The sequence below is a fragment of the Pseudophryne corroboree genome, chromosome 1 (assembly GCF_028390025.1).
Source record: "Pseudophryne corroboree isolate aPseCor3 chromosome 1, aPseCor3.hap2, whole genome shotgun sequence".
In the NCBI taxonomy this organism is placed as follows: Eukaryota; Metazoa; Chordata; class Amphibia; order Anura; family Myobatrachidae; genus Pseudophryne; species Pseudophryne corroboree.
In genome coordinates, this window is record NC_086444.1 from 143,403,415 (window position 1) to 143,475,503 (window position 72,089).

A 72,089-nucleotide genomic window follows, 5' to 3' on the forward strand; every position below is an offset into this window, starting at 1 on the left:
AGCCTCCAATCAGCTGGGGGGATTTTCCTGGGTAAAGGCTGTTGCTGGTCAGGAGAAACATTTCTTATGAGTGGCGTCAAACTCCATCAGCAAGCCTGACAGGTCAATTGAAGTTCAACCAACTTCAGCTATAGGGTTATTATGGGCAGCACTGACAAAGTGGGACAGAGAGAGAGACCTAAAAAAAAATAATACATGGGCTGTGGGACATGGCTGATATAACGAACTTATTGTGGTCACCCCATTTCTGAAGGTACCACATGTATAATAAGAACACAGGAAGAAAAAAAATAAGATTTTAAACCTACCGGTAAATCTTTTTCTCCTAGTCCGTAGAGGATGCTGGGGACTCCGTAAGGACCATGGGGTATAGACGGGCTCCGCAGGAGACATGGGCACTCTAAAGACTTTAGGATAGAATGGGTGTGCACTGGCTCCTCCCTCTATGCCCCTCCTCCAGACCTCAGTTAGAGAAACTGTGCCCAGAGGAGACGGACAGTACGAGGAAAGGATTTTTGTTAATCTAAGGCAGGGGTGGGGAACCTTTTTTCTAGCTAGGGCCATTTGGATATTTATAAAATCCTTCGGGGGCCATACAAAAATTCTCAATTTAAAAAAATTACCCTGCCCCCCAGTAGGTCTGCCCCTTAGAGGTACTGTGTGTGCGCGCAGGAGGCGCGCGCACGCCCCCAAAAATGGGTATGGCCAGTTAAAATGGGACGTGATACACATATGCCCCCAATAGTGCAGTGCCAGATCCACAACTGCCCCCACAGTGCCAGGTATACAAATGCCCCTCACAGTGCCAAGTATACAAATGTCCCTCACCGTGCCAGGTATACAAATGTCCCTCACCGTGCCAGGTATACATATGCCCCCCACCGTGCCAGGTATACAGATGCCCCCCACCGTGCCAGGTATACAGATGCCCCCACAGTGCCAGGTATACAGATGCCCCCACAGTGCCAGGTATACAGATGCCCCCCACAGGGCCAGGTATACAGATGCCCCCACAGTGCCAGCTATACAGATGCCCCCACAGTGCCAGCTATACAGATGCCCCCACAGTGCCAGGTACACAGATGCCCCCACAGTGCCAGGTACACAGATACCCCTACAGTGCCAGCTATACAGATGCCCCCACAGTGCCAGCTATACAGATGCCACCACAGTGCCAGGTATACAGATGCCCCCACAGTGCCAGCTATACAGATGCCCCCACAGTGCCAGCTATACAGATGTCCCCACAGTGCCAGCTATACAGATGCCCCCACAGTGCCAGGTACACAGATGCCCCCACAGTGCCAGGTACACAGATGTCCCCACAGTACCAGCTATACAGATGCCCCCACAGTGCCAGGTACACAGATGCCCCCACAGTTCCAGCTATACAGATGCCCCCACAGTGCCAGCTATACAGATGCCCCCACAGTGCCAGCTATACAGATGTCCCCACAGTGCCAGCTATACAGATGCCCCCACAGTGCCAGGTATACAGATGCCCCCCCCCCCGTGCTGCTTACCGCTGCTTGCTGACAGGGAGGAGAGCGCGGCTATGTCGGGTGGCGGCGGCGGCGGCGTGTAGGACTTCAAACCAGCCGCCGGTGCAAGAGCCAATCAGAGCTCGCGGGCCGGCAGCTGCGGCTCCTGATTGGCTGCCGGTCCGCGAGCTCTGATTGGCTCACGAAGTGGCGGCTAGTTTGAAGTCCTACACGCCGCCGCCGTCATCCAACATCGCCGCGCTCTTCTCCCTGTCCTGACAGCTGAGACACGCTGCCGCCGGACTGAGCGGCGGCGTGTCTCACTGACGGAAGCGGGTGGGCCGGAGCAAACGGCTTTGCGGGCCTTATACAGCCCGCGGGCTGGAGGTTCCCCACCCCTGATCTAAGGGCAAGATTCATACAAGCCCACACCATAAACACCGTATAACCTGGAATATACGTAACCAGTTAACAGTATGAACAAAACAGTATCAGCCAACGACTGATCTTAACTGTAACATAACCCTTATGTGAGCAACAACTATATACAAGTCTTGCAGAATTTTTTATTTTTTTTTGCACTGGGACGGGAGCCCAGCATCCTCTACGGACTAGGAGAAAAAGATTTACCGGTAGGTTTAAAATCTTATTTTCTCTTACGTCCTAGAGGATGCTGGGGACTCCGTAAGGACCATGGGGATTATACCAAAGCTCCAAACCGGGCGGGAGAGTGCGGATGACTCTGCAGCACCGATTGAGCAAACATGAGGTCCTCATCATCCAGGGTATCAAACTTGAGGAATTTTGCAAAAGTGTTTGAACCCGACCAAGTAGCCGCTCGGCAGAGCTGTAAAGCCGAGACGCCTCGGGCAGCCGCCCAAGAAGGGCCCACCTTCCTAGTGGAATGGGCCTTTACCGAATTTGGTACCGGCAATCCAGCCGTAGAATGAGCCTGCTGAATCGTGTTACAGATCCAGCGAGCAATAGTCTGCTTAGAAGCAGGAGCGCCAACCTTGTTGGCCGCATACAGGACAAACAGAGCTTCTGTTTTCCAAATCCGAGCCGTCCTGGCTACGTAAATTTTTAAGGCCCTGACTACATCAAGGGATTTGAAATCCAAGTCTCCCGTAGCCACAGGCACCACAATAGGTTGGTTCATATGAAACGATGACACCACCTTAGGTAAAAATTGAGGACGAGTTCTCAACTCTGCTCTATCCACATGGAAAATGAGATAGGGGCTCTTATGAGACAAGGCCGCCAATTCGGACACCCGCCTTGCAGATGCCAAGGCCAACAACATGACCACCTTCCAAGTGAGAAACTTTAATTCAACCGTTTGAAGAGGCTCAAACCAGTGAGATTTTAGGAACTGTAACACCACGTTAAGGTCCCATGGTGCCACTGGGGGCACAAAAGGGGGCTGGATGTGTAGCACTCCCTTTACAACAGTCAGGACTTCAGGGAGAAAAGCCAATTCTTTCTGGAAGAATATAGATAGGGCCAAAATCTGTACCTTAATGGAGCCTAACTTTAGGCCCATATCCACTCCTGTCTGTAGAAAGTGGAGAAACCAGCCCAAATGGAATTCTTCTGTAGGAGCATTCGTGGCTGCACACCAAGAAACATACTTCCTCCAGATACGGTGATAATGTTTCGCCGTCACCGCCTTCCTAGCCTTTATCAGAGTAGGGATGACTTCTTCCGGAATACCCTTCCCAGCTAGGATTCGGTGTTCAACCGCCATGCCGTCAAACGTAACCGCGGTAAGTCTTGGAACACGCAGGGCCCCTGCTCCAACAGGTCCTCCCTGAGAGGAAGAGGCCATGGATCTTCTGTGAGCAGTTCCTGAAGATCTGAATACCAGGCCCTTCGAGGCCAATCTGGAACAATGAGTATTGTCTGCACTCTTTTTCGTCTTATGTTTCTCAATATTTTTGAGATGAGAGGAAGAGGAGGGAACACATAGACCGACTGAAAACACCCATGGTGTCACCAGGGCGTCCACCGCTACTGCCTGAGGGTCCCTTGACCTAGCACAATACCTCCGAAGCTTCTTGTTGAGGCGTGACGCCATCATGTCTATTTGAGGTAGTCCCCAAAGACTTGTTATTTCTGCAAAAACTTCTTGATGAAGTCCCCACCTCCGGGATGGAGATCGTGTCTGCTGAGGAAGTCTGCTTCCCAGTTGTCCACTCCTGGAATGAATACTGCTGAGAGAGCGCTTACGTGATTTTCTGCCCAGCGCAAAATCCTGGTGGCTTCCGCCATTGCCACTCTGCTCCTTGTCCCGCCTTGGCGGTTTACATAAGCCACGGCTGTGACATTGTCTGATTGAATCAGAACCGGCAGGTCGCAAAGAATATTCTCCGCTTGTCGTAGGCCCTTAATTCCAGTATGTTGATGTGTAGACAATAGAGATGAGCGGGTTCGGTTTCTCTGAATCCGAACCCGCCAGAACTTCATGTTTTTTTTCACGGGTCCGAGCGACTCGGATCTTCCCGCCTTGCTCGGTTAACCCGAGCGCGCCCGAACGTCATCATGACGCTGTCGGATTCTCGCGAGGCTCGGATTCTATCGCGAGACTCGGATTCTATATAAGGAGCCGCGCGTCGCCGCCATTTTCACACGTGCATTGAGATTGATAGGGAGAGGACGTGGCTGGCGTCCTCTCCGTTTAGACACTTGATTTACTAATTTTGGGGAGCATTAGGAGTACTCAGTAGTGTACAGTGCAGAGTTTTGCTGATAGTGACCAGTGACCACCACTTTTATTTATAATCCGTTCTCTGCCTGAAAAAAGCGATACACAGCACACAGTGACTCAGTCACATACCCTATCTGTGTGCACTGCTCAGGCTCAGGCCAGTGTGCTGCATCATCTATATATATTATATATCTGTCTGACTGCTCAGCTCACACAGCTTATAATTGTGGGGGAGACTGGGGAGCACTACTGCAGTGCCAGTTATAGGTTATAGCAGGAGCCAGGAGTACATAATATTATATTAAAATTAAACAGTGCACACTTTTGCTGCAGGAGTGCCACTGCCAGTGTGACTAGTGACCAGTGACCTGACCACCAGTATATAATATTAGTAGTATACTATCTCTTTATCAACCAGTCTATATTAGCAGCAGACACAGTACAGTGCGGTAGTTCACGGCTGTGGCTACCTCTGTGTCGGCACTCGGCAGCCCGTCCATAATTGTATATACCAGTGACCTAACCGTGGTTTTTTTTTCTTTCTTTATACATACATACTAGTTACGAGTATACTATCTCTTTATCAACCAGTCTATATATTAGCAGCAGACACAGTACAGTGCGGTAGTTCACGGCTGTGGCTACCTCTGTGTCGGCACTCGGCAGCCCGTCCATAATTGTATATACCACCTAACCGTGGTTTTTTTTTCTTTCTTTATACATACATACTAGTTACGAGTATACTATCTCTTTATCAACCAGTCTATATATTAGCAGCAGACACAGTACAGTGCGGTAGTTCACGGCTGTGGCTACCTCTGTGTCGGCACTCGGCAGCCCGTCCATAATTGTATATACCACCTAACCGTGTTTTTTTTTTCTTTCTTTATACATACATACTAGTTACGAGTATACTATCTCTTTATCAACCAGTCTATATATTAGCAGCAGACACAGTACAGTGCGGTAGTTCACGGCTGTGGCTACCTCTGTGTCGGCACTCGGCAGCCCGTCCATAATTGTATATACCACCTAACCGTGGTTTTTTTTTCTTTCTTTATACATACATACTAGTTACGAGTATACTATCTCTTTATCAACCAGTCTATATATTAGCAGCAGACACAGTACAGTGCGGTAGTTCACGGCTGTGGCTACCTCTGTGTCGGCACTCGGCAGCCCGTCCATAATTGTATATACCACCTAACCGTGGTTTTTTTTTCTTTCTTTATACATACATACTAGTTACGAGTATACTATCTCTTTATCAACCAGTCTATATATTAGCAGCAGACACAGTACAGTGCGGTAGTTCACGGCTGTGGCTACCTCTGTGTCGGCACTCCGCAGCCCGTCCATAATTGTATATACCAGTGACCTAACCGTGGTTTTTTTTTCTTTCTTTATACATACATACTAGTTACGAGTATACTATCTCTTTATCAACCAGTCTATATATTAGCAGCAGACACAGTACAGTGCGGTAGTTCACGGCTGTGGCTACCTCTGTGTCGGCACTCGGCAGCCCGTCCATAATTGTATATACCACCTAACCGTGGTTTTTTTTTCTTTCTTTATACATACATACTAGTTACGAGTATACTATCTCTTTATCAACCAGTCTATATATTAGCAGCAGACACAGTACAGTGCGGTAGTTCACGGCTGTGGCTACCTCTGTGTCGGCACTCGGCAGCCCGTCCATAATTGTATATACCACCTAACCGTGGTTTTTTTTTCTTTCTTTATACATACATACTAGTTACGAGTATACTATCTCTTTATCAACCAGTCTATATATTAGCAGCAGACACAGTACAGTGCGGTAGTTCACGGCTGTGGCTACCTCTGTGTCGGCACTCGGCAGCCCGTCCATAATTGTATACTAGTATCCAATCCATCCATCTCCATTGTTTACCTGAGGTGCCTTTTAGTTGTGCCTATTAAAATATGGAGAACAAAAATGTTGAGGTTCCAAAATTAGGGAAAGATCAAGATCCACTTCCACCTCGTGCTGAAGCTGCTGCCACTAGTCATGGCCGAGACGATGAAATGCCAGCAACGTCGTCTGCCAAGGCCGATGCCCAATGGCATAGTACAGAGCATGTCAAAACCAAAACACCAAATATCAGTAAAAAAAGGACTCCAAAACCTAAAATAAAATTGTCGGAGGAGAAGCGTAAACTTGCCAATATGCCATTTACCACACGGAGTGGCAAGGAACGGCTGAGGCCCTGGCCTATGTTCATGGCTAGTGGTTCAGCTTCACATGAGGATGGAAGCACTCAGCCTCTCGCTAGAAAACTGAAAAGACTCAAGCTGGCAAAAGCACCGCAAAGAACTGTGCGTTCTTTGAAATCCCAAATCCACAAGGAGAGTCCAATTGTGTCGGTTGCGATGCCTGACCTTCCCAACACTGGACGTGAAGAGCATGCGCCTTCCACCATTTGCACGCCCCCTGCAAGTGCTGGAAGGAGCACCCGCAGTCCAGTTCCTGATAGTCAGATTGAAGATGTCAGTGTTGAAGTACACCAGGATGAGGAGGATATGGGTGTTGCTGGCGCTGGGGAGGAAATTGACCAGGAGGATTCTGATGGTGAGGTGGTTTGTTTAAGTCAGGCACCCGGGGAGACACCTGTTGTCCGTGGGAGGAATATGGCCGTTGACATGCCAGGTGAAAATACCAAAAAAATCAGCTCTTCGGTGTGGAGGTATTTCACCAGAAATGCGGACAACAGGTGTCAAGCCGTGTGTTCCCTTTGTCAAGCTGTAATAAGTAGGGGTAAGGACGTTAACCACCTCGGAACATCCTCCCTTATACGTCACCTGCAGCGCATTCATAATAAGTCAGTGACAAGTTCAAAAACTTTGGGCGACAGCGGAAGCAGTCCACTGACCAGTAAATCCCTTCCTCTTGTAACCAAGCTCACGCAAACCACCCCACCAACTCCCTCAGTGTCAATTTCCTCCTTCCCCAGGAATGCCAATAGTCCTGCAGGCCATGTCACTGGCAAGTCTGACGAGTCCTCTCCTGCCTGGGATTCCTCCGATGCATCCTTGCGTGTAACGCCTACTGCTGCTGGCGCTGCTGTTGTTGCCGCTGGGAGTCGATGGTCATCCCAGAGGGGAAGTCGTAAGCCCACTTGTACTACTTCCAGTAAGCAATTGACTGTTCAACAGTCCTTTGCGAGGAAGATGAAATATCACAGCAGTCATCCTACTGCAAAGCGGATAACTGAGTCCTTGACAACTATGTTGGTGTTAGACGTGCGTCCGGTATCCGCCGTTAGTTCACAGGGAACTAGACAATTTATTGAGGCAGTGTGCCCCCGTTACCAAATACCATCTAGGTTCCACTTCTCTAGGCAGGCGATACCGAGAATGTACACGGACGTCAGAAAAAGACTCACCAGTCTCCTAAAAAATGCAGTTGTACCCAATGTCCACTTAACCACGGACATGTGGACAAGTGGAGCAGGGCAGGGTCAGGACTATATGACTGTGACAGCCCACTGGGTAGATGTATGGACTCCCGCCGCAAGAACAGCAGCGGCGGCACCAGTAGCAGCATCTCGCAAACGCCAACTCTTTCCTAGGCAGGCTACGCTTTGTATCACCGCTTTCCAGAATACGCACACAGCTGAAAACCTCTTACGGCAACTGAGGAAGATCATCGCGGAATGGCTTACCCCAATTGGACTCTCCTGTGGATTTGTGGCATCGGACAACGCCAGCAATATTGTGTGTGCATTAAATATGGGCAAATTCCAGCACGTCCCATGTTTTGCACATACCTTGAATTTGGTGGTGCAGAATTTTTTTAAAAACGACAGGGGCGTGCAAGAGATGCTGTCGGTGGCCAGAAAAATTGCGGGACACTTTCGGCGTACAGGCACCACGTACAGAAGACTGGAGCACCACCAAAAACTACTGAACCTGCCCTGTCATCATCTGAAGCAAGAAGTGGTAACGAGGTGGAATTCAACCCTCTATATGCTTCAGAGGTTGGAGGAGCAGCAAAAGGCCATTCAAGCCTATACAATTGAGCACGATATAGGAGATGGAATGCACCTGTCTCAAGTGCAGTGGAGAATGATTTCAACGTTGTGCAAGGTTCTGATGCCCTTTGAACTTGCCACACGTGAAGTCAGTTCAGACACTGCCAGCCTGAGTCAGGTCATTCCCCTCATCAGGCTTTTGCAGAAGAAGCTGGAGGCATTGAAGAAGGAGCTAAAAGGGAGCGATTCCGCTAGGCATGTGGGACTTGTGGATGCAGCCCTTAATTCGCTTAACAAGGATTCACGGGTGGTCAATCTGTTGAAATCAGAGCACTACATTTTGGCCACCGTGCTCGATCCTAGATTTAAAGCCTACCTTGGATCTCTCTTTCCGGCAGACACAGGTCTGCTGGGGTTGAAAGACCTGCTGGTGACAAAATTGTCAAGTCAAGCGGAACGCGACCTGTCAACATCTCCTCCTTCACATTCTCCCGCAACTGGGGGTGCGAGGAAAAGGCTCAGAATTCCGAGCCCACCCGCTGGCGGTGATGCAGGGCAGTCTGGAGCGACTGCTGATGCTGACATCTGGTCCGGACTGAAGGACCTGACAACGATTACGGACATGTCGTCTACTGTCACTGCATATGATTCTCTCAACATTGATAGAATGGTGGAGGATTATATGAGTGACCGCATCCAAGTAGGCACGTCACACAGTCCGTACTTATACTGGCAGGAAAAAGAGGCAATTTGGAGGCCCTTGCACAAACTGGCTTTATTCTACCTAAGTTGCCCTCCCACAAGTGTGTACTCCGAAAGAGTGTTTAGTGCCGCCGCTCACCTTGTCAGCAATCGGCGTACGAGGTTACATCCAGAAAATGTGGAGAAGATGATGTTCATTAAAATGAATTATAATCAATTCCTCCGCGGAGACATTGACCAGCAGCAATTGCCTCCACAAAGTACACAGGGAGCTGAGATGGTGGATTCCAGTGGGGACGAATTGATAATCTGTGAGGAGGGGGATGTACACGGTGATATATCGGAGGGTGAAGATGAGGTGGACATCTTGCCTCTGTAGAGCCAGTTTGTGCAAGGAGAGATTAATTGCTTCTTTTTTGGGGGGGGTCCAAACCAACCCGTCATATCAGTCACAGTCGTGTGGCAGACCCTGTCACTGAAATGATGGGTTGGTTAAAGTGTGCATGTCCTGTTTTGTTTATACAACATAAGGGTGGGTGGGAGGGCCCAAGGACAATTCCATCTTGCACCTCTTTTTTCTTTTCTTTTTCTTTGCATCATGTGCTGATTGGGGAGGGTTTTTTTGGAAGGGACATCCTGCGTGACACTGCAGTGCCACTCCTAGATGGGCCCGGTGTTTGTGACGGCCACTAGGGTCGCTAATCTTACTCACACAGTCAGCTACCTCATTGCGCCTCTTTTATTCTTTGCGTCATGTGCTGTTTGGGGAGGGTTTTTTGGAAGGGACATCCTGCGTGACACTGCAGTGCCACTCCTAGATGGGCCCGGTGTTTGTGTCGGCCACTAGGGTCGCTAATCTTACTCACACAGCTACCTCATTGCGCCTCTTTTTTTCTTTGCGTCATGTGCTGTTTGGGGAGGGTTTTTTGGAAGGGCCATCCTGCGTGACACTGCAGTGCCACTCCTAGATGGGCCCGGTGTTTGTGTCGGCCACTAGGGTCGCTAATCTTACTCACACAGCTACCTCATTGCGCCTCTTTTTTTCTTTGCGTCATGTGCTGTTTGGGGAGGGTTTTTTGGAAGGGACATCCTGCGTGACACTGCAGTGCCACTCCTAGATGGGCCCGGTGTTTGTGTCGGCCACTAGGGTCGCTTATCTTACTCACACAGCGACCTCGGTGCAAATTTTAGGACTAAAAATAATATTGTGAGGTGTGAGGTATTCAGAATAGACTGAAAATGAGTGGAAATTATGGTTTTTGAGGTTAATAATACTTTGGGATCAAAATGACCCCCAAATTCTATGATTTAAGCTGTTTTTTAGTGTTTTTGGAAAAAAACACCCGAATCCAAAACACACCCGAATCCGACAAAAAAAATTCGGTGAGGTTTTGCCAAAACGCGTTCGAACCCAAAACACGGCCGCGGAACCGAACCCAAAACCAAAACACAAAACCCGAAAAATTTCAGGCGCTCATCTCTAGTAGACAAGCCTCCTGGCTTGACCACAGTCCCTGAAAATTCCTTCCTTGTGTGACTGCTCCCCATCCTCGGAGGCTCGCGTCCGTGGTCACCAGAACCCAGTCCTGAATGCCGAACCTGCGACCCTCTAGAAGGGGAGCACTCTGCAGCCACCACAGGAAAGACACCCTGGCCCTGGGGGACAGGGTTATTTTCTGATGAATTTGAAGGTGGTACCCGGACCACTTGTCCAGAAGGTTCCACTGAAAAGTCCTCGCATGGAACCTGCCGAAGGGGATGGCCTCGTAGGTCGCCACCATTTTCCCCAGTACTCGAGTGCATTGATGGACTGACACTCTTTTCGGTTTTAACAGGTCTCTGACCATGTTCTGGAGTTCCTGGGCTTTTTCCATTGGGAGAAAAACCCTCTTTTGTTCTGTGTCCAGAATCATGCCTAAGAAAGACAGTCGAGTCGTTGGAACCAACTGTGACTTTGGTAGATTTAGAATCCAGCCATGTTGCTGTAGTACTCTCAGGGAGAGCGACACGCTTTTCTGCAACTGTTCCTTTGATCTCGCTTTTATCAGGAGATCGTCCAAGTACGGGATAATTGTGACTCCTTGCCTGCGCAGGAGCACCATCATTTCCGCGATTACTTTGGTGAACATCTGAAACTGGTAATGACACTTCTGTACAGCGAATCTCAGGTATGCCTGATGAGGAGGATATATGGGTACGTGACACCATAAAATCCCCCCCTTCCAGGCTGGAGATAACTGACCTGAGCGATTCCATCTTGAACTTGAACCTTCTTAAGTGCAAGTTCAGGGATTTTAAATTTAGAACGGGTCTGACCGAGCCATTCGGTTTCGGGACCACAAATAAGGTTGAATAGTACCCTTTTCCCTGATGTATTAGGGTGTCAAAGTCAAAAAATATTGCAGTACACACATCACGTACAAACTACACACAGATGGCCTCCGCGCGTGTACTTGTTCTGCTGTGCGTGCGCATATCCGCAATTTGCGTATGGTCGCTCCCGCGGTCCTGCGCATTAGCGCGTGGTATGAGTATTTACGGTAGAGTTTGTGAACGCATGGAAGGCTATCAAAACACATTACATATTTAATCCAAATAGAGCACATTTTACACATAGCCTCCCTGCACTACAGCAGCAAGTTACAACAGTTTAAATGGTTTCAGAACAAAGGGATTCACCTTTACAGGATAGGAGGGGACAGACTAAGGTTATAAGGTGGTGTTTGGTATCCAGCTGTAAGGTATTTTAAGGGTAATATTCCGGTGTTGGTCTGCAGCAGATCCCATTTCCTGCGGATAGTTATGTGTAAGAGCAGAATATAGGTATAAACTGTATTTACTGTACATTATGTATGCGGCGGAAATCCAGAGGAGACCACCCACAAGAGCAGTTGGAACAGACATCGCCCACCTATTCAAACCGACCTATGACCTCTCCCGTACTGTAAATGATCATCCCTGTGTCCAATGGACAAAGAGATTACAGTATCCATTGTATTGCTTTTTGGAAGAATTGTATAAAGAGAGCCTGCTGCAGGCCTGGTCTGACACAAGACTCACAACATTATCAGATGACAGAGGACCAGACTGGGTAGCGCGACGAATCCACTCACGTATGTACCATTGATTGTAGCCATTATTCTGTTGTATTGTATTGTTTATATTGTAACCTCCTTTCAGCAATAATACGCTGTAGTGTCGGAACCCAGTGGTTTAACTACAAACTGGTGTCGTGTCTTCCTTTCCCTGCTAAGGTTTAAAGTGTATTAATATCGCATTGCTTTGCTGTAAAAGGTTTAAAATGTATCTCTGTCTGGGTGTGTACGCGCTGCGTGTACTTTGTACCGTCAGCACGGCGTGTGTACGCAAAGTCCGTACACTGGGGGTCATTCCGAGTTGTTCGCTCGTTATTTTTTGTCGCAACGGAGCGATTAGTCGCTAATGCGCATGCGCAATGTCCGCAGTGCGACTGCGCCAAGTAAATTTGCTTTGCAGTTAGGTATTTTACTCACAGCATTATGAGGTTTTTTCTTTGTTCTGGTGATCGTAATGTGATTGACAGGAAGTGGGTGTTTCTGGGCGGAAACTGGCCGTTTTATGGGTGTGTGCGAAAAAACGCTACCGTTTCTGGGAAAAACGCGGGAGTGGCTGGAGAAACGGAGGAGTGTCTGGCCGAACCCTGGGTGTGTTTGTGACGTCAAACCAGGAACGAAACTGACTGAACTGATCGCAGTTGCCGAGTAAGTGTGGAGCTACTCAGAAACTGCTAAGAAGTGTCTATTCGCAATTTTGCTAATCTTTCGTTCGCAATTTTGATAAGCTAAGATTCACTCCCAGTAGGCGGCGGCTTAGCGTGTGCAAAGCTGCTAAAAGCAGCTTGCGAGCGAACAACTCGGAATGAGGGCCCCTGTACGGGACTCTGTACGCAAACAGTGTACGATGTACGTAGGGTGTGTATTAAGTTTAGCGGCCGCAGTGGCTTCATGGTAAAGTGTATTTGAAGTGTGTATAAGGTATAGCTTTTCATTCCTGCATATAAAACGGCATTATCAATTGGGGGCTCTCACGGGCTCTCACGTTCTTAATGATGCACTGTACATTACAAATGCGGCTGTAATTGACCGGCTCCGATGGACGCATCGCGAAGCTGATGAAAATAAGCCGCTGATATGAAATTCAAGGGACAATGCGTTTCTCATAATATTTAAGATGCTAAAATGTATTTTTATTGTTGCAAAACAAGGTTCAAATAAGTCATATTGTGTTTGATTCAGATTGGATTGTTTATCTGTTAAGTATATTTAAAAGTTGCTGCATAGCCTTGATATAGTTTTTTTTAAACTCAGGCCTAAAATAACTTCTGGCGCTTGTATGATGTGTGATTTTTTTATGACAAAGGAAGCCGCATGGTCTGTCCTCCATTTTGGACTAGCCACATGGCCTGTCCACCATTTTGTGTAATCCTCATGGATGTGGAAGGGGGAGGAGCAGCGGCCATTTTGGGAGGGTCGTTTTCTGAATAGCTGATTTTCAGTCTGCTCAGAATAATCAGCTTTCCTTGGTCACATCAAGCATGATTTATGAGTTACCAATGCATTTATTTAACCCATGCCATAGTCAATTACAAATAGTTTCAATTGGGCCTAGTGAAAGTTAATAGTGAGATGAATACTTGATGTAAGAATTACACACAGATATAAACAAAGGGTTTTTTTTCTTTTACCTCTAGGATTTAGTTAACTCTGCTTGCTATAAGATAGCCATTGAAATGCAAATTAACCTGTGTAACTGCTTTTTTTTAGCAGAGAAAAAACACTTTTACAGGCAGCCAAAAGCACATAGCATTGATATGCAAATTAGAAGCAATGAATGGGTAAATGAGTCTCATAGGAGACCAGTGAATGGTACATATATATAATATTATAATTATGTGTGTGTTTATATCAATGTATGTTCTGCAAGATGGCTATCCGATCTGAATCTTATCATTTAAATTATTGATCATCGCTAGATTCATATAGATCTGTGTGAAACCGAATACATTTGTTGCTATATAGTTAAGACAAAAAAAAATGTTTAAGGAAGTAAATGTAAAAGACACAAAACGCAGGTCTGGCCCAGTCGTAATATGGTTTATACAGAAAGAATGTGTGTTGTGTTAAGTGAGCAATTATAGTTGGTATTGCTCACATTTAAAGAAGTTGTGGGATTTGTTTAATTGCGGACGTACGGTTTTGTACACGTGTCTCGGACAAAGTACAGGACTGCGCACGCAGCGTAAGAGACACGCACGATCGCGTGTTTACGCAAAGTGCGTAAGAATTCGGGCGCTAGGTACAAATTACACAATAGTGTTGTTTAGTTTAAAGGTGGGACAGTAGCCACGCTACAATAGCACAAAACTGCTCGGTTTCCAAAGATTAGTATAAAACTTCTTGTTTAAACTGTATTGCCTCTTGGGGAAAAGCTGCTTATCTGAATGAATCTTAATTTTCTGTACAAAAAAAAAACAAAAGTATATTTCAGTGAGCGAACGTAGGAGTGAGTGAAATTCGAACCCCGGAATTCGGGATCCCGTCATTTGGTACACCAAGTAAGCTGAGGCTTGGTGGCGTGAAGTGGCTGGTTCACGTAAACATAGATTGAAATACGCAAATCGTGAGGTGATTTGTAGAGGAGCGTGATAGTGCATTGCATTGCGAATTATTGAAGTAAAAAGGTTTTTTTTGGTATTACGCTCCGGACTGAGGGTCCCAGTTTGTACAACGACCCGTAGTCGTACGGCAGATAAGTAACAAGTACCTATATGCTGTGCGATTGGACCGCGCGTTTGTGGGTGCGATATATAGCGCAACGTGATATCCATTTTACAAGCTTTTGCGTAAAATCGTGGTATCATTAGCGCTGTATAGAGCATACGCAAGCGTGATGTGTGTATAATAAAGTGCATAGGGAGTTTTCGCTGGTCTCTCTCAGGAAAATCTCCAACAACCGATACTTTACTGGAAAGGGTAAGTTATTCCTAAAAACTTCCAGTAAATATAGGTTACTATAGGGCCCTAGGTTGGGTACATTGCCTACGCTATCGACAGTGTATGGTAGTACTGGCCAACGTGGGCGTGACTGGGTGGAAGCGCTCTGAGAACTTTCACCGTCTATTCGGTGTGCATTGGGGATTGCGTTTATTGGCAAAAAGTCGGCGATGGGATCCAATTGCACAAGCGGTGGACGTTTTGTAACTAGGGTTCAGGTTGAATAGCCGCGGCCCAGGGGGTCAGCGAGGATTGTTATGTGTGAGAAATATGGTTCACACACGGAGGCTTTTTGCAATGAATGGGTATGTATGACTGGCAAAGATAGGGTGCCATTCCCTAAAGTGGGCAGCTTTGAACCAGAGGTACTGCAGAATGTAGGCAGTAAAATATGTCTTCTTAAATCCAGAAAACAAAGGATTAGACATACAGATTGTTTAAATTTATGACAACAGGAGGGGGATATACAAAGAGGATTAGCTTGCGCAGCAGGTTCCAAACCTAGCGGGAAAATAATGGCGACCGCACCACCACCACTACCGTATATTGCGGGGGAGAAGATGGCTACAGTCAATGGTATATCCGTAAAATATAGTAGTATGTAAAAACAATGTATTAACCCTAATTATTTTTTGCAAGATGTATCCTGTTTTTGAAGTCTTTTCAAGGTTATAGGTCACAAGAGGATGATGGACTTGCTGGCAGATCAGTTCCTGTATTTATTTACAGAGAGAGAGAGACATAAGATGCATTGGAGAGAATGGTAATTGTATCGCTGGCCTGTAACTGTAATTGTATGTAACTGTATGTTTTAACTGCTTACTGTATGAGTTGTAACTATAGGTATACTGTACTTTGTAATATATATATCTATATCTTTTTTTAATAACAAATATATCCAGCCAAATCGCAGCTCTCCTCCAAGCAGTCACCTTGCTGCAGGAAACTCAGGTGGGGCCTGTCCAACCAGGTAGAGCAGTAACAATATTCCCCAATGAAAGAACTGGTGAGGTCACAGCTACAGGTAAGTGTGAGACAGTTCATTGCACAGAGACAACAACACCTCGCAGTAAACAGATTAGGAACGGAATGGTAGGATTACACCCTGTCTTGGAAATAGTAACCCCCAATGGGGGAACCAATAGTCAGGGAATAATCCTCACCAGGAATAATGCAATGTATTGCCCGTGGCCCAGAGATAAGCTGCGATCAATCATTTCAGAATTCCCCGACCCTCGGAAGCATTTAGCCAGATGTCAGAAATTTTTCAGAGATCAGTAATGCGTATGAACCGACAAACAAACACTGGCGGATATTTTTAAAAGCGTGCCTACCTCCTAATATTGACACCCAAAAATGTATCACTGATTGTAGATTAGAGTCGGATAGTCTTATGACTGACAAAACACAATCAGGAGAACTAAGAGCAAATTAACATGCAACTAGAGTTGTATTTCCCCACAACTGTTAAGTGGAGAAAAATTTTCTCCATAAAACAGAGGGAGAATGAAATGACATCTGAATATTTCCATCAGGACCTGCAAATAATAGATAGATACATGGGGGTATCAGAAACAGGGAACAATGCGAATTACAGGGAGGTAGCTGTTTCTGTATTAATGGACGGACTCAATCAGACAGTAAGGGACAGGGTACAAACATTTTTTGCCTGATTGGAGAGGGGCCACAGTAGCTTGTCGTAGAGAGTGCGCGATTGAACACCATAAGAATATTGCTAGGCGTAGAGAACTGCAGGAGGAGAGGCTGGGGATTGAAAGTATACAGGCTCTTACACCAGAGTCTCATCAGCCTAAACCCCAAAACCCTGGTGGTAAGAAAAGACAGAGAGATTGTTACATTTGTAAAAAATAAAGGACATTTTGCTAGAGATTGCAAGAGTAGTAGAGCACATAGCCAATATAGACCCCTAGACAGAGAAAACAGCCACGTTATTAAACACATAGACGGGATCAAGGGACATATAGTTAGGAGTCACGAGCCATATAGAAAACACAGATTCGGTTAATGGGAAGAATGGAATAAATGCAACTTTACCCTTTTGACAGAACTTACTGGGGTTAGGAGGAGGTCTCTAAACTTCTGCTTCTTTCTCTAGCAGAAGTGACCTCTAATTAATTTAACAGAAGTTTTGTTAGAGATTGTATACATATAGCGTGCTCCCGCCCAGGAAGTACGAATTATGTTGGATACACACGAAGACTAAGGTTGCATTTCGCTGTTCTAGATACATGTCCATCACAGGTAGAGGAAATTATCTCAAAGATACCGGGTTCCCTATGAACTTAGAATGGACAGAACACTGGATTGATGGCTGGGATAGTCCCAGTAGAGATATAACACACATAGATTTTTTTTGGGGAGCAGACCGAGTAGAGAATCATTCCCCGTAGTGCCCAATCCAGATGTCAAACTTTGTAAAATCTTCTTTGCCTCTACCAACTTATCTGTTACTAAACTCTATGTGATTTGTCTTCAAAGTTTCCTCTTCATCTCTTACGTTCACTGACAGGGTTACAGTTCAGACGCCACATGCCTACTCGGTCTTTCAGAGTTCTGCCCAAATCCAGTATATCTCACCAGCATTGGGACACCAGTATCAGTGTGCCTGGTCATGCACAAAGGGTGGCGAATGGGAATACGGGTGAAGGGAGACTGTATATAGACACCGATATGCATGATGGCGTGACAGCCTGATGGTGAACGCAAATCTGAAAAATTTTCTTTTTATTATTTCCTTTCTCTTTTCACTTTCCACAGATGGTTTATTTCACACAACTGATAATACACAACAGTTAAACACATTGAAATGCAAGATTTATGTTCCCTACAGAAACGTCGCTGACCCGGAGAGAACTCGTGACAAAGAGCAGAGTGTAGAATACCTCGTATCACTGGAGTGTCTGTTCGGGGAAGGTTGAGAGGCAGGACTGTTGAAGGGCATCCGAGCACAGATCTAGAACAGTTGTAGTATCATTCTTTTTTTTCACCTCCCCCTGCATTTTCCTGTCTTTTCCCCTTCCTATTTCCTCCTTTCCCTAAACAAAATGGATCGATCACAAGAGACTGCGTTTAGGGTTCTATTAGTAATTCTGGTTTTGATCAAGACAGTTTGTTTTGGTGAGGGTCCCAGAGAGGTCGAGCAGGGATCTGGAATGGGTTCTGATGACGAGTATGAATTTGTAGAATCTCAGGAGCGGCACATCGCTCAAGTAAAGGCTAGCATCAGTAAGCACTCTGGTAGTCAGGGAGCTCGAAGGCACTGTGAGGGGTTATTGTCTGATGAATATTGTATTTGTCGGAATTGTGAGAATATAGTTGAGGATGAATGCATCCAGAGATGTCAGTCCAACCTTAATATCAACATGGACCATCATCCGTTGAGTGATTACCACTCACTAGTGGGTAAGGTCTTAAACCAGACAGAATGCTGGGTGTGCTCACAGGTACCTCAAGGGCAGAGCAAGTCAGGATTAGTACTCGAATTACGGGGTGGGAGGCCGGTGGACAAGAAATTCAATATTTCTAGGCCCCCTAGTTTGAAGCTCCACCATTATAATGTAGACAGGTCCTTATTGTGTTTTAATATTTCCAATTACCAAACACCGGGAAATTGGGAAGTGACATGGAATAACCAGACAATGACCTTTTCACACAGAGCTGATAGGATACCCATAGACTCTGAACTTGTACGCCAAGTAGCAACAGTGGGAGGTATTTGCGGTATAGGTATACTCGTGGAAGCAAGACCATGTGGGTTGGAAAAGTATCGCCAGGGTATTGTGCCCATATCATCCAGCACGATACTTGTACTGAGCAGATGGGAGAACTAGGGATAGGTTTCTTTACTTGGAAAGTTTGTAATATGGTGATGTCATATTTTGTCCCCTATGTTCTCCCAGATGATGCCTATTTCATATGTGGGAGGAAGGCATACAAGTGGCTTGCCCCGAGCTCAGAGGGATTGTGTTATATTGGGAGAGTACTGCCAGAGGTCATGACCATAACCCATGATAAGATGAAAGACGTTCACCGCAGTGCTCAGGCTCCCTATACTCATACTCACTATGAACACATCATCAATAGACACCTCATAGATAGGACAGAGCACGCAGCCTCTGATTTAATCCACAAATCCACCGGGATTCAGTTCCTTCTCGCATTAGACATCACCCGTACAGCCAGAGGAACTATAAATTATAGGTATAGCCATGCGTTAGCGAACTTGATAGATAATATCACTGAGATGTATGATGACACCTTCAGGCATACGGGGAGGGAGTTACAAGCCTACAAGAAGGAACTGATCCAGCACAGAATGGTCCTTTAATTATGTCACAGCCGTGACGGGTGGGTACTGTGTTACTCTAGTAACTCAATATGGTGTGAAGTGCTGTACGTATATTAAGAACAGTACTGACGACCCCACGGAGATCATCGATCAAAAGATGGACGATATCTTGCAGTTGAAGTGGGAGTTCAGGAGGAAGCACAACCTTACCTTAGCGACTGTGGGTAATGAACTGACCGGCCGGGTCTCATGGTTGAACCCACGCAATTGGTTCTCAGGTTTAGGAGAGTGGGCGCAAAATGTCATCATGAGTGTACGGAAGTTTCTCCTTTGTATCCTGGGAGTTGTCATAATTATTGGTTTGATATTTAGGTGTCTAAGGAGAAAGGGTACTGTTACAGCAGCAGATTTAATTTACGACCCATCCATAGAGACTGTGATATGATAAGGATTGCAAATGAATTTCATGGCCTGTTTCGTTCACCCGTTTTTCTTTTGTCTCCCCCTCTGCCCAGATACATCCATCCGTAAAAGACATCAACCCTACCAAAATGTTTATGTAAATGTATTTTTATTTATATGTCTTATCTTCATCTCTGCAGCCTTCAGTTAATGGCACACATAGTCGACAGGTGATATCCACATATACTAGCACTCACATATGTTTCCCCCTCCATGTATCATCAACTAAATGTGCACCCCATTTGTTGGAACAAGAAGCCAAAAAGAGCTCGGTAGTGTTTGTTGGCCCACTTACAGACCCTTAATACGGGATAAGAAGGATTTAATGTATACTTCGCAATACCTCGAAGCTTAGTTAGAACATAAATGGAACGATGATACATGCCCCTCAGACATGGATTCATACATACATGCTTTCTACTATCCCACTAGGTCATACATTTCCCACCTACAACTCTCCCCGATCATCTGTAGATATTGTATTGATATTTTTCTGTTTAGTGATTAGATAGTGGCAGTTATTGGTGAATGCCAAAGGGTGGACTGTCAAAGACGAAAAATATTGCAGTACACACATCACGTACAAACTACACACAGATGGCCTCCACACGTGTACTTGTTCTGCCGTGCGTGCGCATATCCGCAATTTGCGTATGGTCGCTCCCGTGGTCCTGCGCATTAGCGGGTGGTATGAGTATTTACGATAGAGTTTGTGAATGCATGGAAGGCTATTAAAACACATTACATATTTAATCCAAATAGTGCATATTTAACACATAGCCTCCCTGCACTACAGCAGCAAGTTACAACAGTTTAAATGGTTTCAGAACAAAGGGATTCACCTTTACAGGATAGGAGGGGACAGACTAAGGTTATAAGGTTGTGTTTGGTATCCAGCTGTAGGGTATTTTAAGGGTAATATTCCGGTGTTGGTCTGCAGCAGATCGCATGTTCCTGCGGATAGTTATGTGTAAGAGCAGAATATAGGTATAAACTGTATTTACTGTACATTATGTATGCGGCGGGAATCCAGAGGAGACCACCCACAAGAGCAGTTGGAACAGACATCGCCCACCTATTCAAACCGACCTATGACCTCTCCCGTACTGTAAATGATCATCCCTGTGTCCAATGGACAAAGAGATTACAGTATCCATTGTATTGCTTTTTGGAAGAATTGTATAAAGAGAGCCTGCTGCAGGCCTGGTCTGACACAAGACTCACAACGTTATCTATCAGATGACGGAGGACCAGACTGGGTAGCGCGGCGAATCCACTCACGTATGTACCATTGATTGTAGCCATTATTCTGTTGTATTGTATTGTTTATATTGTAACCCCCTTTCAGCAATAATACGCTGTGGTGTCGCAACCCAGTGGTTTAACTACAAACTGGTGTCATGTCTTCCTTTCCCTGCTAAGGTTTAAAGTGTATTACTATCGCATTGCATTGCTGTAAAAGGTTTAAAATGTATCTCTGGGTGTGTACGCGCTGCATGTACTTTGTACCGCCAGTGCGGCGTATGTACGCAATGTCCGTACACTGTACGGGACTCTGTACGCAAACAGTGTACAATGTACGTAGGGTGTGTATTAAGTTTAGCGGCCGCAGCGGCTTCATGGTAAAGTGTATTTGAAGTGTGTATAAGGTATAGCTTTTCATTCCTGCATATAAAACGGTATTATCAAGGGGAACCTTGATAATCACTAGCTGTTGACACAGCTTTTGAATTGCAGGTAAAACTATCTCCCTCTCTGGGGGAGAAGCTGGTAAAGCCGATTTGAAGAATCGGCGAGGAGGCACGTCTTCGAATTCCAGCTTGTAGCCTTGGGATACTATTTCCATCGCCCAAGAATCCACATCCGACTGACCCCAGACGTGGCTAAAGAGTCGAAGACGTGCCCCCACCGGTGCGGACTCCCTCAGTGGAGCCCCAGCGTCATGCGGTGGATTTAGTAGAAGCCGGGGAGGGCTTCTGTTCCTGGGAACTGGCCGTAGCAGGCATTCTTTTCCCTCTACCCTTACCTCTGGCGAGGAAGGAAGAGCCCCGACCTATTCTGGACTTATGCGACGAAAAGACCGCATCTGATACTGTGGTGTTTTCTTTTGCTGTGGGGGAACATAAGGCAAAAAAGTAGATTTACCCGCGGTAGCTGTGGAAACCAGGTCCGCGAGGCCTTCCCCAAATAAAACCTCACCCTTGTAAGGTAAAACTTCCATATGCCTCTTTGAGTCGGCATCACCCGTCCAGTCCACAGTGCTCGCCTAGCCGAGATCGCCATGGCGTTGGCCCTTGAACCTAGTAGCCCAACGTTTCTCTGAGCATCTCTCACATATAAGACTGCATCTTTGATGTGACCTAAGGTCAATAAAATGGTATCCCTGTCTAGGGTATCAATATCAGCTGACAAGGTATCTGACCAAGCTGCTACCACGCTACAAACCCAAGCCGATGCTATTGCCGGTCTGAGCAAAGCACCCGAATGTGTATTGGCGACTGTAGCGCCACCTTCTTGGATAAGCGCGTTAAAGCCTTGTCCACCCTGGACGAGGATTCCCACCGTACCTTGTCCTGTGCAGGGAAAGGATACGCCATAAGAGTTCTTTTGGGAATCTGCAGTTTTTTGTCTGGAGTTTCCCAAGCTTTTTCAAATAATGCGTTCAGCTCATGAGCTGGGGGAAATGTTACCTCAGGTTTCTTTTCCTTAAACATGTGCACCCTCGTGTCAGGGACAGAGGGGTCATCTGTGATATGCAAAACATCTTTTATTGCAATAATCATATAATGAATACTTTTGGCCACCCTTGGGTGTAACCTTGCCTCATCGTAGTCGACACTGGAGTCAGAATCCGTGTCGGTATCAGTGTCTGCTATTTGGGATAGGGGACGTTTTTGAGACCCTGAAGGACCCTATGACACAGTTAAAGCCCTGGATTGACTCCCTGCTTTTTCCCTGGACTCTGCTTTGTCCAATCTTTTATGTAATAAAGTCACATTTGCATTTAAAACATTCCACATGTCCAACCAATCAGGTGTCGGCGTTGCCGACGGAGACACCACAATCATCTGCTCCACCTCCTCCTTAGATGAGCCTTCCGCTTCAGACATGCCGACACACACGTACCGACACCCCCACACACTCAGGGATATATCTATATGGAGACAGTTCTCCCAATAAGGCCCTTTGGAGAGACAGAGAGAGAGTATGCCAGCACACACCCAGCGCCACCGGACTGGAATAAAATCCCAGTAGTACAGCGCTTTTATAGTAATATATATACATATATATATATATATAAATACACTTCACTGCGCCAATTACATGTGCCCCCCCCCCCCTCTTTTATGCCCTCTGCAATCGTGTTCAGCAGGGGAGAGTCCGGGGAGCCAGCTTCTGCAGTGTGCTGTGGAGAAAATGGCGCTGGTTAGTGCTGGAAGGATCAAGCCCCGCCCCCTCACCCGCAGGCTTCGGTCCCGCTCAAATTATTTATACTGGCGGGGGTTTATTAATATACTTCCTCTGCAGTATCTATTGTATATGCCAGTGTCCCTTGAGGTTAATAATGCTGCCCAGCGTGCCCCCCCTGCGCCCTGCATCCGTACAGTGCCTGTTGTGTGTGATCTGTGTGGGCGCAATGGCGCGCAGCGCTACCGCAGCGCGTTACCTCGTGAAGATCATGAAGTTTTCTGCCGCCTTTGAAGTCTTCTTTCTTCTTATACTCACCCGGCTTCTATCTTCAGGCTGTGAGGAGGACGGCGGCGCGGCTCCAGGACGAACGGCGAGGGTGAGACCTGCGTTCCGGCTCCCTCTGGAGCTAATGGTGTCCAGTAGCCTAAGAAGCAGAGCCTATCATTTAAGTAGGTCTGCTTCTCTCCCCTCAGTCCCACGAAGCAGGGAGCCTGTTGCCAGCAGTGCTCCCTGAAAATAAAAAACCTAACAAAAGTCTTTTCAGAGAAACTCAGGAGAGCTCCCCTGTAGTGCACCCAGTCTCCTCTGGGCACAAGATCTAACTGAGGTCTGGAGGAGGGGTATAGAGGGAGGAGCCAGTGCACACCCATTCTATCCTAAAGTCTTTAGAGTGCCCATGTCTCCTGCGGAGCCCGTCTATACCCCATGGTCCTTACGGAGTCCCCAGCATCCTCTAGGACGTAAGAGAAAACAGGTTGACGTCAGCACCAAGCCAGTAATGGTATACATGAAGTGAATACCTGACGTCAAATACACTGGTTGCAACTTGCAACAGTAACATAACTAAGTAGAAGCACCCAGGTGGCTAGTGTCAGAAATTAGGACTGCATACAAATAGTAGAGCGTTAGGAATCAAGGTTCATAGAAAAACAAAGTACTCCACTAGTGTACAGATTTATAAAGACACCTGATAACCAGGTCAGGATTAAAGTTTGTAGACACACAGTGCAGCCAAATCAGGAACATGGTCTCCAGGCACACAGGGCATCCAAATTGGGAACAAGTTATGTAGGCACACAAGAATGCCAGATCAGGAACAAGGTCTCCAGGCACACTGGGCAGCTAGATCAGGAACACAGTCTCAAGGCACACAGGAATGGCAGTTCAGGAATATGGTCTCCAGGCACACAGGACAGCCAGATCAGGAAGACGGTCTCCCAGCACCCATCACAGTGAGTAAAGGAAAAAGATGTTCAGGCACACAGGATAGCCAGTTCAGGAACATGGTTCTAACTTCTCAGGCATACAGGAACTCAGGAATTGCTGCCATTGGACACCATAGACTCACACAATGATCTGGCCCAGGGTATTATAAGTCAAATATAGGTGCAGCTCATTACTGGCTAGAGGTAGAGATTAACTATTCCTTAGCTGGAATGGCATGCTCTGGCAATAGGATGGTCAGCTCTAAGGCAAGAACATGATTGTTCTTACCTTATTTTTGCCCTTTATACAATAAATGTCCCAAACAATGCCACACCACTTAGCACAGCTTCCTTAGGACGCTGAGACCTGACAGTAATCAGCACATCATGCACGTGTCAGGACATGTACCAGCCTTATTGAAACCTTCATGCCAATGCTTTGCAGGTTTGTGGTCCGTGATAGGAATGCCAACAATAAATGTCACTAAAATCTCGGTATTACTATAACTACCAGTTAATTCATTTAAACGTTATTTTATTATCTTAAGCACTTTTTGTTGAAACCTAATTTACGGCTTTAAAAAGTGAGTATAAGCGTATCCTCTAACTGTATTTTGAGCACTTCAGTTAGGAGGAGCAAATGTTGCTCCCCTGCAGTTGCCACTGAGTTGATACTGTATGGTAAGGCGGGTACACACTAGGTGATGGGGAATTGCCGGCGATGGACGACTATATCATTGAACGATATTGCATTCAGCAATATAGGGGGTCATTCCGAGTTGATCGCTCGCTAGCAGTTTTTAGCAGCCATGCAAACAAATTATCGCCGCCTACTGGGGAGTGCATTTTAGCTTTGCAGAAGTGCGAACGCTTGTGCAGCAGAGCACCTACAAAATGGTTTTGTGCAAAACAAGAGTAGCCCTGTAGTTATTCTTCGCGTGCGTTGATTCTAACGACGGAGGGACGGCTTTTGACATCACACACCCGCCCAGCAAACGCCCAGCCATGCCTGCCTTTTTTTCAGCCACGCCTGCGTTTTTCCAAACACTCCCTGAAAACGGTCAGTTGACACCCAGAAATGCCCACTTCATGTCAATCTTCCTGCGTTCGGCTGTGCGTCAGGAATGTTTGTTAGACTCTGTGTAAACCTACGATGCTCATTGTACCTGTACAACGCGCCTGCGCATTGCGGCGCATACGCATGCGCAGAAATGCCGATTTTTAGCCTGATCGCTGTGCTGCGAACAACGGCAGCTAGCGATCAACTTGGAATGACCCCCCTAGTGCGTACACACTGAACGTTATTGTTAATGGGTTGAGCTGCATGTCAGCTCAATATTGGTGATAGCTGAACAGCCTGCGAGAGCGCGCATCGTTCATCGGTCACCCTTATTGCCCCAATACATACTATACTGGACGATATAAGCCTAAAAATAAACGATAACGACATTTATGTCGTTATCGTTTATTTTTTTAAGCTAAAATCGCCTAGTGTGTACCCCCCTCTTAGTCATCAGCCTACAGAGATAACTGGAGAGTGATGTATCAAATGTACAGACCCTCTTCATAACAAAAATCACATTGCTGGAAATTCCCATTCACTGTATGCTATGAAAGAACTGTATAGCTATGAAAGAACCTACTGTAGGATTTCCTCGAAGGCAGTGTTACTCAATGCACTGGAAGTTGAGGGATAGTGCAACGACTTGAGGTGTTTGACAGCTTCTTTGTCACAAAGTTTTTCTCAAGGTCGTTGTGCAACTATAATAGCATTGAGAAGAATGTCTGATATTATCTGTGACCTCTGTAAGTATAGAGGGATCTCTGCTTCGTGAACACTGCTTTACTGTGCTGCCAGCCATGGTAGCATTTTAATTGAAATGCAATCGACCCATGCATTTTAAATGGTTTAATTCACAACTGGCTCAAAAGATCATTTAGGAATGAAATAAACAGCACACAACAGTTATATTAAGGCATGATGTAAGGTAAAGTACAGAAATTAGACAACAAATATTAGTAGTATATTATAAATGTGGAAATGTAAACCATAACGTAAAAGATATCCATTAGGTGATTTTAAAAGGTGGATTCTACCCATAAACCATAGTTCTACTACCCAACCCTTTAATAGAACCTATCTTTCAATTAGGTGGAGCTATAAACAGTACTCAGGCATTATTAAACTGTTAGTTTTAATATAATATACACCATTGGTTTAAATTTAATATACACAATCCATACAACCCAGCATGACCCATTCCAGGAGGGACAAATTCCTCTTTACCTGGACTTCCTTCTTAAATTATGATTGCAAACACTGTGTTAAAACACCTTTCTTTAATAGTTCAACACAGGTGAAACCAATCATATATTAAGAAGGAAGTCCAGATAGAGAGCATTTTGTCCCTCCTGGAATGGGTCATGTTGGGAGTTATGCACAATATAATATACCCCCCACCCCACCCCCTTCTCCACCACCAGGACCCTCTCGTGTTAAGTGCCCCTGGCACCCCCAATACTTAATTTGGCCCTGAATAGAACCATGACTTCCTGTACTGTTCCTAATCCACACAGTTTGGGATCACTCACTCCTTTACAACAGGCATTAATTGACAATGGTGGTCATTCTGAGTTGTTCGCTCGTTGCCGATTTTTGCTATGCTGCGATTTGCTGCTAAATGCGCATGCGCATGGTACGCAGCGCGCATGCGCTTAGTTATTTAACTAAAAACTTAGCAGTTTTGCTGTTGTTTGTGCGGCGCTTTTCAGTCGCACTGCTGATCGGTGAGTGATTGACAGGAAAGGGGCGTTTCTGGGTGGAAACTGAGCATTTTCCGGGAGTGTGCTAAAAAACGCAGGCGTGCCAGGGAAAAACGCAGGAGTGGCTGGAGAAACGGGGGAGTGGCTGGCTGAATGCATGGTGTGTTTGTGACGTCAAACCAGGAACTAAACGGTCTGAGGTGATCGCAATCTAGGAGTAGGTCTGGAGCTACTCAGAAACTGCAAGGAATTATTTATTATCAGTTCTGCTAATCTTTCGATCGCTATACTGCTATGCTAAGATACACTCCCAGAGGGCGGCGGCCTAGCGTTTGCAATCCTGCTAAAAGCAGCTAGCGAGCGAACAACTCGGAATGACCACCAATGTTAGTTGGATGAATGCATGTGTTTTAAAACTTTTTCAGACAGTTTTTTTTTTTTAACTATTGATTTTATTGTGATTGGGACTAATGCCCCCCATACACTTGTGCGATGCCCCACGACGCGACATAGTGGGGCATTGCACCGACAGTTCAGGTGCGATGAAATTGCACCTGGACTGCCAAAGTGATTACCATGAGATCATGCGATAGATCGCATGGTAATCACGTGATGGGCACATCACCGTCGCGTGCCCATCGCCCATCGCGCATCGCTGTGCGATATATTGCATGTGTTTTTAAAAACACATGCAATCGCACTGCAATGTGATAAATATTAAGTGCAGCACATAATATCTTTAGACGCAAGATTCGACCGGCGTGCCCGCGCATCACGTCGCATGTGCACAATATGTGCATACAATCATGCGATTGATTGCACAGATGCGATCGAAATTGCATGATTGTATGCCATATTGTGTAGGTATATGGGAACCATAAGTTAAGCAAACAGCATAGTACACTAAGGGGTCTATTTATGAAGCAGTGAAAAGAGTGGAAAAGGGAGCCAATGGAGAAGTTACTCATGTCAACCAATCAGTGTTGAGGTAACATTTATAAAGGCCATTCTACAAAATTTTACATAACAGCTGATTGGTTGCCATGGGCAACTTCTCCACTGGCTCACTTCTCCACACTTTTTACTGCTTTATAAATAGACCCCTAAATATAAAAAGGGAGCCAAGAAAAGCAGTGAACTAAGGAGAATATCTATATATATATCTATATATATATATATATATATATATAAATGCGAAAGCCTTCACTCACTCACTCACTCACTCACTCACTCATCACTAAGGAGTCTAGTTACTAAACCTTGGATGGAGATAAAGTCGCTGGAGATAAAGTACCAGCCAATCGGATCCTAACTGTCATTTTTCAAACACAGCCTGTGGCATAGCAGTTTGGAGCCGATTGGCTGGTACTTTATCTCCAGCGACTTTATCTCCATCCAAGGCTTAGTAAATAGACCCCTAATTCTCTTACTTCCCAATATGTTAGGAAGCTAACTGCACTGTTTTCACTTCCTGATATATTAACCCCTTAATGTTGTGAAATGCTTATAGAGGGTTTTCGTTCTTTTCTGGGGTCTCACCTTTGTGTTGGCGACATATAAGTACTAATGAACTTTTCATTCACCTAGCCTTGGTTATATTTTCTACTCATCTTGCTAATGTTTACAGAGAACTTGCTTAATACACTTTATTTCCATGAACAGCTGTAGTACCAGTGACAAATGAAACCCCAAAAATATAAAGCGCACACAACACTACATTTTAATTTCCTCAGTCAAGGTCATGCTATAATCGAGTAAACACAGCGGACTTCTTTGAAGTGACAAAGGCCCAATAAACTTTATTTACAAATGCATCGGAGATCACAGACGTTTAACTGTTGCATTTGATGTATGTCTTCTAATTTCCTGGCAACCTGACACTTGTACCGCTAACTCAGGTGAAAGAGAGTTCAAGGAATACAGATATTCAAGCATGCTGCACAGAAAATGTTTGCTAAAAGTGTTTAATTGTTTAGTCTGAAATTTTGACGTTAAATCTACTGTAAATGAGAACGTTTACACTTATTTCTGAAAGTTAGCTGAGCCAGCAATGCTTAGTTATATAGACCCCCAAAGGCATTTTATTCACACTAACATATCTACAGCACAACAATAAATGTGACAATAAAACACATTCTGTCTCTGGATCAATAGAACATTTTAAAAAAGTAATCTTCAAGTCACTCTGTTGGATGGATGACTGTAGAAAGAGATTTCTGCAAAATTTTGTGTATATAGAAGCAAAAGTTGTATTTTCATATAATTTTAGCTTTCTCCTGAACTATTTATTTTTCTTTTACACGGTTTCATTACGTCCACCTAGTCAGGAAATTACCTTCCAACGGTACTAATTTTGTTGGGACAATCCCTATTTCAGTCCCGCAATCAGACCATTCATACAGGTTGAGTCTCCCATATCCAAAATTCCAAAATATGACGGAGATAGTGACACCTCTGCTCTCCGATGGTACAATGGGCCTAATTCAGACCTGATCGCTAGCATGCGATTTTTGCATTGCTACAATCGGATAGTCGCCGCCTACAGGTAGAGGGTATTTTCGCTGTGCAAGTGTGCGATCGCATGTGTAGCAGAGCTGTACAAACAGATCTTGTGCAGTCTCTGCAAAGCCCAGGACTTACTCAGCCGCTGCAATCACATCAGCCTGTTCGGGGCCGGAATTGACGTCAGGAACCCTCCCTGCAAACGTTTGGGAACACCTGCGTTTTTCCAACCACTCCCTGAAAACAGTCAGTTGCCACCCACAAACGCCTTCTTCCTGTCAATCTCCTTGCGAACGGCTGTGTAAATGGATTCTTCGCACAAACCCATCGCTGAGCGGCGATCAATTTTGTACCCGTGCGACGCGCCTGCGCATTGCGGTGCATATGCATGCGCAGTTCTGACCTGATTGCAGCGCTGCAAAAAACGCTAGCGAGCAATCAGGTCTGAATTACCCCCAATGTTTAAAAACGTTATTTCATGCACAAAATTATTAAAAATATTGTATAGAATTACCTTCAAGCTATGTCAGAGGTTCCCAAACTGTGTGCCGTGGCTCCCTGGTGTGCCTCGGGACACTTGCGGGGGTGCCCTGGGTTGGTGGTCCAGGACCAATTCCAATTATTCATGGTCAATATAATAGGCAAAACCAGTGCTGGTGGCTGGCAGTCATAAAATATATGGCCAAACAGAAGCAAATCTTGTCCCTCACCACACAACTGACCCTAAGGATGACATATAAACGCGATCTACTTAATGTAATATTTCTTTCTAAATTTCTCAATAAGAAATTTTTGGCCTAGGGGTGCCGTGAAAAAAATTCTGATATTCTAGGGCGCCGTGATTCAAAAAAGATTGGAAACCACTGGGCTATGTGTATAATGTGCATATGAAACAAAATCATTCTGGGTTTAAACTTGGTCCAATCTCCAAGATATCTCTTTATGGTATGCAAATATTCCATAATACAGAAAAATGTGATACCTAAAATACTTCTTGACCCAGGCATTGTGGATAAAGGCCACTCAACCTGTACCTATTTCTGGTAGTTGGGAGAAACAATGTGTTTTTAAATAATAATAATAATAATAATAATAATAATAATAATAATAATACTATTTCTATAGCACTTTTCTAAAGTGCTTTACATTTGCATTTACAGCACAAAATATGAAATAAGCTTATCAATGGAGAGAACTAAGCATTTGGGTTGTACTTTTAGGGAACTAAGAATTTTAGCGTGGGGGCTTCATGCACTGTGAGGGGCAGTGAGTTCCATAGAGTCGGAGACGCAAAGCTAAAAGCTCAACCCCCAGATGAATTCAGATAGATTCTAGGTACTACTAATAGTCCTTCATATACAGATCACAGTAATACAGTAAGGAATCAGAAGCTGCTTCAGGTACCTTGGGCCCTGGCCATGTAGGGCTTTGAAAGTCAGTAAGCCATTCTTGAAATAGACTTGCTATATTACAGGTAGCCTGTGATATGTGCTGAGCGAGGGGAAGGGGATGGGGGGGCGCTCATTTCACACAGCGCTGAAGTGAGCAACCCGCTAGCCTGCATGCACTGAGCCTGCATGCATCGGCGATAGCGATGCGCGGGGCCGCGCATCGCTATCGCTGGGGGGTATACACACGATAGATCCGTGCTTAAAATCTAAGCACTCTAGTCAGATTGCTTAGATTTTAAACAGGGATCTCTCCGTGTGTACCCCCCTTTAGAGGGCATTGCAGTAGTCTAGTCGTGATGATACAGATGCATGTGTAACTTTAGGCAGATCTGAGGGCATTAAATGCTTGATTCTGGCGATATTCCTCAGATTCAAGAATGCAGATTTGATTGTGGATGATACCTGATATTTAAGTGTTAAGCCACCATCCACAGCAAAACACCAAGATTCTGCACATGTTCAGTGTTTTGTAATTCTTAACCCCAAGCATAAGTCCAGTTGTTTGGCTATGCTGCAGCCTTGTCCTTTGAACTATCAACAGGACTTCTGTTTTACCAGGATTATGGGGGGATAATTCAGACCTGATCGCTAGGGTGCGTTTTTTGCATCTCTGCGATCAGGTAGTCGCTGCCTACAGAGCAGTTTGTGCAGTCTCTGCACAGCCCACGACGTACTCACATGCTGCGATGATCGGGGCCGGAGCTGACGTCAGAAATCCTCCCACAAACATTGGGTCCCTCCTACGTTTTTCTGGACACTCCCTAGAAACGGTCAGTTGCCACCCACAAACGCCCTCTTCCTTTCAATCTCCTTGCGATCGCTGGTGTATTCTGAATTTTCGCACCATCCCTTCGCTGACTTGCGATCCCTATTGCTGCAGTCCGTCGCGTCTGTGCATTGCAGTGCATATACATGCACAGTGCAGACCTGATCGCAGCCTGTGGGAAAATGCACAGCAGCAGTCTGAATCGGCCCCTTAGTCGCAACCAGCCCGATGGTCAAGATACCAGTGGTCAGTTCCCTTAACACATCCATCCATTTTTCTAATTCATCCCTCTTTGTGCCTATGTTTGTTTGGGGTGTAGTATGTTATGCTGGCAGTCGGACTCCCGGCACCGGAATCCTGACTGCCGGCATACCGAAGGCTGGGTGAGCGCAAATGAGCACCTTGCGGGCTTGCTGCGCTCGCCACGCTGCAGGCACGGTGGTGTGCTACACGCGCCACACTATCTATTCTCCCTCCACGGGGGTCGTGGACCCCCAAGAGGGAGAAAAGCTGTCGGTATGCCGGCGGTCAGGATTCCGGTGCCGGTATGCTGGTCGTCGGGAGCCCGGCCGCCGCCAAACTGATGACCACCCGTTTGTTTGGACATTGTCATTAAAATCATATTTAAAAATCATCCCAATTCAAATGTAATAACTTTCTTTCTCTATACTTATTTACTTATATTCATTTGTTTTTGGGCAGCTAGCCAAGCTTCTGATACTTATCAGTCCATGGGGGTCATTCCGAGTTGATAGCTAGTGCCGTTGTTCGCAGCACAGCGATTAAGCTAAAAAGCAGCATTTCTGCGCATGCGCACGGGCCGCAGTGCACACGCACAACGTACTTTCACACAAAACTATGCAGTTTTAGACAAGGTCGAGCAACTCTTTTCTGTCGCTCTGTTGATCGGTGAGTGATTGACAGGAAGTGGGTGTTTCTGGGTGGTAACTGACCGTTTTCTGGGAGTGTGCTAAAAAATGCAGGAGTGTCAGGTAAAAACGCAGGCGTGCCTGGGGAAACGGTGGAGTGGCTGGCCGAACGCAGGGCGTGTTTGTGATGTCAAAGCAGGAACTAAACTGACTGAAGTGATCGCAAGGTAGGAGTAGGTTTGGAGCTGCTCCGAAACTGCATGAAAATTTTTACGAGCAGCTCTGCTAACCTTTCGTTCGCACTTCTGCTAAGCTAAGATACACTCCCAGAGGGCGGCGGCCTAGCGTGTGCACTGCTGCTAAAAGCAGCTAGTGAGTGATCAACTCGGAATGAAGGCCCATGTCTCCTGGGTCAGCAATGTCTCTATTGGCTAGACAGTATGCATTTAACAAAGTTTGTTTTGTGAAATGTTTGTTTCGGAGTATGGGTCCAAGTAGTTTAGGTTTGTGTATCGTGGAAATGTATAGATTCTGTTTCAGAGCCTTGCCAAGGTAGGAAAGTACAGCTAGTTAGCAGCCCTGGTGCAGATTACTTTCTGGGCACACTCACCTTCATGGAGTTTGTTTGGGAAGTCTGGACCACACCCACAGGGGCAGCAAATCCACCTTTTCGGGTGGAATAGTTATAGTGGAAAGTAGAGATGAGCGGGTTCGGTTCCTCTGAATCCGAACCCGCCCGAACTTCAGTTTTTTCTTCACGGGTCCGAGCGACTCGGATCTTCCCGCCTTGCTCGGTTAACCCGAGCGCGCCCGAACGTCATCATCCCGCTGTCGGATTCTCGCGAGGCTCGGATTCTATCGCGAGACTCGGATTCTATATAAGGAGCCGCGCGTCGCCGCCATTTTCACACATGCATTGAGATTCATAGGGAGAGGACGTGGCTGGCGTCCTCTCCGTTTAGAGAAGAGAGTGAGACAGTAGAGAGAGACACAGTAGTAGTAATTTTGGGGAGCATTATTAGGAGGAGTACTACTATACTACTACTACTTGCTGAAGTGATATAGATTAGATAGTGTGACTGTATTAATTATCTGACTTGTGGGGGAGACACTGACAGTGGGGAGCAGTTAGAGTCTGAGAGCAGGACTCAGGAGTACATATAACGTACAGTGCACACTTTTGCTGCCAGAGTCAGTGCCACACTGCCATTGTGACCACACTGACCACCAGACCAGTATAATATATTTTGTTATTGTCTGCTTAGGAGTACTACTTGCAAGTTGCTGATAGTGTGACCAGTGACCTGACCACCAGTTTAATAATCAATCACCACCAGTTTAATATATATATATATATATATAATTGTATATAATATATATATATATAATATTGTATACCACCTACCCGTGGTTTTTTTTTTTTTTCATTCTTCTTTATACATACTACTATAGTAGCTTACTGTAGCAGTCTGCGGTGCTGCTGAGCTGACAGTGTCCAGCAGGTCCGTCATCAGTCATTACATAATAAATATATATACCTGTCCGGCTGCAGTACTAGTGATATTATATATACATATATATTGATTTCATCTCATTATCATCCAGTCTATATTAGCAGCAGACACAGTACGTTAGTCCACGGCTGTAGCTACCTCTGTGTCGGCACTCGGCAGTCCATCCATAATTGTATACCACCTCCCCGTGGTTTTTTTTTTTCTTTCTTCTTTGTACATACTACTATAGTATAGTAGCTTACTGTAGCAGTCTGCGGTGCTGCTGAGCTGACAGTGTCCAGCAGGTCCGTCATCAGTCATTACATAATAAATATATATACCTGTCCGGCTGCAGTACTAGTGATATTATATTGATTTCATCTCATTATCATCCAGTCTATATTAGCAGCAGACACAGTACGTTAGTCCACGGCTGTAGCTACCTCTGTGTCGGCACTCGGCAGTCCATCCATAATTGTATACCACCTCCCCGTGGTTTTTTTTTTTCTTTCTTCTTTGTACATACTACTATAGTATAGTAGCTTACTGTAGCAGTCTGTGGTGCTGCTGAGCTGACAGTGTCCAGCAGGTCCGTCATCAGTCATTACATAATAAATATACATACCTGTCCGGCTGCAGTACTAGTGATATTATATTGATTTCATCTCATTATCATCCAGTCTATATTAGCAGCAGACACAGTACGGTAGTCCACGGCTGTAGCTACCTCTGTATCGGCACTCGGCAGTCCATCCATAATTGTATACCACCTCCCCGTGGTTTTTTTTTTCCTTTCTTCTTTGTACATACTACTATAGTATAGTAGCTTACTGTAGCAGTCTGCGGTGCTGCTGAGCTGACAGTGTCCAGCAGGTACGTCATCAGTCATTACATAATAAATATACATACCTGTCCGGCTGCAGTACTAGTGATATTATATTGATTTCATCTCATTATCATCCAGTCTATATTAGCAGCAGACACAGTACGGTAGTCCACGGCTGTAGCTACCTCTGTGTCGGCACTCGGCAGTCCATCCATAATTGTATACCACCTCCCCGTGGTTTTTTTTTTCTTTCTTCTTTGTACATACTACTATAGTATAGTAGCTTACTGTAGCAGTCTGCGGTGCTGCTGAGCTGACAGTGTCCAGCAGGTCCGTCATCAGTCATTACATAATAAATATACATACCTGTCCGGCTGCAGTACTAGTGATATTATATTGATTTCATCTCATTATCATCCAGTCTATATTAGCAGCAGACACAGTACGTTAGTCCACGGCTGTAGCTACCTCTGTGTCGGCACTCGGCAGTCCATCCATAATTGTATACCACCTACCCGTGGTTTTTTTTTTCTTTCTTCTTTATACATACTACTATAGTAGCTTACTGTAGCAGTCTGCGGTGCTGCTGAGCTGACAGTGTCCAGCAGGTCCGTCATCAGTCATTACATAATAAATATATATACCTGTCCGGCTGCAGTACTAGTGATATTATATATATATATATATTGATTTCATCTCATTATCATCCAGTCTATATTAGCAGCAGACACAGTACGGTAGTCCACGGCTGTAGCTACCTCTGTGTCGGCAGTCGCTCGTCCATCCATAAGTATACTAGTATCCATCCATCTCCATTGTTTACCTGAGGTGCCTTTTAGTTGTGCCTATTAAAATATGGAGAACAAAAATGTTGAGGTTCCAAAATTAGGGAAAGATCAAGATCCACTTCCACCTCGTGCTGAAGCTGCTGCCACTAGTCATGGCCGAGACGATGAAATGCCAGCAACGTCGTCTGCCAAGGCCGATGCCCAATGTCATAGTACAGAGCATGTAAAATCCAAAACACCAAATATCAGTAAAAAAAGGACTCCAAAATCTAAAATAAAATTGGAGGAGAAGCGTAAACTTGCCAATATGCCATTTACCACACGGAGTGGCAAGGAACGGCTGAGGCCCTGGCCTATGTTCATGGCTAGTGGTTCAGCTTCACATGAGGATGGAAGCACTCAGCCTCTCTCTAGAAAACTGAAAAGACTCAAGCTGGCAAAAGCACCGCAAAGAACTGTGCGTTCTTCGAAATCCCAAATCCACAAGGAGAGTCCAATTGTGTCGGTTGCGATGCCTGACCTTCCCAACACTGGACGTGAAGAGCATGCGCCTTCCACCATTTGCACGCCCCCTGCAAGTGCTGGAAGGAGCACCCGCAGTCCAGTTCCTGATAGTCAGATTGAAGATGTCAGTGTTGAAGTACACCAGGATGAGGAGGATATGGGTGTTGCTGGCGCTGGGGAGGAAATTGACAAGGAGGATTCTGATGGTGAGGTGGTTTGTTTAAGTCAGGCACCCGGGGAGACACCTGTTGTCTGTGGGAGGAATAGGGCCGTTGACATGCCTGGTGAAAATACCAAAAAAATCAGCTCTTCGGTGTGGAAGTATTTCACCAGAAATGCGGACAACATTTGTCAAGCCGTGTGTTGCCTTTGTCAAGCTGTAATAAGTAGGGGTAAGGACGTTAACCACCTCGGAACATCCTCCCTTATACGTCACCTGCAGCGCATTCATAATAAGTCAGTGACAAGTTCAAAAACTTTGGGCGACAGCGGAAGCAGTCCACTGACCAGTAAATCCCTTCCTCTTGTAACCAAGCTCACGCAAACCACCCCACCAACTCCCTCAGTGTCAATTTCCTCCTTCCCCAGGAATGCCAATAGTCCTGCAGGCCATGTCACTGGCAATTCTGACGAGTCCTCTCCTGCCTGGGATTCCTCCGATGCATCCTTGCGTGTAACACCTACTGCTGCTGGCGCTGCTGTTGTTGCTGCTGGGAGTCGATGGTCATCCCAGAGGGGAAGTCGTACTCGTAAGCCCACTTTTACTACTTCCACCAAGCAATTGACTGTCCAACAGTCCTTTGCGAGGAAGATGAAATATCACAGCAGTCATCCTGCTGCAAAGCGGATAACTGAGGCCTTGGCATCCTGGGTGGTGAGAAACGTGGTTCCGGTATCCATCATTACTGCAGAGCCAACTAGAGACTTGTTGGAGGTACTGTGTCCCCGGTACCAAATACCATCTAGGTTCCATTTCTCTAGGCAGGCGATACCGAAAATGTACACAGACCTCAGAAAAAGAGTCACCAGTGTCCTAAAAAATGCAGCTGTACCCAATGTCCACTTAACCACGGACATGTGGACAAGTGGAGCAGGGCAGGGTCAGGACTATATGACTGTGACAGCCCACTGGGTAGATGTATGGACTCCCGCCGCAAGAACAGCAGCGGCGGCACCAGTAGCAGCATCTCGCAAACGCCAACTCTTTCCTAGGCAGGCTACGCTTTGTATCACCGGTTTCCAGAATACGCACACAGCTGAAAACCTCTTACGGCAACTGAGGAAGATCATCGCGGAATGGCTTACCCCAATTGGACTCTCCTGTGGATTTGTGGCATCGGACAACGCCAGCAATATTGTGTGCGCATTAAATCTGGGCAAATTCCAGCACGTCCCATGTTTTGCACATACCTTGAATTTGGTGGTGCAGAATTTTTTAAAAAACGACAGGGGCGTGCAAGAGATGCTGTCGGTGGCCAGAAGAATTGCGGGACACTTTCGGCGTACAGGCACCACGTACAGAAGACTGGAGCAACACCAAAAACGCCTGAACCTGCCCTGCCATCATCTGAAGCAAGAAGTGGTAACGAGGTGGAATTCAACCCTATCCAACCCTATATATGCTTCAGAGGTTGGAGGAGCAGCAAAAGGTCATTCAAGCCTATACAATTCAGCACGATATAGGAGGTGGAATGCACCTGTCTCAAGCGCAGTGGAGAATGATTTCAACGTTGTGCAAGGTTCTGCTGCCCTTTGAACTTGCCACACGTGAAGTCAGTTCAGACACTGCCAGCCTGAGTCAGGTCATTCCCCTCATCAGGCTTTTGCAGAAGAAGCTGGAGACATTGAAGGAGGAGCTAACACGGAGCGATTCCGCTAGGCATGTGGGACTTGTGGATGGAGCCCTTAATTCGCTTAACAAGGATTCACGGGTGGTCAATCTGTTGAAATCAGAGCACTACATTTTGGCCACCGTGCTCGATCCTAGATTTAAAACCTACCTTGGATCTCTCTTTCCGGCAGACACAAGTCTGCTGGGGTTCAAAGACCTGCTGGTGAGAAAATTGTCAAGTCAAGCGGAACGCGACCTGTCAACATCTCCTCCTTCACATTCTCCCGCAACTGGGGGTGCGAGGAAAAGGCTCAGAATTCCGAGCCCACCCGCTGGCGGTGATGCAGGGCAGTCTGGAGCGACTGCTGATGCTGACATCTGGTCCGGACTGAAGGACCTGTCAACGATTACGGACATGTCATCTACTGTCACTGCATATGATTCTCTCCCCATTGAAAGAATGGTGGAGGATTATATGAGTGACCGCATCCAAGTAGGCACGTCACACAGTCCGTACTTATACTGGCAGGAAAAAGAGGCAATTTGGAGGCCCTTGCACAAACTGGCTTTATTCTACCTAAGTTGCCCTCCCACAAGTGTGTACTCCGAAAGAGTGTTTAGTGCCGCCGCTCACCTTGTCAGCAATCGGCGTACGAGGTTACTTCCAGAAAATGTGGAGAAGATGATGTTCATTAAAATGAATTATAATCAATTCCTCCGTGGAGACATTGACCAGCAGCAATTGCCTCCACAAAGTACACAGGAAGCTTAGATGGTGGATTCCAGTGGGGACGAATTGATAATCTGTGAGGAGGGGGATGTACACGGTGATATATCGGAGGATGATGATGAGGTGGACATCTTGCCTCTGTAGAGCCAGTTTGTGCAAGGAGAGATTAATTGCTTCTTTTTTGGTGGGGGTCCAAACCAACCCGTCATTTCAGTCACAGTCGTGTGGCAGACCCTGTCACTGAAATGATGGGTTGGTTAAAGTGTGCATGTCCTGTTTATACAACATAAGGGTGGGTGGGAGGGCCCAAGGACAATTCCATCTTGCACCTCTTTTTTCTTTAATTTTTCTTTGCGTCATGTGCTGTTTGGGGAGTGTTTTTTGGAAGGGCCATCCTGCGTGACACTGCAGTGCCACTCCTAGATGGGCCAGGTGTTTGTGTCGGCCACTAGGGTCGCTTATCTTACTCACACAGCTACCTCATTGCGCCTCTTTTTTTCTTTGCGTCATGTGCTGTTTGGGGAGTGTTTTTTGGAAGGGCCATCCTGCGTGACACTGCAGTGCCACTCCTAGATGGGCCAGGTGTTTGTGTCGGCCACTAGGGTCGCTTAGCTTACTCACACAGCTACCTCATTGCGCCTCTTTTTTTCTTTGCGTCATGTGCTGTTTGGGGAGTGTTTTTTGGAAGGGCCATCCTGCGTGACACTGCAGTGCCACTCCTAGATGGGCCCGGTGTTTGTGTCGGCCACTAGGGTCGCTTAGCTTAGTCATCCAGCGACCTCGGTGCAAATTTTAGGACTAAAAATAATATTGTGAGGTGTGAGGTATTCAGAATAGACTGAAAATGAGTGGAAATTATGGTTTTTGAGGTTAATAATACTTTGGGATCAAAATGACCCCCAAATTCTATGATTTAAGCTGTTTTTTAGTGTTTTTTGAAAAAAACACCCGAATCCAAAACACACCCGAATCCGACAAAAAAAATTCGGTGAGGTTTTGCCAAAACGCGGTCGAACCCAAAACACGGCCGCGGAACCGAACCCAAAACCAAAACACAAAACCCGAAAAATTTCAAGTGCACATCTCTAGTGGAAAGTTGAGGTGGACATCCTAGTTTTGGCATTGTTGCAGAATCTGATATATATATATATATATATATATGTTTTGGATTACCTGAAATCTGAGCCGTGCCTTGGGTTTTCCCACCATGCCAGGCTTGAATTCTAAATCAAGGGAAAATGCCATCCTCCAGGCGGCGGATTCTATGTAAGGACCCTGTGGTGTTTGCTGCGCTGTACTCTGTTGTGTGTATCCACAAGCCTGTTTCCATCCACAACTGTGTCCTGCTGTGTGTATCCAGAAGCCTGTGTCCATCCACAACTGTGTCCAGTTTTTTGTATCCACCAGCCTGTGTCTATTCACAAGCCTGTACTCTGCTGTGTGTATCCACTATTCACAAACCTGTATACATCCACAAATGTGTCTATTCACAAGTGCTTTGTCCATCCACAGTGCTGTATCATCCACAAGCGCTGTGTCTATCCACAAGCACTGTGTCCATGCACAAGTTAAAAAAGTTAAAAAAAAGTCTAGTGCACTTTTTTCACGTGCATACTGTATATAAGCCCTATGACTCCACACAGGGTGAGCAAAGCTGCGAGTTAAAAAAAGAACAAAAAAATATATATTCTTTTGTTTGTAATGTTTGGTGCACTGTATACTTGTGCACTTTGTTTACATGCATATATAAGCCCTATGACTCCATGCAGTGTGAGCCGAGCTGCAAAGTGAAAAATAAATATAATGTTCTATTATTTGTACTGTTCTGGAACACTTTGCCTTAGTGCATTTATTATTCACGTACATATAAAAGCCCTTTGAATTGTCACAGTGTGAGTTGAGCAGCAAAGTTTAAAATAAATATATTGTTCTATTGTGTTAACTGTTCTGGCACACTGTGCCCCAGTGCATTTATTATTCATGTACATATAAAAGTTCTTTGAATTGCCACAGTGTGAGTTGAGCTGCAAAGTGAAAAATATATTGTTCTATTGTTTGTACTGTTCTAGAGCACTGTACCCCTGTACGTTTATTATTCACATACATATAATGCCCTTTGAAATGCCGTAGTTTGAGTTGAGCTGCGAAGTGAAAAATAAATATATTGCTCTATTGTTTGTACTGTTCTGGCACACTGTACCCCAGTGCATTTATTATTCATGTACATAAAATCCCTATGAATTGCCACAGTGTGAGTTGAGCTGCAAACTGAAAAATAATATATTGTTCTATTGTTTGTACTGTTCTGGCACGCTGTACCCTGTGTATTTATTATTTACATACATATAAAAGATAAACGTGGGGCGTAGCTTGGAAAGCTATCTGGATGGGTTTATCAGCCTGAAGCTCCTGCTATAACCCTGATAAAAGGGGACTTCTTGCCCTCCCTGCAGTGCCTGCACCTTCTAAATAGGGACCTGCCTGAGAGCCCTGGAGTGGCAGGTGAGTGCTGCAGAGACGGGGTCCATGATTTCCCGTCCCTGCAGGTTGCAGCCCACCCACCTCTACCAAGCCGGGACCTACAGAATCCCTTCCTGCTGGAACTTCGGCATGACTGAGGTCCGGCACACCAGTTCTCCCCTTTACCGACTGCTGCTCCTTCCCTGAGCCCATGCGCGGTCTCTGCAGCTCCCGCTGGTGTAGTGGAGAAGCATTGTTGCCTGCTTACCCTGTGAAGTGACAATGCTAAATTCCTTTGTCGTATAAACAACCCTTTATGAAGCTAAGAACACTGTACGCTGTTTACTTAAGAAGTACCGTAATGGTACGCTAGTTGCGTAACGATCGCTCAGCCGTAGGCGAGACGCTCAAGCGTCACGTTCGCTCACGGCCCAGTGATCACAGGACACGTTATTGGTTATGTCTAGGGTAATGATTCGCTATGGCGTAGCTTACGCTCGAGACCACGAGGAGGTCACCAGCGATGCAGACGCTCACAACACTATACCTTTATGATAAAACCTTATACCAATGAAATACACTGAATACCTTAATGTGAGTACAGGGTGTAAGTGCAACCTTGTGTAACCTGACTAACTACAAAGCTGCTTGAGCGTCACCGACGCTCAAGTGAACACTTAACACTATAGAAAATACACAGATACTGGTTTAGGTTCCAAGGCCTATTAACTGTATTATATCTAATATACTTGTAAAAGGGGATAACAGTACAAATGATACACTACAATATAACAGAGACTTCCTAACCACAGAACTAAACAATAAATACAAAAGGACAATACTACTCTGACCTAAAAGAAATACAATACAATACTATCTAATACAATACAATACTAGCCTAGTCTAGGGGAGATATGAGAGAACAGAACAGAGAGAGAGAGAGAGAGAGAGAGAGAGAGAGAGAGATGAGATGAGAGAAATTGGCTCACAGAAAGACAATGATAACGGAGAGAAACTTACGCACAAAGGGTATGATCGCCTGCGCCTCGATATCCAGCTCCCGGCTATCAGCAGATAACCGTTGATGAGAGAGTGAGAGCTGGATGTGGTCGGTCTGCCTATTTATGCCCCACACACAATGCAATCTCCTGGTCCTACAATCCCATTGTCCATTGGCCGAAGGAATTCGGCCCTGTATCATAACAAAAGGTCATAGGGTGATTCATACAGGTGGGCTGTGACGATTTCCAACAGCTCAGGTGGGTGGGAAACTGGGTTTCCCGCCGCATACCTGAGTATGTGTAATTAATAGAAATGGACATAAACTTCTTATGTCCATAACTATTCGCACGAGCGATTAATACGCTCCAAACCAACACCGGAATATTGCTAATTAAATACTCTTCCGATGGGTACCAAACACTGCTGTATGATTCCTGTTAGACCCTTTGTACGATATAAAGAGGGATTCCTCAGCTCTGGGACATTGTATTTTAACCAAACTTTCAGAATCTATCAAAGGGACCATGATCTATAAACTACATTAATTGTGAACATTTGTAACGAATGAGTCGCACGCTACGACTACATAAACTCTACCGTAAATACGCATACCGCGCCTGCGAGTGCACGTTATTGCGGGTATGCGAATCCACGGGAGAGCGCATGCACGCGCAGCGCGGACCAGTGTGCGGTGCAAATATGGCAACGTGCATTGAGACATTTTTCTGACTTTGACAGTCCACCCTTTGGCAGTCAATAATAACTGCCACAAAACATTTAAGGAGAAAAATGTAAGTCAGGGGTTAATTGATTTCCATGGTTGGGTAGGGGAGGAGAGAGGAGAAGGTGTGAAGAGGGTATGACCTAGTGAGAAAGCAGAAGCATGTGTGTATGAGTCCATGTTTGGAGGGTCATGTATCATCGTGCCGTACGTGTGGTAAATCAAGCTTCGAGGTATTGCGAAGTATACATTTGAATTCCTTCTTATCCTGTGGTACAGGTCTGTGGATGGGCTGTCAAACTTTACCGAGCTCATTTCGGCTGTGGTTGTAACAAAATGGGGATGCACATTTTAGTTGATGATACATGAATGGGGGAGGTATGTGGTTGCTGATATCTGTGCCTGTATTCCCTATCGTCTATGTGTGTCGTTACCTGAGGGTTGTAGAGATGAAGATAAAGAACACTTACGAAAAATGCAATGATATTCTATGTCAGGGAAATGTACATCTGTCGTCGAAGTTGTGTTCGGTATCTGTTGAGAGTCGTCTTCTTTGCGCTGTTTTGCTCCTTAGGCATGAGCAACAAGCTTTGTCAGTGCCATCAGATTTACAAAAATGTTGGGCTAGCGTGAGTTTTAAAAATACTAGGGAAACTGGGGATCCATGGCAAAGTTCATCAAGTGTCCATATTTAAAGTTGTCAAATCTTCTTCTTTGGTGCTTGTCTGTTGTCTGTATACATCTCGTCTCGTCAGCTTCCTCGTCCAAGGGGGTCTTTGTATCTGGGAGAAAAGCAGAAAAACAGGTGAAAGAAACGGACCGTATAATCGCATTTTCATCACATTCTGGTTTCTATCATTGGGTCATAAATCAAATCCAGGTTAATTACAGTTTCCTCACTCCTCAAGCTCATCACTTTTGTACTTTGTTTGCACCTCATTAAAGCCTGCCCGCATCTAAATATCAATCCAATCGATATAACGACACCTAAGATACATAGTAGAAACTTTCCAACATCCATTATGACTCCTTGAGCCCAGTCTCCTAAACCGGAGAACCAATTTCGCGGGTTCAACCATGACACCCAACCAGTCAGCTCATTACCTACAGCAGCAAGGGTGAGATTGTGTTTTCGACGAAATTCCCACTTTAATTGCAGAATATCATCCATCTTTTGGTCTATGACCTCTACCGGATCCTCGGTGCTATTCGTGATATACGTGCAACACTTTATGCCGTACTGTGTTGCCAATGTAACACAATATCCGCCTGTTACTGCTGTAAGATAATTAAGAACCATCCTATGCTGAACTAGTTCTGTTTTATAAGCTTGAAGTTCTCTTCCAGTGTATCTAAACGTGTCATCATACATTTCAGTGATATTATCTAACAAATTGGCGAGTGCGGAAATGTATTTATAATTCATCACTCCTCGAGCGGTACGAGTGAAATCTAACGCTACCAGAACCTGAATCCCGGTGGATTCATGGATAAGATCAGAGGCCGGATGCTCTAACCTTTCTGACAGTTGTCTTTTAACCCGGTGCTCGTAATGAGTGTGAGTATAAGGAGCTTGGGCACCACGGTGTATGTCTTTCATTTTGTCATGTGTAACAGTCATCACTTCAGGCAATACTTTTCCAATATAACACAATCCTTCAGAGTTTGGGGCAAGCCACTTGTACGCCTTTCTCCCGCATATGAAATATGCATCATCGGGGAGAACATAAGGGACGGAGAAGGACATGACCATGTTACAAACCTTCCAGGTGAAATCTCCTGACCCTAATTCTTCCAACTGCTTAATGCACGTATCGGTTTGTACGATATGAGCACAGTATCCTGGTGATACCTCTCCAACTCTAGTAATCCTATTCCCTAAGGTATATCGATACCGGAAAGATTTTCCTCTACTGGCTATGTGGCGTACGAGCTCTGTATCTGTAGGCATTCTATCTGCTCTGTGTGAAAAGGTCATGGTAAGGTTGCTCCATGACACTTCCCAATTTCCCGGTTTTCTGGGATTGGAGATGTTAAAACATAAGAGGGACCTATCCACATGGTATTGGTGGAGCTTCAAACTAGGAGGGCTGGAGATATTAAACCTCCGGTCCACCGGTCTCCCACCACTTAGCTCAAGTACCTCCCCTAACGTTAAAGGAAATGGTACTAGCCCTGATTTGCTGTGACCCTGAGGTACTTGAGAGCATACCCAACAATCTGTTTGGTTTAATACGTTACCCACTAAGGAGTGATAGTCACTCAATGGATGCCGGTCTATATGGATATTAAAACTAGATTGGCATTTCTTTATGCATCCATCTTCAACCAGATTATCACAGAGCCTACAGATACAATTTTCTTCAGCTAACAATCCATCACAATTTCTTCTATCGGATCGTTTTCTGATACTCGCCTTTGCTTGTTGGTTTGGTTGATCTTGGAAAACTACGCCTCCATCATCATAATCGGAACCCATTCCAGAACCTCTCTCGACCTCTATGGTACTCTCGCCGGAACAGACTGCTCTGGTCAACATCATGGTTAACATCAAAATCCGGATCACAGTCTCTTGGGGCAAGTCCATCTTTGAGGAGGAAATGGAGAAGAATGAGAAGGGGGAAAAAGAAGTTTCAAGGAAGAGGGGATGGGAAGTGGAGAAAAACAATAAAAGGGAGAGGGGAGTCGACAACTGCTTTCGGTCTTCAAGGCTCAGGTGCCGCCTCAATCCTCCTGGAACAGACACTCCAGTGATACAACCTCTACCGTCTGTTCCTTATCGCGGGACTTCTCTGGATCAGCAACCTTTTTGCAGTGGGATGAATGGACCCAAGTCTCTCTCTCAGCAACCTTCAATGCTGTGGTGCTAGTCAATAAGACCTGGTATGGTCCTTCCCATCTATCAATAAGACAACCTGAGCGTAGAAAATTTCGTATCATTACATAATCCCCAGGTTCAATGTCATGACAATTACTATCTGGTGATTCAGGAATCACCAACTTCAGATTATCATTTTGATTCCTCAACTGTTTACTCATGTTAATCAAGTACTTTACAGTTACTTCATTGTTACATTTCAAATCATCCTGAGGGTTAATCATGACATGCGGTTGTCGACCAAACAAGATTTCAAAAGGAGACAGATTAAGAGGGGACCTGGGAGTGGTTCTGATGCTATACAAAACAATGGGTAAAGCTTCTGGCCACGTCAATCCTGTCTCTGCCATTACTTTACTCAATTTATTTTTAATAGTGCTGTTCACTCTTTCGACCTTCGCACTCGCCTGTGGACGGTACGGAGTGTGCAGCTTGCTATCAATACCCATCAATTTACACATTCCTTGAAAGACATCACCTGTAAAATGGGTACCCCTATCACTTTCAATGATTCTAGGGATACCATATCTACATACAAATTCCTGCACAATTTTCTTAGCTGTAAACATAGCGGTATTTGTAGCTGCTGGAAAAGCCTCGACCCAATTCGAGAAAACATCTATACAGACAAGTACATATTTCAAATTTCGACATGGGGGTAATTGAATGAAGTCAATTTGTATTACCTGGAAAGGGCCGCCGGCAGGTGGGATATGGGATGGTTCTGTAGGTATTGCTTTTCCAATATTCTTTCTCAGACAGGTAAGGCATGACATTGCTCTTTTACTCGCATGAGAGGAGAATCCTGGGGCGCACCAGTATGCTCTTACCAATTTGCACATCCCCTCCTTGCCTAGATGAGTCAGCCCGTGAGCTGCTTCAGCCAGACATGGAAGGTATGCCCTGGGGGCCACTGGTTTACCATGTCCATCCGTCCAGAGCCCTGAGGACTCCTGGCCATATCCCTTTGCCTTCCAGACTGCTCTTTCCTGTGTGGAACACAGATTCTGCATCTCACACAACTTCTGTGTGTTGATGGTATTAAATACCATCAACTGTGTGGTGTCTGTCCGTGTGGGCGTAGCAGCTGCAAGCTTTGCGGCTTCGTCTGCTCGGCTGTTACCAAGGGATACTGGGTCTTGGCTATATGTATGTGCTTTACATTTGATAACAGCCACTCTGTCGGGTTCCTGTATCGCTGTTAGAAGCCTTTTTATGTGAGCTGCATGCGCTATCGGTGTACCAGCTGCCGTCATGAAATTTCTGAGCCGCCATAGGGCTCCGAAATCATGGACTACCCCGAACGCGTATCTGGAATCGGTGTAGATATTGGCTGACTTACCCTTAGCCAATTCACATGCTCTGGTTAGGGCGACCAGTTCAGCAACCTGGGCTGAGTGAGGTGGGCCTAGCGGTTCCGCTTCTATGGTGTCTTGGTCATCTACGACTGCGTATCCAGTACACAAGTCTCCCGAGTCTGACTGTCTGTGACAACTACCGTCCGTGTAGAACGTGAGTTCTGCATCTTTCAGTGGATTGTCACTGATGTCAGGCCTTGCGGTAAAATTTTGGGTCAAATATTCCATACAATCATGTGTATCTTCCTTTGCATTAAATCCTCCTTCCCCATCACTCTCACCTTCCACCCTTTGTGTCTGACCAGGCACACCTGGGAGAAATGTTGCAGGATTTAATGCGCTGCATCTCCTTATGGTGATGTTTACGGGGGCCATTAATGCCAATTCCCATCTTGTAAACCTTGCTGATGAGACGTGTCTGGTTTGGGCAGAATTCAATAAGGCAGATACCGCATGCGGTGTATGGATTGTGAGGTTGTGGCCTAGCACAACATCTTCGCTTTTTGTCACTAGCAATGCTATCGCCGCAACGCTACGCAAGCATGTGGGGAGGGATCGCGCTACCGTATCTAGCTGGGCGCTGTAGTATGCAATTGGCCTGCTGGCATCACCGTGTTTTTGTGTTAGTACACCTGCTGCGCACCCAGCACTTTCTGTTCCGTATAGTTCAAAGGGTTTCCCATAGTCTGGCATACCTAGTGCTGGTGCCTGCGTTAGGCACTGTTTGAGTCTCTCAAATGCTGTTTCAGATTCGTCTGTATGCGAAATCCGATCAGGTTTGTTTGAAGAGACCATTTCCTGCAAAGGTAGCGCCAATATGGAAAACCCTGGGATCCAATTACGGCAATACCCACACATTCCTAAAAACGTCCTGATCTGTTGCTGGGTTTGTGGCAGTGTCATGTCTCTAATGGCTTGGATTCTATCAGCGGTCAGGTGTCTCAGTCCTTGTGTTAGACAGTGTCCCAAATATTTTACCTTAGCTTGGCATAATTGCAACTTGTCTTTGGAAACCTTGTGACCTGTGTCTGAAAGATGAAACAGGAGCTGTTTCGTATCCTTCAGAGATGCTTCCAGTGAATCTGAACACAGTAATAAATCGTCCACATACTGTATCAATACTGATCCACTGTCTGGTTGGAAAGACTGTAAACAATCATGCAAAGCCTGAGAAAATATACTTGGACTATCTATGAAACCTTGGGGTAACCGAGTCCACGTGTATTGGACTCCTCTGTATGTGAATGCAAACAAATATTGGCTGTCAGGGTGCAGAGGTACCGAAAAGAAAGCGGAGCAGAGGTCAATAACAGTGAAAAATTTGGCAGTGGGAGGAATTTGCATTAGGATGACAGCTGGATTAGGCACTACAGGGAACTGACTCTCAACTATTTTGTTAATCCCCCTTAGATCCTGCACTAGCCTGTAACCCCTCCCCCCACTCTTTTTAACAGGGAAGATGGGACTATTTGCGGTGCTGGACGTTCTTACTAGAATGCCCTGTTGTAGCAAGCGCTCTATTACGGGAAAAACTCCTAGCTCCACCTCTGGCTTCAGAGGATACTGTGGGATTTTTGGAGCTATCCTACCATCTTTTACTTGCACAACTACTGGAGCTACGTTTGCCATTAATCCAGTGTCCTGTCCATCTTTTGTCCAAAGTGACTCTGGTATCTGAGATATCATCTCTTCTACTTGGGATGGATTCCTATTTGTCATAATGGAATGTGACATTAATTTTGATGGGGAGTCTAACATGTCTCGTACTTCCTGAGCGTGATTCTCAGGAATGTCCAAGAATACACCTTCAGGGGTACAATAAATGACGCAACCCATTTTACATAGTAAGTCTCTTCCCAGGAGATTAGTTGGTGCAGATGCAGCCAGCAAAAAGGAATGCTTGGTATGCAAAGGCCCTATTGTAATCTCGGCTGGTTTGCTAACAGGGTAGTGCTGGACTACTCCTGTTACTCCCATGGCTGGAATTGTCCTACCAGTGGTTCTCATGCCCACTGTCGAATTTATCACTGACTTGGCCGCCCCTGTGTCTACAAGAAAGTTTAAAGTTTTACCAGCTACATTGATTGCAATTTCTGGTTCGTTTCCAAGACTAGCAATCAACTTAACTGGCTGCAGATTACAGGTATGGCCACACCCCTATTGGGTATGCTGACCTCCCTGAATCCCGCTGGCAGCAACTACTTGTGAGGGAGTTAGCTGGGAACTACCAGAGGCATGCCAGTCTCTGTTTGGGGGATATCTTTTTGTTTCCCCTGTATGTGGCTCAAAACTCCGCCTCTGTGGACCCTGCTCCCAATGTCGTGTGTTGTGTTGTTGTCTAGGGGGTTGAAAAGATCTTTGTACATTCTTTGTTCTACATTCTCGTGCAAAGTGTCCCGGTCTGTTACAAGAAAAACATGTTATTACACTTGCCTTACCCACAGGATTCGGTGGTATATACGCAGGCTGCCTTGTGGTCAGCGCCTGTATACTTACGGACATCAACTTATCACTTTGCGATTCCCTGTGCCTAGTGATGTTTCTGTCGTGATCAATAGCAGCCTCTCTCAAGCCGGACACTGACAGACCTCGCCAGCACGGTTGCGTGGTCTGAACCCTAGTCTTTAATGTTTCCTTTAAACCATCCATCAGTACAGATACTGCTACTTCCCGATGGTTTGGGTTGGTCTTAATGTCTTCTATACCAGTGTACTTTGCCATTTCTAATAGTGCCCGGTGAAAATATTCTGTTGCCGTTTCGGACTCCTTTTGCTTAATGGAAAATATTTTATTCCATTTAACAACGGCTGGGAAATACTCTTTTAGCTGAAAATTTATCCTTTTTACATTATCCTTGTTGTATACGTCTGTAAGCGGTACATCTTTATCCAATGCACAATCAGCTAAAAACTGAGTTGCATCAACATTGGAAGGTAAACAAGCTCTTAGCAGTATCTGCCAATCCTTGTTGTTGGGTTCTACAGTGTTACCTAGATCCCTGATGTATTTTTGGCTAGCAACTAAATCCTTCCTGGGGTCAGGAAATTCGGACACTATTGTTCTTAATTCCATTCTGGAAAATGGAGTGTACATGGCAATGTTCCTTATGGGAGTGGCTCCAGACACATCTGTTTTTCCATTGGGAACTGCTATTACCCTTACAGGAGCAATTCTAACAGCCTCTTCCTGTGTAGATTCTACTGCTTGTTGTGGTACAATTGTTTCAGTGTAGTGCATGGTGCCGTACTTACCCGTTGACACGACCTCACCTATCCCTCCGCTAGGGGCTTTCACTAATCTCGTGGGTGTCGCTGTGCCTACTGTGGTCTCTGCTATGGTGGCTGCAAGAGAGAGAGCTGAAATTGTTGCTGAATCGTCTTCTTGATCACACTCCTGAGGAAGGTTCAAAACAGGGTACATCTTGCACGGGTTAATACTTGCATGAGTTATTTGGTTAACATCATTAACATTTACATGGTTACTAAGAGTTTGTGTTTTACAACCCAGTGCGTTTCTCTCCGCAATCAACTTCTCTCCTGCAATGTATGGTGGAGGAGGAGCTGTGGCAATCAACTTCCTGACTGCCCCAGATCCTGCCGCCAGAGCCAAACCTCTCTGTATCTCACCTTCCTGGTGCCATAACTGTAAACAATCATGATGTTGAATTCGTCTCTTTGTTGATTTTACGAGACATATCCTCCTCCTTAAATTTTGTAACACTTCTGGACTGAAGCTACCTATTCTTGGGAATTTGTCCCTGTCTTGTACAGTCATTCTCTCCCATTCATCACATAAAGATTCGGTGTGAATTCCATATTTTTCACACATTACATATCGTGCCGACCCAACTGGTCGGTTCACAGAATCAACCTGAACCAGGGTTGATCGCCCCCTACCTGAACAAATGGCCCCCATAATCTGCAGGCGTTGCTTATTCCTCCTTGAATATCAAGGCTTTCAGCGAACCCTTACAAACAAACCAAGATGTCCTTGGGCAGGCCGGCGGTGGTGGTTTATCAAGTACCCCACTTACTTCTCGCCCACGTTGGCCTGTGCTGCAATCACTGTAGCCAGAGCTGCTGGACCCAACCTAGGGCCCCTGTGAACCTTTAGTTTACTGGAACATATGAGGGTTACCCGCAGGACACTTACTCTTTCCAGTAAAGTTGGGGTTGTTAGATAGTTCCTGAGTGACCAGCGAACTTCCCTTCCAAAAATAAAAAATTACACAAATCACGTCAGAATGTACAGATAGCGTTTGTGACCACTTTACTCTAATGGTATTAGGTCAGATTACTAACTACTGCACACAATAACGTGCGGTCCAATCGTTCAGTATACGAGCACTACTTGTCATGTACTGAAAGATCAATGGAATCTATGTTTCCGGCTGCGATTCCTTCAGCCAGAGCTTGTATGGCCTATATGGGTTCTGCACCAACACCCCAGGCGTTGTGCCACTGGACTTTTATAGCGGACCTTTTACCTTACGACCTCCTGGTCTTGTTCCTTATGGTCCGCTATACTCTAATGCTCAAATATTATTTAACCAGGGATGCCTCCCTGGCCACCGTATATGTCACTTACACGTATGTCCCTTGACGAGTACCCGGCTTTCCTTTTGGTTCCACCTTAAAGTTATATAAACTTTTGTATACAAAACACACTCACTCAACACATGTACACTTTTGTTTCTATATCTATTTCTGCGCAGAAATTGTCTTTAGGCCAAAAGTGTTACCAATTAGGAGCAGGATCTGTTAAACTAAATTTCAGATTTTCCAAAAATAGATTTGCGTTATTTACCGCTTCGCGTTATCTACCGCTGTGCGTTAATTATCGCCTTGCGCTAATTATCGCTTTGCGCTAATTCAACTTTTTCGTGACTTGAGCTACGTGAGCGTAACCGGACGCTACGTTGCGTAATGAACGCTGCGTGCGTCTGCCTTTTGGATTGCGTACGCTAGTCTTTGTTAGCGACACGTGTACGCAATGCAAAGGATCCACCGTAACACAATATATTTTTATCAATGTAAATGATCCCTGATCATCTACCGCAATCCACACTGACTGCCTTGTATCTCAGACAAACCGTGTGTTTGTTCTATATTTTAACTATTACCTCTACTATGAAATAACAGCAAATCTCTTTTTAGCACTTTCTATCAACTATAAAATTGGCAAACAGGAATAGTGATATACGAAAAATGAAACAGAAATGCAGATATATGTATGCGTGCGTGTATACGCAAGACAGAAGAGAAATAAAAGTTTTAAAAGACACAAGCGTTTTGTTCTTACTTCCGGTTACCGGGTTCCTTCAGCACTCTTTATCTAAGCGAAGCAGACGCTTATCCCGCCAGCACTATGAGACAACCTCCCACCCTTTGCTGGAGGGATAATGTCTGCTGATCTACCTAGTGCAGATATGAGAAGGATAGGACGAGCCCGCAATTGACAATGCTAAATTCCTTTGTCGTATAAACAACCCTTTATGAAGCTAAGAACACTGTACGCTGTTTACTTAAGAAGTACCGTAATGGTACGCTAGTTGCGTAACGATCGCTCAGCCGTAGGCGAGACGCTCAAGCGTCACGTTCGCTCACGGCCCAGTGATCACAGGACACGTTATTGGTTATGTCTAGGGTAATGATTCGCTATGGCGTAGCTTACGCTCGAGACCACGAGGAGGTCACCAGCGATGCAGACGCTCACAACACTATACCTTTATGATAAAACCTTATACCAATGAAATACACTGAATACCTTAATGTGAGTACAGGGTGTAAGTGCAACCTTGTGTAACCTGACTAACTACAAAGCTGCTTGAGCGTCACCGACGCTCAAGTGAACACTTAACACTATAGAAAATACACAGATACTGGTTTAGGTTCCAAGGCCTATTAACTGTATTATATCTAATATACTTGTAAAAGGGGATAACAGTACAAATGATACACTACAATATAACAGAGACTTCCTAACCACAGAACTAAACAATAAATACAAAAGGACAATACTACTCTGACCTAAAAGAAATACAATACAATACTATCTAATACAATACAATACTAGCCTAGTCTAGGGGAGATATGAGAGAACAGAACAGAGAGAGAGAGAGAGAGAGAGAGAGAGAGAGAGAGAGAGATGAGATGAGAGAAATTGGCTCACAGAAAGACAATGATAACGGAGAGAAACTTACGCACAAAGGGTATGATCGCCTGCGCCTCGATATCCAGCTCCCGGCTATCAGCAGATAACCGTTGATGAGAGAGTGAGAGCTGGATGTGGTCGGTCTGCCTATTTATGCCCCACACACAATGCAATCTCCTGGTCCTACAATCCCATTGTCCATTGGCCGAAGGAATTCGGCCCTGTATCATAACAAAAGGTCATAGGGTGATTCATACAGGTGGGCTGTGACGATTTCCAACAGCTCAGGTGGGTGGGAAACTGGGTTTCCCGCCGCATACCTGAGTATGTGTAATTAATAGAAATGGACATAAACTTCTTATGTCCATAACTATTCGCACGAGCGATTAATACGCTCCAAACCAACACCGGAATATTGCTAATTAAATACTCTTCCGATGGGTACCAAACACTGCTGTATGATTCCTGTTAGACCCTTTGTACGATATAAAGAGGGATTCCTCAGCTCTGGGACATTGTATTTTAACCAAACTTTCAGAATCTATCAAAGGGACCATGATCTATAAACTACATTAATTGTGAACATTTGTAACGAATGAGTCGCACGCTACGACTACATAAACTCTACCGTAAATACGCATACCGCGCCTGCGAGTGCACGTTATTGCGGGTATGCGAATCCACGGGAGAGCGCATGCACGCGCAGCGCGGACCAGTGTGCGGTGCAAATATGGCAACGTGCATTGAGACATTTTTCTGACTTTGACAGAAGGGACCGGAGATGCTGACTGCTGTGCCTTCCCCCTGCTGGAGCTGTTTTGCAGCAGGCATCTTGGAGGGCTGTGAGGTGAGACACTGAAGCATTGTTGAGCTGGCTGCTGATAGCCCACAGTCCCTCCTGCTCTCCTCTGCCTTATAACACCTCCCCACTCTCTACCTAGCACTTGGGGGTTATTTTTACATATAGTCTAAGCATCTTTATTTGTACATTGAGCCTGAGTTGTACCTACAATAGCCCTGATAATTCTTCTTACACACATACAGTAAGTCTGCTCTGCTGGGGCTTCTAATGAGCTGTTGCTTTCAGTTACTGCTTCAGGTGGCCCTTTACTTACTATTGCTGGATTTCGTTCTGGAACCCTGAGATTGCCCTGTATACGCTCCACACCTCCATTTTACTCCTAGTGTAATACAATTCTTGCCAGAGAGCTCCTACTTGTGTCTGGCTTCAGGTAATCGACCCCGTGCTATATTCACTACTATATAACCTTATAACACCAAGAGGGTCACATCTGTCTTCCTACAACAGCTGCTGGTGTGAAAATGTTACTGTCCCCTGATAGCTTCTCTTATGCCTTCCTCCTTGGAGTGGGATAGACAGTCATTCAACTATACCTGACAATGTTGTCCATAGCTACTTAATGGCTTGCTAATGCCAATCCACTGGGAGTCACTATGTTAGGGACTCTTCTGTCTCAGCATACTACAGATGGAGCCATGCTAATCGTGCCTGGGCATCTCCGTCCACCTCCGTCCACACCCCCGCGACTGAGATGCTCCCCATTCACTAGAATGGGAGAGCATCTCCGTGCACTCTGCCTGGAGTGCACGTATTAACCTAGCTGCCTCAGATGAGCACGGTTCCATCTGTATGTAAACAAAGTGACAGCTGCATATCCTAACCTTTTTGACCCTCGGTTTAATTTTCTAGACCTACATTATGGTCAGGAATAGGAAAGCCTCCCAGAAAATGAATACATCTCAAACGAAAGAGACCATGTCCCAGACAGATGAGGGCCTTCCTCCAGCCCACTCCTTCCAGGCCTAACTTTGACCTCTCGGCCTCCATCCCATCCTTCTCCCCTCATGATACTCCTACTTCCTCCATGCCAGATGTCGGAGATACCTCCATCCCTAAAGGGGATGGCGACATTCGGGATATCCCCAATTACATGAGAAATCTCCCCACTATCAGACGCGAAAATGCTACTATTAGACATGACATTTCTCAAATTTCTGATCGTGTATTTACATTGGAAGATTGTCAAGACTCTACTGGGGGGTGTCTGTGATTTTTACAAGAAGTTGTCTCGGCATTAGATTGCTACAAAGTAGAGTGATGGATCTCGATAATCGGGGGGGGGGGGGGAGGAATAACATTCGTATAATATGCCTGCCCGAGGATCTGGTGGACCCCCTCACTAAGATTTTTAACGAGATCTTGGGTACTGATCCCAGTGAAACAATAACATTTAATAGAGCCCATCAGGCACTTAAACCGAGGGGGCTCCAAAACTACCGTCCTCGTGATGTAATCTGTTCTTTACATTACTATTCTCAAAAAGATGACATCATGCGCAAGGTTCGCCAGTGGGGCAGAGTCGATTTTAATGGCACAATGATTCATGTATACCAAGATTTGTCATGGTACACCCCACAGCAGAGGAAAGCTCTCAGACCTCTGATGGATGAGCTGCAAAAACATCAGCTGAAATATCGCTGGTGCTTTCCCTTTAGTCTACAAGTTTCACTGTCTGGGAAAATACATTCACTAAGCACCTCGTCTGATCTGCCATGGTTCTGCTCTGGGCTTGGTTTACCAAAGATTACACTGCCCAACTGGGAATTTACCCCACCGGAAATGCAACTTCCCCAGCTACTGGATACTGATTCCCTTTGGCAAGAGGCCCATGACCCTAGAGCAAAGAGATCCACTGCTTCCACAGCCTATCAAGACTCCTGCATTACCTGATTGTCTGACTCTATGTGTGTTAGGAAACGAGTATCTGAAGACTGGGTTCCAACTAAGGGGTTCCAGAACGTGTGGAGCTGCAGCTGGGAATGAGTAATTGCTGCTACACCTACGCTACTCCTGACTCTGTTACTCCTCCCAGTGGTTGGATGGTGCCTGCAGAGCTAGTCTTATGCCTTTAGCAGCCGCGTTTGAATGGGTGAATTAGGTCCACCCAGACTCCGATGCCCTAAAGTCTAATGAGGTAACAAGGCACCAACCGAGGCTGAGAGAAAATAAAGGGAAATCTAGCTAAGGCTAACAAGACTACAAAAATGAGAGAAGGTAAAGAGAAAACAACAAACAAAGTTATGTGTGGCACTGCCGCCAGAACCCAAACACGAAAACTAAGGCAAGTGGATAAACCCACAGAATACGACACTGACACTACTTGAGAAGAACAACCAAAGTATTGCGGCCTAGCCACCTAAAGTGACCCCGTCGCGAATAAACAAAAGAGTTACACAAGAAGTTACACAAGCAAAATATAATAAAGATGCAGCCGCTGTCGCAAGATGCGGCAGAGCCACAAACTGTACCATGAGGGACGAATACAGGTACCATCAGAATACTGAAGAGTTCCAATATCTGGCTGATTTAACTGAAAACCAAACTGGATACAAGCTGGACACGATCCGAACTGAAGCTGGGACCGGAGCACCAGGAAGTACAGACAGGAACCAGGAACTGCATACAGGAACCAGAGACTGGCTTTCAGGAAGCTATCACCGGCAGGGCTACACTGTCCTAGCTCCCATAAAAAGGCCCACCAAATCATGGGAGACTCAGGCAGCCCAAACCCCTAGTCCCCAATTGCGCCAGCTGTAATCTGGCGCGCTTGAACAGAGTGTCCCGGCTGCTTAGTAACAGCTGGGACTGAGAGTGGAAGTGATGCGCCGGCCCCATTGCCTGGCAACGGCAGGGAGCCTGCGTGTCCCACCATGGCCGCGGCGGATAACAATGTGTTTGCGGAGGTTTTCTTCTTCCCACATTTATATCTATCCTCTTCATGAACATACCTAGATCCCATTATGATACACATTGGTGAGACCCACCTCTTTCTATTTTTGTTATGGTCAGGATGTTTGATATATTTGTTAGTTTAAAATTCTGATACTTTTAGGTCCATTTGCTATGGACGTTTCACCATTTATGCTAATTTCGAGTTGTTACAACTGTTTTCGTTATGACTTCAGCCTAAACCTATGTTTATTATGCTATTAATTGCTTGCCTGACTTGAAAAGTGCCCTTACTAGTGACTCCCTGCTTCCCGCTACCATGCCTTTTGGGTTTGTGATTTCCTGGTGTTTCAGTATCCCCACAGTGGTTTTTTTTTCTTTTCATATTAATGTTGTTCCTGTTCTTAGCTCTTTGTCCCCTCTTTCCGCTTTTCTTCTTTTTTCTTCTCATTTCTTGACCATTCCAGGTACTTGGATGCCCTGTACTGTTTTTCTGGCCTCAATGACGTTGCCGGGTAAATAATTTTTTTTGACAATTAATGCCAAGGGCCTGAATATTCCAGAAAAGAGGTCCGCTCTTGGTAGATCACTGTGGTCTGATAGGGTCGATATTGCCGTTGTCCAAGAGACACATTTTAAGATTTCTGCCCGTAGACCATCATTGACTAATCGTAGATTCCCCCTGGCCTTTTATTGTAATACTCCGGATAGCAAATCTAAAGGCGTGGCCATATTGTTTTCTAGGAGCCTACAGGTATCTGCAGTTTGTGTGTATAAACCGGTCCTGGGTAGAGTACTTGTAGTTAACGGTCAAATATTTACATGTGTCTATACGTTCTTAGTGATGTATGCCCCTAACCAGGACCAGGCGTCCTTTTTTCAGACCCATCTCCCGAAAATAGAATCTCTCCTTCTCGGCATTATAGTATTGGGGGGGATTTGAATTGGGGCCATGGATCCTTCTCGTGACTCCTCTTCTCATATCCCTTGGGCCTCTCAATGTAAATACCGTCAGGTTAAGAGAGTTTTCCATGAGCTACAGCTGGCCAATTCTTGGAGGGTCCTTCATCCGTCTAGACGTGATTACTCTTTTTATTCTAACCCCCATCTAGCTTGCTCGCATTTGGACTATGTGTTTCTTAGCCATAGACACCTTCCTTTTTTTAGTCGAGTCATCAATTGGTTCGATAACATGGTCTGACCATGCCCCTGTATCTATGACACTGTCTGTTCCTCTCTCCTCTCCGGGTAAATGGACCTGGCGTTCTAAAGACTCCTTATTGCAGGATATGTACTGCAGATGTGAGGCTGAACACACATTATCCTAATATTTTGCTATCAACGATACTGCAAATATGTCTAAAGTAATTTTATGGGAGGCACATAAATGCACTTTGCGAGGCAATACAATTGGGCTCCTATATGAAGAAACAAAGGTCAGCTCATATCGCCTGTTTACTAGACAAAATGTATTCTCTTAAATCTTAACATAAATCGTCTCTGTCTCAGGACACTTTTACAGTGTTGACCGAAGCAAGAGCCTAGTTGAATAAAATCCTCAGTGATAGCACCAAATTATCTCTCTGCAAACGTCAATCCAAATACTAACAAATTGGAAATAAGCCAGGCCTCCTAGCTCAGGCATTACGAGCCCAAAGAACGTCCTCATTTATTGGGACTATGAAGGACGGTACTGGCTCCTTGTGCTTTAAGACTTCCGAAATAGTGACCTGTTTTAAGCAATATTATTCTGCCCTTTATAACTTAAATAAATCCGCACCTACTACTGACCCTCTTCTCGACACTCTCCCTCCTTAATGTAGATGTAAAGCTTGTTGCGAAATTGATGGCAAATAGATGAATGAACTTCTCCCCTCCCTTATACACAGCGACCAAGTGGGGTTTGTCCCTGGTCAAGAGGCAAAAGATAACACGACTAAGATTCTAAATTTAATCCACCTAGCTTTTTGTAGTGGTACCCCTACTTTTTATTATCTACCAATGCTGAAAAGGCATTTGATAGAGTTAGTTGGGGTTTTATGAGGTATGTGCTGGAGCACATCGGGTTGCGTCCACTGGCTCTTGGTAGGATTATGGCCCTCTGTGATCAACCTACAGCCAGAGTCCATGTCAGTGGTTCCCTTTCTGAATCTTTCTCCACCAGCAATGGTACGAGGCAGGGATGTCCTCTTTCTCCTTTAATCTGTGTTCTTTGTATTGAGAGTCTAGCTAGGGCTATTAGATCTAACGATTATATTTATGGCTTTACCGTTGGAGGCAAGGAATATAAACGAATGATGTTCGCAGACAATTTGTTGACAATAATTACATCCCCTGTCTCTTCTCTGACCCATTTTATGAGTGAACTGGACACTTTTAGTAAACTCTCTAATTTTAAAGTTAACATGTCAAAATCTTATGCATTGGACATTTCGACTTCAACTACCATGGTAAATTAACTTAAAAACTCCTTCCCTTTCATGTGGAAATCTTCTCATATCACATATCTTGGCATCCAATTACCCAGTGACTTATCTCATCTAATTTCTCTAAATTATACCCCATTGCTTCAGACAATGAGGACAGATTATAGCAGGTGGCATTTTAAGCAGCTTTCTTGGCTAAGTAGGATGAATCTTGTCAAGATGAATACCCTCCCCAAACTTCTATATGTACTTCAGACTCTACTGATAAGAGTTCCGGATTCCTGGTTCCCATCCACACAATTGCTAATACAGCAGTTCCTATGGTTTCGCAGAAGACCTTGGATAAGCCGAGCCGTTCTAGCAAGACCTGTCCATTGTGGTGGCTTTCAGCTGCCGTATATAAAAATGTATTACCATGCAATATTGCTTAACAGAATTTTGGACTGGACCAGGAATCGGGAAACTAACCAGTGGGTAGAGTTGGAAGCCCTATATATGCAACAATTTTCAGGAACTTTTCTTTGGCTCCCCTTGCTCTCTAAGCCCCCTTTTACTCACCTCACTATCTCTCCTACTCTTTCCTTTTGAAAGACAACATGTTGCTGTACATATATTTCTTACATATTCAGCCCTTTAACTTCTTTCCATGCTAACACGGAGTTCACGCCTGCTGTCACTCCTTCCCACTTCCATACATGGGCGGTAGAGGGACTTCTAGTCTTGCAGGATAGGTTATCTGAGTTCATTGCCATTTGGCTCCCCTGGCTAGACTATAAATCTACCTCGGATTATAAAGATTCTTTTTTTTCGACAATGGTGTTTAACTCAGGAAATGTACCTTGAGAAGCTCCTGATAACTACCTGCAGTCAGCTTTCCCTGGTCTAGGTCACTATTCTCTTCTTCCCTCTAGTCTTTCTTTTAACAGTTTCTTCCCCAATCCTTACTCTGTTAATCAAAGTACATTTAGTTTTCAGTGGTATTGTGACAGACGTTATTAACTATATAATTAATTTGCAAACTTCAATATGTCTTGCGCTTTGAATGTATATGTTGATTATTCCTACATGATATGCCAAGTATTACTACTTCATTTTGCTTGCCATGATGATTACCTCCTTTTTCCTTTTTTATACTCTGAGATGTACTTCTTTATTGCCTCAATAAAAACAGATTATACAAAAAAGATAAATGCCCTTTGAATCACCAAAGTGATCTGCAAATTAAAAAATGGATAAAGATAACTTTAGAGAAGAGCAACAAAATAATATTGCTGCAGTTGCTGCCACCAGTCATGATGACAATGTTAGTCTTTCATCATCATCTAAAGCCGATGCTCAAGGGCATGGAGGGTTTAAGTCAGGGCATCTGAAAAAAACCCAACCATATTTTACAGGAGAAAAGACAAAAACAAAAAACAAAAACACCTCTGTTAAAGGGAAAGTAAAATAGAGAGAAACAAAATTGACAACATGCCATTCACCGCATGCAGTGGCAAGTAAAGGCTCAGGCCTTGGCCTTTATTTATGAGTGGTGGGTCTGAAAATGTCAGTGAGGCATCTTCCTCTGCCTCGCATGACTATGCAATACCTCTTCACTCAGAGTCTAGAAGAGGTGTCAAAAAAATTAAACCACTAAATCAGTAGAACAAACTGTGGGTTCAGAACCATAAGAAATACCTGAGGAGAGTCTTGTGGGTATCCATATTAGCTATGTGTGATTCTGACATCCTCTTTCACCTCCTTCCACGATTTATGCACCATCTACACATGTGGGGAGCGTTACAAGTAATGATGGTGAAGAGGACATAACAGAAAGTGAGGATGCTTGTGTGGAAGTGGAACAGTATGAGGGAGATATGTGTGTATAAATACTGTCTGACACTGATGTTGAGGATGTTTATGATGTTGTTTGTGTAAGTCGACCATTAGTTGTAGGGACTAGAGGTAGGGACTTTAGACATTTAGACACCTCCTCCATGTTACATCATTTGCATGAAATTTAATTTACAAGATTATAATGTAAATAAAACCCTCATCATCAACCTCTTTATTAGTGATCAGAGGTACAGTAATCCTTCCAAAAAATTGTTTTGTGGGGGTTTAAACAAATTAAGCACTTCAGCCTCAAAAGTGGCAGTTCCTGCCACCAAATTGTTTGATTTGTTCCTTTTTAATATCCAACATAAGGGTAAGTAAGAGAGCCCAAGGACAATTCCATCTTGCACCACTTTTCTTTTCTTAAACTGGATGAAAACAATATTTTGAGCTGTGAGGACTGGCAATATCTGGCAATTCATTTTTATTGAGGTTAATAATACTGTAGGAGCAAAAAAAAAGGTCCAAATTATTTGATTTTAGTTTTTTTTGTCAACCAAAACCAGTCACAGCGTTTTTGCAAAACTAAAACCAGATGACGCATAAGATGCAAAACCAAACCAGTATAAATGGTCCGTCGCACATCTAAGTCTTACAGTATATATATATATATTAAATTATTGTTATTATAATATGCTATATATTTACTACACATTCAACTAGTTATTTAAAAGTACAGATCCCCCATAAATCTAACTGTCATTTCCTTGATTCCCCAACCAGACCAGAACCACTTATCTGCTAATCGGAATTGCCAATCGGTGTCCATCACTGATCGCTTATCTGTCAGAAAATCCTTAATTTGCCGATCCTGACCGAAAATGGGAAATCAAGATTTTTAAACTTGTCGAATGTTCCCCATTCCCTGACCCAGGCATCGGGGGATCAGGAAAATGTAACAATATGTCACTAATGTATGGGGCCTTTTGTTCAGAGACGTGAAAAGATCTACTCTATTTAGTAATTTATTATTTACAGGCAACCAAATCAGCAGAATAGAAAATGTATAGTAGTGATAACTATTCTAATTATATTTATGCTTTCTTATCTACTTACATAACAAAAACATCAACATACAGTATTCTAATTCTACAGACTTAATTGCTACTAACAAACTTGAAAGAATATATTTTCAATAGTCAATTTTCATGAGGGAATATGCATATATATCTTCTTGAGTTCTGTGTGTCCCGTCTGTGGTTTCTCATCTCCTCTCTATCTCTCCAGCACCATCTTAAACTGAAGTCACTTCTTTTTTTATTCCTATTACTGCAACTTATATATATTTATACCCCTAAATTTAGCCATCAACTGGCATATTCTCATAGTGTGTTCACTACAATAGATAATTATAGTTTTGCCTGAGTGTAATCCCAGGGTGTGATAAAACAAGTAGGATCGCTCTGGCCCAAGGTGGCAAGCAGAGTATCATATAATTTGTAATTTCTCTTCACTCAGAATTCTTCTTTGATCGCTTTTGATTTGTAAATAACGTCTGTTCTGCCTGAGGTCCATGTAGTGTTCTTCTATTTACTTAGAACTATAGATGAGACCTCTAGGTGGTAGCTAATTGATCTACTACTTGGCTTGTCCCACACTGTCACAACAGACAACCAATTTAGAAGTGCCATAGGTGTTCTGATTTTTTTTCTCCAGATCTAACTGCCTACACTTCCAGCCAGTACCACTTACTTTATGGCCTAATCAGGAAAACTTGTTCAGACCTATACAGTATACTTCTGTGGTTTATATATGACATTAACATATACGCATACAAAAAAAAGATTACCTAATTACCTGTTTGATAAATTTATGCATATAAACTATTTAATGTAACCTATGTACTCAATTCCTTGCTACAACATATATAAACTATTAACTGTGGTTAAAATAATTTTAACATTATCTAACAGATCATATTTAATACGTATCTGATAACCAATTTAGGGGCACCCATAGGGCAAACCATCTGCAATGGAAGTGTTGTTGTTTGGCCCATACACGCTAGAAGATATGAAAGATGTAAAAGATGAACAATTTGAAAGATGAGCAATTTCCCTTGAACTTCCAGGAGTCTTGACAACGAAATTGAGTGTACACACTAGCGATTTTTCAAACAATTTGAAAGATGAAAGATATCTTAGGAACTAAGATATTTACATATTTCAATATTGGGGGGGGGGGGGCATTTCTGGGTGTGTGGGCAGGACTGTAGGCCCGCCAGCAGCACGTTTTGGAAGGCACCCATCCGTATTATTTGTGAGCCTGTGAGTTGGTAGTAATATATATATATATATATATATATACATACTGTATTTATATATATATATATATACACACACACACATATATATATATATATATATATACACACAAGAGGTATTCGGCACTCACACCAACTGAAAAGTTCAACGTGCCGGGTGCCCTCCACAGCATGTAACCACAAGCATAGTATACGCAGACAGGGATGTTGTTATATGTTTTAAAACAGCATCATTTTCTCTACATTGTGTACACTGGATGTTGTCATGGTGATGGTGTACACAGAATGCCGGTAGATGTCATCTGCTGGGCAGGCTTGTCAGTGTGAGATGACGTGACCGGAAGTTTGTCCCCGGGGCTCCGAGGAACTTGCACGTGTGGTGAGTAGTATATGTATAAATGCATGTTCATTCATTGTTTGTATTATGCTTCTGAAGACGGTTGAAATAAACGAAACGTCAAGCGCTAAAAGACTGGTGTGGTCTTTAGCTTTGAAAAGAATAATATATATATATATATATATATATACATACAGTATATAACAGTGCCTGCACATTATGATACAGTTTGATATCATTGGTGGCACAGTGGAAATGTTTCTTGAAAATCATATACTGTACATTGGTGGGGTAGTGGGTGAAAATACATTGGTGGGGCAGTGAGTGACTTTGAAAATGCAGCAGGGAGGCTAGAGCAGGCAGGAGGAGAGCTGTGCGCTGCGGGCAGCGGTGCTCCGTGCGGCTTAATGGAGCTGGGGAGGGACCGGGGGGTCTGGGGAGGAGGAGCAATGTCACATTGTGCACATCGCTCATCACGGCTCCGTACACACATGCCGAGATGAGCAATGTGACATTGCTCACATTGAGCTGCCTGCATAGCCGACCCTCGACCTGCTTTTAACAAGCGCGGGTGCGCGCATCGGCCTTTGGTATGGGCATACGTACTAGATGACTTGAACGATATATCATCAAAATTGGTGTTATTGGCCATATCATTCTGAAAAGTCGTCTAATGTGTATGCTCCTTTAGATTTACATTGCTGTGCAGCGCTGATTGAGCACCATCCTTTCTATGCCAGTATCTGGTCTATAGATCTACACTAAAAAGGTCTACAGTCAATAGGTTGACCACTAATGGTAGCCATGCATTAGGTCGACAGGGTCAAAAGGTCAACGTGACAATGGTCGACGCACATATGGTAGACACAAGGGGTTTTTTTAGGTTATTTTTTTCCAATTTTTTCATCTTATTCATCCATGTGGACTATGATTGGGAATAGTGACCTGTGCCAAGTGCAGCGGAAGCATAACGAGGCACCTTGCCTTCTCTCACCATGCGAGGGGACGCAGTACACTAATGGGGATTGTTTGTGGCAGAAAAGTTATGAAACTCCCTAAAAAAAACAAAAAAGTGTGTCTATCTTTTTGTGTCAATGATTTTCAAGTCGACCTTTTGACCCTGTCAATCTTTTCTACTGTCTAAATATACAAACAAACAGTGGCAGCTGCTCAATCATTCCTGGAAATAATTATATATCAGGTGCTAGACAGGGGAAGGGGTCACAAACAAACAGGAGAGAGGGGGTGCTCCCCCCCCCCCCCCCCCGGTATCCACCAACACACTAAAAATTATCTGTAACCATATTATCTGGTAATAGAATTTCAGAGAAATTGGTTGCATGCATTTGCAAAGACATGTTTAGCTGCTGAGCTGCATCAAGGCTTCTCCGATATCAGCAGTCCTAACATTACATAATGGCAGTGCCCACATAGGGCCATGTGATTTGTTTACAGTAAGGCCTCATGATAAAGGCTCATACTAAAACACGGGTGGTCTTCAGTTTGTCAGCTGTCGGGATCCCGGCGCACAATATACCGGTGCCAGAATCCCGACAGCCGGCATACCGACACTTTTTCTCCCTCTTGGGGGTCCACGACCCCCCTGGAGGGAGAATAGATAGCGTAGTACTCATAGCGCGCCACTGTGCCCGCAGCATGGCGAGCGCAGCATGGCGAGCGCAGCATGGCGAGCACAGTGAGCTTGCCACGCTGTCGGTATGCCGGCGATCAGGATTCCGGCAGCGGTATGCTGGTCGCCGGGAGAGCGCCGGCCGCCGGCATACCATATTACACCCCTAAAACACATCCAGACAGAGGGCCAGCTTACCTGGGAGCCACCCCCAGGATCTCTCATTAACAGATAATTTTTAGTGTGCTGGGGGATCTAATAATTCACACCCTCTATGCCACCATACAGTTCTTGCTTTTGTATTAATAAATAGGTGACCTTTAATCTCTAAGTTCTTGTTTCTGTGTCTTTATTTCATTTTTAATTAAGTTTATTAAGAGAAACACCTCATCTGTTAGTTGGTTTGATCATCCCTTTGACCAGTACACATTAGATTCACATTTTTAGTACTTTTTGTGGCAATGTCAATGACTACACAGGACATTGTAAATCTTGGCTTCCTTAATAATCACTTTCATAAATGACCAGTAAATAAATAAATAAATCAGATTTTAGGCAGTACATGTCTCATATAAAGATATTAGTGGAGATTAGACAGGACCGTTAGTTGCAGCTAGCGTCCTGACTTTGAGGTTCAGTTCAATGGAATTGTCCAAATTCCATGCAGTACATTCTGCTATTTACATATGTAACCATGGCAACTGTGCTCAGCTGGGGAGCTACTGTAAGAACAAATCCTGCTTTCAACAGCAAAAGCCACAACTATGGGTTAAAGGTATAAACTGCCAAAAAGACCCTTTTGTAGAACTATTCCCTAAATAACTAAACATAAACAAATGGGAAGTGAAGCTTAAAACTTGGAAGAAACTAAAGAGATAATACGGAGCTTTATATGGAGGAGATAAATTAACTTAATAGGTTTGCTGCATTATGACATTATTCTTTAATTCCTTTGGAAGTCTTCAGCTTCTTGCATTTTTCTAGATGTTATGGTTCTATCATAGAATTTTTTTTTCACTGTTTCTGTAAAGCCATCAATAAAGGTGATCATGTTCATAAAGCAAATGTAGGATATACATGCATTCACAGGCATAGCATGGAGTAGTGACTCCTGAAGCAAGCTTATGTTACGGCACTGGCATTCTTCCAAGGACAGCAACGGCACAGAGGACTACTGATCTCCTGCAACATGCGGCACCTCCTGCCTCTGCCGCCCCCTGGAGCTCACACTCCACTCACTCTGCCGTTGCTGCGACACGGCATGCATTGCTTCTTGCTGACGGTAAGCAACCCCAGGGTCATGTCCAAGGTCTCTCTTCCAATGCCGTATATTAGAATTAATGAGGGGGGCGCTGGTGACAGTTACAGTGGGTGGCGAGGGAGCGGATGTGATCACTCCCCCCTCCCCTTCAGTGGGGTGGCCTGTGCATTATGGAGCAGTTCAAGGCTAGCAAAGCCATAACCAGGAAGCAGTGGCATGACATCATGTCCAGGGCACGTGGCGGGGAAACCGCCTCTGGTAAGTAGAACACTGCCTGGAGTGTCTTAAGGACGCTCCGGACGGCTCTGCAGTAGCACTACTGGCTGCAGGTACCCTGCAAGCCACATATGCAGATGACGTGGGGCAGCAACAGTGCCGACCCAGGACCCTGTGCACTATAGGACAACACCACTCGCATACCCCTAGTTATGGCCCTGGCATTTAGTCTTGTGTATTGTATTGCAAAGTGTATGGCTTGCTATAAATGCTTATCATGGACACAAAACAGTCAGCTTGGAGGGCTCTTAAACACAAATCAGAGTCTAGGATGATTGCTCTCCTTATGTAGTAAATGTAGTATTAGAGGCAGCAGGCACTTAGGGCCCGATGCACACCTGATCACTGCTGTGCGTTTTCGCACAGCGGCGGATTATCGATTGATGCACATGCGTTTGCACCGTAAATGCGCTTGGCCAAACAGCGACAAGCTGGTGTTAAAATTTCGATCGCACAGCCATTCGCATGCTGATTGACAGGAGGAAGCCGTTTGTGGGTGGTAACTGACCGTTTTCTGGGAGTGTCAGGGAAAACACAGGCGTGGCCAAGCGTTTTATGGGATTGTGTGTGACGTCAGCTCCGGCCCCGAGCAGCCAGTTCTTTTCACACTGTAGGAGTAAGTCCTGGGTTGCGCACAGGGCCGGTTGTAGCTCTTGTGGCACCCCGGGCGAAAATAGGGGTGTGGCTTCATACAGGGGCGTGGTCAGTTATAGAGATGTGCACTTGAAATTTTTCGGGTTTTGTGTTTTGGTTTTGGGTTCGGTTCCGCGGCCGTGTTTTGGGTTCGACCGCGTTTTGGCAAAACCTCACCGAATTTTTTTTGTCGGATTCGGGTGTGTTTTGGATTCGGGTGTTTTTTTCAAAAAACCCTAAAAAACAGCTTAAATCATAGAATTTGGGGGTCATTTTGATCCCAAAGTATTATTAACCTCAAAAACCATAATTTCCACTCATTTTCAGTCTATTCTGAACACCTCACACCTCACAATATTATTTTTAGTCCTAAAATTTGCACCGAGGTCGCTGGATGACTAAGCTAAGCGACCCTAGTGGCCGACACAAACACCTGGCCCATCTAGGAGTGGCACTGCAGTGTCACGCAGGATGGCCCTTCCAAAAAACACTCCCCAAACAGCACATGACGCAAAGAAAAAAAGAGGCGCAATGAGGTAGCTGTGTGAGTAAGCTAAGCGACCCTAGTGGCCGACACAAACACCTGGCCCATCTAGGAGTGGCACTGCAGTGTTACGCAGGATGGCCCTTCCAAAAAACACTCCCCAAACAGCACATGACGCAAAGAAAAAAAGAGGCGCAATGAGGTAGCTGTGTGAGTAAGATAAGCGACCCTAGTGGCCGACACAAACACCTGGCCCATCTAGGAGTGGCACTGCAGTGTCACGCAGGATGGCCCTTCCAAAAAACACTCCCCAAACAGCACATGACGCAAAGAAAAAAAAATAGCGCAATGAGGTAGCTGTGTGAGTAAGATAAGCGACCCTAGTGGCCGACACAAACACCTGGCCCATCTAGGAGTGGCACTGCAGTGTCACGCAGGATGGCCCTTCAAAAAAATACTCCCCAAACAGCACATGACGCAAAGAAAAATGAAAGAAAAAAGAGGTGCAAGATGGAATTGTCCTTGGGCCCTCCCACCCACCCTTATGTTGTAAAAAACAGGACATGCACACTTTAACCAACCCATCATTTCAGTGACAGGGTCTGCCACACGACTGTGACTGAAATGACGGGTTGGTTTGGACCCCCACCAAAAAAGAAGCAATTAATCTCTCCTTGCACAAACTGGCTCTACAGAGGCAAGATGTCCACCTCATCATCATCCTCCGATATATCACCGTGTACATCCCCCTCCTCACAGATTATCAATTCGTCCCCACTGAAATCCACCATCTCAGCTCCCTGTGTACTTTGTGGAGGCAATTGCTGCTGGTCAATGTCTCCACGGAGGAATTGATTATAATTCATTTTAATGAACATCATCTTCTCCACATTTTCTGGAAGTAACCTCGTACGCCGATTGCTGACAAGGTGAGCGGCGGCACTAAACACTCTTTCGGAGTACACACTTGTGGGAGGGCAACTTAGGTAGAATAAAGCCAGTTTGTGCAAGGGCCTCCAAATTGCCTCTTTTTCCTGCCAGTATAAGTACGGACTGTCTGACGTGCCTACTTGGATGCGGTCACTCATATAATCCTCCACCATTCTTTCAATGGGGAGAGAATCATATGCAGTGCCAGTAGACGACATGTCCGTAATCGTTGGCAGGTCCTTCAGTCCGGACCAGATGTCAGCATCAGCAGTCGCTCCAGACTGCCCTGCATCACCGCCAGCGGGTGGGCTCGGAATTCTGAGCCTTTTCCTCGCACCCCCAGTTGCGGGAGAATGTGAAGGAGGAGATGTTGACAGGTCGCGTTCCGCTTGACTTGACAATTTTCTCACCAGCAGGTCTTTGAACCCCAGCAGACTTGTGTCTGCCGGAAAGAGAGATCCAAGGTAGGTTTTAAATCTAGGATCGAGCACGGTGGCCAAAATGTAGTGCTCTGATTTCAACAGATTGACCACCCGTGAATCCTTGTTAAGCGAATTAAGGGCTCCATCCACAAGTCCCACATGCCTAGCGGAATCGCTCTGTGTTAGCTCCTCCTTTAATGTCTCCAGCTTCTTCTGCAAAAGCCTGATGAGGGGAATGACCTGACTCAGGCTGGCAGTGTCTGAACTGACTTCACGTGTGGCAAGTTCAAAGGGCAGCAGAACCTTGCACAACGTTGAAATCATTCTCCACTGCGCTTGAGACAGGTGCATTCCACCTCCTATATCGTGCTCAATTGTATAGGCTTGAATGGCCTTTTGCTGCTCCTCCAACCTCTGAAGCATATATAGGGTTGAATTCCACCTCGTTACCACTTCTTGCTTCAGATGATGGCAGGGCAGGTTCAGGCGTTTTTGGTGGTGCTCCAGTCTTCTGTACGTGGTGCCTGTACGCCGAAAGTGTCCCGCAATTCTTCTGGCCACCGACAGCATCTCTTGCACGCCCCTCTCGTTTTTTAAATAATTCTGCACCACCAAATTCAAGGTATGTGCAAAACATGGGACGTGCTGGAATTTGCCCATATTTAATGCACACACAATATTGCTGGCGTTGTCCGATGCCACAAATCCACAGGAGAGTCCAATTGGGGTAAGCCATTCTGCGATGATCTTCCTCAGTTGCCGTAAGAGGTTTTCAGCTGTGTGCGTATTCTGGAAACCGGTGATACAAAGCGTAGCCTGCCTAGGAAAGAGTTGGCGTTTGCGAGATGCTGCTACTGGTGCCGCCGCTGCTGTTCTTGCGGCGGGAGTCCATACATCTACCCAGTGGGCTGTCACAGTCATATAGTCCTGACCCTGCCCTGCTCCACTTGTCCACATGTCCGTGGTTAAGTGGACATTGGGTACAACTGCATTTTTTAGGACACTGGTGAGTCTTTTTCTGACGTCCGTGTACATTCTCGGTATCGCCTGCCTAGAGAAGTGGAACCTAGATGGTATTTGGTAACGGGGGCACACTACCTCAAGAAATTGTCTAGTTCCCTGTGAACTAACGGTGGATACCGGACGCACGTCTAACACCAACATAGTTGTCAAGGCCTCAGTTATCCGCTATGCAACAGGATGACTGCTGTGATATTTCATCTTACTCGCAAAGGACTGTTGGACAGTCAATTGCTTGGTGGAAGTAGTAAAAGTGGGCTTACGACTTCCCCTCTGGGATGACCATCGACTCCCAGCAGCAACAACAGCAGCGCCAGCAGCAGTAGGCGTTACATGCAAGGACGCATCGGAGGAATCCCAGGCAGGAGAGGACTCGTCAGAATTGCCAGTGACATGGCCTGCAGGACTATTGGCATTCCTGGGGAAGGAGGAAATTGACACTGAGGGAGTTGGTGGGGTGGTTTGCGTGAGCTTGGTTACAAGAGGAAGGGATTTACTGGTCAGTGGACTGCTTCCGCTGTCGCCCAAAGTTTTTGAACTTGTCACTGACTTATTATGAATGCGCTGCAGGTGACGTATAAGGGAGGATGTTCCGAGGTGGTTAACGTCCTTACCCCTACTTATTACAGCTTGACAAAGGCAACACACGGCTTGACAAATGTTGTCCGAATTTCTGTTGAAATACTTCCACACCGAAGAGCTGATTTTTTTGGTATTTTCACCTGGCATGTCAATGGCCATATTCCTCCCACGGACAACAGGTGTCTCCCCGGGTGCCTGATTTAAACAAACCACCTCACCATCAGAATCCTCCTTGTCAATTTCCTCCCCAGCGCCAGCAACACCCATATCCTCCTCATCCTGGTGTACTTCAACACTGACATCTTCAATCTGACTATCAGGAACTGGACTGCGGGTGCTCCTTCCAGCACTTGCAGGGGGCGTGCAAATGGTGGAAGGCGCATGCTCTTCACGTCCAGTGTTGGGAAGGTCAGGCATCGCAACCGACACAATTGGACTCTCCTTGTGGATTTGGGATTTCGAAGAACGCACAGTTCTTTGCTGTGCTTTTGCCAGCTTGAGTCTTTTCATTTTTCTAGCGAGAGGCTGAGTGCTTCCATCCTCATGTGAAGCTGAACCACTAGCCATGAACATAGGCCAGGGCCTCAGCCGTTCCTTGCCACTCCGTGTGGTAAATGGCATATTGGCAAGTTTACGCTTCTCCTCCGACAATTTTATTTTAGATTTTTGAGTCCTTTTTTACTGATATTTGGTGTTTTGGATTTTACATGCTCTGTACTATGACATTGGGCATCGGCCTTGGCAGACAACGTTGCTGGCATTTCATCGTCTCGGCCATGACTAGTGGCAGCAGCTTC